Source organism: Dendrobium catenatum, unplaced genomic scaffold, assembly GCF_001605985.2.
Source record: "Dendrobium catenatum unplaced genomic scaffold, ASM160598v2 fragScaff_scaffold_133, whole genome shotgun sequence".
NCBI classification, from domain to species: Eukaryota; Viridiplantae; Streptophyta; class Magnoliopsida; order Asparagales; family Orchidaceae; genus Dendrobium; species Dendrobium catenatum.
The window spans coordinates 10605141-10677229 of NW_021318595.1; the positions used below are offsets into that span (position 1 = coordinate 10605141).

Consider the following 72089-nt stretch of genomic DNA (forward strand, 5'->3'; position numbering starts at 1 on the left):
TTATTCCACCTAACAACATCCAGTCTTCTTTATCTCACATTCCGAATTTGAATTCCCCCACGGATGAATTGCCTAGCACTAGTTCGGCCATTTTACCCAAAAAAAAGCAAGAAAAGGTTTTATCGCCTAATAAATTTGCTATTTTGGGGGAAAGCAATGTGGACAATGTTCAGACTTCCTCTTCTTCTTCTAGTCAAGAACAAGCACGAAAGGTTCCTCCAGTTCAATCAAAAGCTTCTAGGAGTAAAGCTGGCAAAAAAACTCCAAACCACTCTAAATCCTAATGACCCCTCCATGTCTTGCGGCTTGGAATGTGAGAGGTTTTAACAGGCCCGAGAAGGTTAGGGCTTGTAAGGATTTAGTTCGTTGTCACAAACTTGATCTCATTTGTGTTTTGGAGAACATGATACATAATAAATCCTTGATGGATCCTTGGTTCCGTATGAATCATGAAATTTTTGTGAATGAAGAAAGTTGCCATAACTTTAACCTTTCCAAATCGGGTAGGATTTGGATTAAATGGAATCCCATGCACATTCATTTCATTCCCACCATTTGCACGTCACAGTTAATTTCAGGAAATCTGTATAGTGGCACTGAGCTGATCTGCGTTCTTTCTGTCATTTACGCTTCTAATGACCAAGCTGACAGGCTTCAGTTGTGGGATAAAATCAGGGAGCTGGGTGTGAGTATTTCCTCTCCTTGGCTGATTCTGGGGGATTTCAACTGCTGCTTAAATGCTAGTGAAAAGTCTGGTGGGACTCCTCTTCTTGCTTCACAACTTTGGGACTTTAATTCCCTTCTTTTTGATGTGTGCTTATTTGACTTAGCCTCTATTGGCTTGAAGTTCTCCTGGTTCAATCAAAGGGCCAATGATCCTATTCACCTGAAATTGGATAGGATGCTTATTAATGACAAATGGCTGGAATCCTTCCCTACTTCTAGATACAAAGTGTTAGCTCCTTCTTGCTCTGATCACTCACCCATTGTCCTTCAAAGTGGTCAGACAGCTAATGGGAATCATAGATTCCTTTTCAAAAATTTTTAGACAAAGCAAGATGAATTTTGGCATGTTCTTCTGGACATTTTTTCTCAACCCATTAGAGGTAACCCTATTTTAGGGCTATATAGCAAGCTTAAAAATCTGAAGTTGAGGCTTAAAGGTTATGATTGGACAAACTCTTCTCTTTTGTCCAATCAATTCATTTCTCTAAAGGAGCAACAGTCTTGCTGTTTGGGTTTACTTAATAATGACCCTCAGAACCTATCTTTGAACCAAAGATTGAAGGGAATTAATGCTCAAATTGCTGACTGCTCTTCTTCTTGGACTAATTGGATGCTACAAAGGGCAAAAATAAAATGGCTTTCACAAGGGGAAGATGATTTGAAATTTCTTTATGCTAGAGTAAGGAGAAGGAGGAATATCTGCTCTTCCAAATTGGTGGCTTCTGATGACCCTAATGTTAGGATTAATATGGTTAGCTCTATCATTGAACACTTTGAGAAGTTATTCAATGCTCCTAATCCTCCCGCTTGCTGTGATCCTCTGCCTATTCCGGAAGGTAACATCATTCCTCCTCATCTTGCCTCTTTACTCACTGCTCCTATTTCTGATGATGACATAAAGGCCGTTATTTTCCATGGGAGCTCCAACTCCTCTCCTGGGCCTGATGGGTTCAATTTTGAGTTTTATAAATCGTCTTGGCTTTTTACGGGCCCTTTGATTTGCAAAGCGGTTAAATCTTTTTTCTCCAAAGGTTACCTTCCCAAATTTATTAAAGCCTCGGCTATTGCTCTTATCCCAAAAACTGCACATGCTTCTAACATTACAGATTTCAGACCTATTGCCCTATGTAATGTTTTTTACAAGATCATCACAAAAATTATGGCGCTAAGGATGAAAGATTTCATGCCTTTAATCATTGGGGAAAATCAAGGTGGCTTTATAAAGAATCGTATTGGTACTGATAATGCTCTTCTCGCCTCTGAGATTCTTTTGGATTTCAAAAAAGCTGCCAATCGGAAATTTATGTGTGTCAAGCTTGATATCCGTAAAGCTTTCGACTCTGTCTCTCGTGACTTCATTCTTTTCAGAATGAAACAAAAAGGTTTTCCTTCTACTTTCATTAATTGGACCAAAGCCTGTATTTATGACGTTCCTTTTTCTATTTGTATTGATGGTGCTCTTGAAGGCTATTTCCATTCCACCTCGGGTATTAGGCAAGGGTGCCCGCTTAGCCCCTATTTATTCTGTATTGCTATGGACGCTTTCACTTGTATGATTGATAATCATTCTGCGGTGGACAGATTTATGGGGATCCATAAGAAGGATTTGGTTATCTCTCATTTGCTTTATGCAGATGATCTTCTTATTTTTGGGGAGGCAACGGTACAGAATTGTAAAGTGCTTGTGGACATACTGGATGGTTTTGCTCAGTTGTCTGGGCTAAAGGTCAATCATGAGAAAAGCAATCTTATCATCTCCAAATCTATTTCTAATCCTCTGCTTATTGCTGAAGCTCTCAACATCTCTTCTTTTGGGGATAAAATGACTTATCTTGGGATCCCAATATCTGTTAAAAAATTGAGTAAAGCTGACTACCAGCTTTTGCTGAACACCATCTCTAAGCACCTTGCGGGTTGGAAAGCCCGTCTGCTGTCTTTTGCTGGGAGGCTGCAGTTCGTTAAATACACGATTTGCAATACGATTATCTACTGGGTTAGGGGAACTATGCTGTCTAAATCTTGCATTAGGAATCTTAATAGGATGTGCTCTAGATTTCTATATTTTGGAGATGTGGAGGCTCGGAAGGTTTTTTTGATTGCTTGGAATAACACCTGTAAGCCAAAGCATTTGGGCGGGTTGGGTATTCCGAACCTGCTTGGTCTTCAATTTGCTAATACTTGCTCACTGGTTCTGAGATTCTACAATTCTAACTCCATGCTTTTTAAATTTTTAAATGTCAAATATGGTACACCTTGGACCCCGATTTTAGGCAAGGCCTCATCCCTTTGGTGCGATATGAATAGGATTGCCATACAGATTAATCCCATTATTAGCTTTGAGCTTTATTCCAACATCATTGTCTCTCTACTCTGGGATCCTTGGTTTCACGGGAAATCCATAATGGTGGAATGTGCAAATCAAAACTTAAATACTGTTATCCCTTGTCATGCCACGGTTTCTGATTTTACGGGGCATGTTGGCTGGTTGTTACCTTCTCTTATTTCTGAGTTTTTAGCTGATTCTATTCAGCAATCTGATAGCAGCCAAGGGGTTTGGAGAGAAAGGAATGAAAGAAGGTTTAATTTCAAAACTAGATGCTCAACTACTCTTTCAATGCTTATCAAAAATGCTGTTGATGCTAAGATTATCAAATGGAAAGCTACGGTTAATCTTCAAAACTCGTCATCTGTTCTCGGTAATCTGGAACCGGGGCCTGCTGCTTGAGCCATGATGTTGGCTGTTCTCATGTGGGAAAGTTTACTGTTATTGGTTTTTGATGCTGGAAGGACATAGCTATTCTGATTCTGGTTCTATTTCGCTGGGCATTGTTCTTAATCTCTTGGTTTGTTGTCTATCTGCTTCTCTTTTTGGAGATTTGGTTGGCTCGTTTCTTTCCCGTACAGGACGATGATGTAGCTGCTAATCATCTCCTTGGAGGGCCTTTCTTTTTGGGCAACCAGGAGATTATTTCTTTGTGGGTGCCGTTTTGATCAAGTTGATTTCGGATTAGCAGTCTGAGTCCTTTAGGTGCTCTTGCACCTAAGTTTTGTGAACTGTGTTCTGGGCTGTGTTGTTTTTCTTTTTGTCTAATGTGGGGGGTATAAGTTTTTGGTTTTTCTTCAATTTTTGAAGTTTAAACCTTTTTTGTTATACCTTACTTGTAACCTTCTTTTACATAGTAATATATGGGCTTTGCCCTCATTTTCCCCAAAAAAAAAAAAAAAAAAAAAAAAAAAATCTCGCCCCAAGCCTTTGTCCCAACGTCCAATACACTCCATCTTCTCCTCTGACGCGATTGACCCTGACGTCTGACTCTGACGTTGCTTTTCAATTTCTTCACTTTGCAGAAGGGCAGAGATCGCACGAGTAGCTCTTCAGTTCCTTCGTTACTGTCAGATGTTGCTTTACAGGAGGGCAGAGATCGCACGAGTCACCTTTATTGCTGTTCGACTTCATTGCTTAATAGAGGTATAAAGATTACACGAGTCGACTTCTTCAACTCCCTTTTGACTAATCAATTTAGCTCTTTGGACAACTACCCTAGCCAAAACTTCACCGTGCCTGAGCTGACTCCAATCAAACCCTTTCTCCCTTTCTTTTTTAAATGTATATTATAATATATAATATTATATATAAAAAATATATTATGATATATCTATATCATAATATATTATTTTTATTATTTATATAATATCATATATCTAAAGAGAGAGAGAAAGTGTGATATAATAAAAAAAAGAGACTTTCAAGCCTGTGTCGAAGACCCACACCATCGATCTTAGATCTGGGTGGATGGTTTTAAAATTTGAAGACCTACACCATAGATCTTAGATTTGGGTAGATTGTTTTAAAGATTAAAGACTCCATACCATCGTATCTTAGATTAGGCTGGGATGGTTCCAAATCGAAGATACTACGCCGTTAACCTTAGGTCTGTGTAGGAAGAAATTACGGCAAATGCCGTTTGATTTCTCCCTCGATGGGGACGGGACGATAGGAGGCTGTCGAAATTTCTTCAAAATTTTATAGGGCAGTTCAATTCAAATATTCAATAACTAATTTGATTAATTAATGTTTATTAAAAATTAATAAAAGTAATTAATTAATTTCGGGAATACCTATCATTATAATGAAAGTTTTGAATATATTCAAGATAAGGGAATAACTCGATATTATCATCATCTTCACTATGACTTATGTCTATCCCTTTCCACTTGTATTCATGACAAACAAGAATGAAAATGTGAATCAAGTGGAGAGTACCTTAAAATCATTATGTTTTTTTTTTAATCTTTGATCAACCTTATATATCGTACTGGAAAAACTCAATGAATTATGTACATCTCATAGTATGGGCAAATCCTACTCCTCATCATTCTCCCAAAAGTTATCCAATATAAGTAAAATTTTTTGACATCATTTCACTCCTAAAAGACTATCTTGAAGAGTCTAAAAAATCTTTAAATGAGACCTCTATTTAAGAGATTCCAATATAAGTAGCATTGAGTAGAAGATCATGAAGTTATTGTGAAATTTTAAATACTCAAAATTATTGATTAATTGAAATTAATTGGTTAATTTTAAAATACAAAAGTATTTTTTAAGTCGGAAAGTTTTAAAAATCTAAGAGTAGGTTAAAAGTCAAGAGCATTAATATTTAGTGACTAATTCGAGCAATTATGAAATGACATATAATAAAAAAAGAGGGGGGGGGGGAATGATTTCCTATTAATCAACATATACAATTAGTACTCTCCAAATTCTTACAAACTCTCCAAGTAATAAACTCAAAAGAACTCACAACAAACCCTTGAACCCTTCAGAACAACTCAACATTATATAAAACCCATATATAGACAGTTCTTAAACTCCCCAAACCTATACAAACACAAACTGAAACTCTCCAACAAAACAACACACTCTACATGGTTCCAAATCTCCAGTATGAACTCCTACAACAAATAAATAAACTCATTAAGAATTGAAATTAATTTAATATAAAAAATAAATGCTAAAATAGAAAAATATTGCACTAAATTACTAGTACACTAGTGCATGAAAAGTAAACTACTAGTGCTAAAAAGAAACTATCAAATGGTTAGAAAAGAGCTACGGTAGAAATGCACTAACATCACACAACGATAAATTGAAACCCATAGACTAGGGTCAAACCTCTTAAGCAATAGGTGTCCACTCAAACAATCAAACAAATCTAAATAAAATAAATGGGTAGCCTTTTTTACAATAACAAGGTTGTAAGATCCATCCCATGACCCCTTCTAATGGAAGCCATAAGTCTGACCTCTATGGGAAATGTTTAGGTGATAGCATAACATTAGAATCCTCTCTCGGGCATCCTAGCCTATAGGGCTTAGTTGTAAGGACCACAACTCATGCCACTTAGCTTACCAAGCTAGGTCGTAAGATCCATCATTAGGTAACTTCTAAGGAAGAAATAAGACCTACCTAGATGAAATCTTTGGGATACCTTTAGTAGAGGTCGTAAGTCCCACTAACTGAACTACTTTCTAATGAAAGCCATAAGTCCCTACCCAAATCTAATCAAACGGATATCTCTTGTTAAAAAATTAAGGAAAAAATCCTCAATAGAGAATTTAATTTTTAAATAATTCTTTGACATACAATAATTATGACATTAGGCCCATTTTGAAAGCATGTGAAATTTTTATCATAAATTTCTCAACAAAACAAATAAAAGCACTAACAGTTATTGTGTGCACTGGGTATCCTAATCCATAGGACTAGCTTATGAGACCCACCAATAGACAAGTTCCAAGTGAAATTGAAAGACCCACATTTTAGAAAAATTGCTAAATAAATAACAATGATCCTAAACCCCAACCAATCCAATTCAAACTAATGAATATGTTAATTTAAAGGATTAAGTTACAAGACCCACTTTCATGCTACTTTCTAAGTGAAGTCATAAGACCTACCCTAAATAATTAATTTCCTAGGTACCATTGCTGTAGAGTTAGGTTGCAAGACCTATCTTTGACTTCACTTAGAAAGTAGCATGAAAGTGGGTCTATCTCCATTTCCCCATAATTGAGACTAAAAACTTAAAAAAAATATTCATCTTTAATCGAGAGTTCTATATTACAAGCTAAGATGGGAAATTAACTATGAATATATTTATTCATGAGAAGTAAGGACCCTAGATCTAATTAAACCCTAACATTACCCTGAGGAGAAATCTAGTTAACTATAAATTGACTTAAGAAAAATGGAATCTTATGTCAGTCAAGTGTGATTCATGGATTTGTGCTATTTTTTTGAGACAACAGATTTTTGGTGACTTCATTAGGGATAGCTTTTCTCTCATTCTTTAGATAAAAAAAATTTATATATGGTCTCAAATAACTAAACATAAAAAAAATAAATATAAATGTTCATTCAATGCAAGCCTGTGTTTTCTTTTCCAACAGAATTTAGGTTGACTCTAATCCCTGCATATTCTATTGAGAGGTTGATAATATGACGCCTCTAAAGTCCTTCATGACTGTGAAACTAGGCAAGGGAGCTAGAATGTAGTTCCCTCAAGCCTTCTTAAACACAGGCTATGCTTGAGCGACCATTCATTTCAAAATTATTTATGAAGTAATGCAATTCTAATATTTCATTCATAAGAATATTGTTAGTGTACGTGCTATTAGAGTTGTCGCTAATAAGCCTACTACTGAAGCTATTTATGAGAAGGGTCCCAAGAGGGAATCTATATTTTCAGCATCTATACCTCTACCATTAAATTTTTTTTTTTTTTTATCGCAAGCTGCAATTTATTAGCATGAGTACAACCAATCAGGACATAATCTAGGATGATGTAACTAAAGAGTATAATATTGAAATTTCTTATGCAAGTACTTAGCTTTCCAGGAAAGCTAGAAGAAAGGCCAATGCTTACTTATGAGCTAATGACTGGGTACCTAATACACTTTAAGAATCATCACAACAGCTAGAGGTAAATGTACTAACCAATAATGGTTTTGAATTATTAAATGGGTAAAAAGAAATGTTGAAAAGAAAAAAATAAAGAAGTCTTTCTGGGAGACTCCTCGTTGATAATTATAGCTGCTAAATAAGGAACAATATGCATCTTTCAAGAAATATAAGATATTGAAGGATGTCAAAGACAAAAATTTGCAATGAAGGCTAAGAAAATATGTTAATAGAGTTATTTCTTTTAATGTGACTCTACCTCAGAACAATAAAGTTTCAAAAAGAACTTATAGAGAGGAGTTTAAACTTCCTCCCTACTTTTGAGAGCCAAGGAATTTCTGTCCTAATATGAGCCAATACCAATATTATAAAAGAAAATAGTTGGAAGAGCCTTTTGATAATCTATATGAAAGATGCTATGGAAAAAGATATAATAAACAAAAGTCACAATAATGGTATCATGAATATGTCCATTCGAATATTTATTCTGATGTTGGTGGTCATCGATATGTGACTATAAAAAGATAGCAAGTTTGGGTTCCAAAATGACCCAAATATCCTGAAGCTAAAAAAGAAGAATATAATAGAGAAATCTATAAAGGGATACTTAAATCTCATGTCCAAAAGTTATCCCCCAATAAGGAAACTTATGTTGAAATGACTACGCCAAAAGTGGAAGAGAATTATATCTATAATGAATCCCCCGACTCTCCAGTTATACATTAGAAGCGACATTCTGAATTTGGAGATGATCATGAGTTGGATGAAAAGGATAATTGCTACAATGATGATGAAGAAGTGGAAGGGTGTATTAGTCCCATGGACATTAAATTTATTCAGATGGTATACTTGTAGAAGTGCAACATTGTTTAAAAAAAATGAAGAACAACTATGAGATGACAAATAACAAGCAGCGATTATGAGTTTAACTCTATAACCAGAAGAAGTTGAGGAGGAAAACGTTGAAGAAGTTGTAAAGAAGTTACAATTGGATATGCAATCCATGTGACAACAGAAAGATCAAGAAATCCATCATTTGAATGCTCATCTTGATGAGATGAGTAATATGTTGAAATAATTATTTTGACAACTTGGCATGATGGCTATAACTAGCCAACCACCCATAGAAAATACTCAAGGAAATGTTGAAACTAATCACTTTGTACTGCTCACTTATGATAGAATATTTGAGGTGTTACAGGAGCCAATATTGATAATTCCTAAAGAAGGTGAAATGGTTAGCAAATATAAAATAGAGAATCTCATTAGCCAAATGGATAAAGCAACTACTGCTTCTGATGCTGTTGAAGCCTTAGTTGGAAAATGGCATCCATATCTAGTGAAATATGACCAAGAGAAGTATCCAAAGATATACATAGTGCCAAAATTCAATATATTTAATGATACTAGAAATCCTCATCATCATTTAGCTCAATCCAAAGTTACATGTGGAAATATTGGCGGTAATGATGCTTTATTACTACCACAATTTGTTAGCATCTTAATAGGTATATCTTTTAAATGGTATGTTGCATTACCAATTGAATTAGTAAAAACATTCGCTGAATTAGAAATGATGTTCATTAAAAGATTCACCAGTGCAACAAAGAAGGTGATTATTGCTGACCTCGCTCTTGAGAAAAGGGAAAGAGAGAAATCAATCACAAAGTATATAACCAAGTGGAGAAATCTCAACATTAAATGCAAGTAACAACTCACTAAAAAGCATGATGTTGAGCTATTAATGGGAAACATAGATGACCATATGGCTACATACATGGAAACAACTATAATCAATGCTTTCTAGGAGTTATTGGATCGTTTAGCCAAAATTAAAAAGTTAATTAGGCTTAGAAGTGTCGGCTTTAACTATAATAATAATCCGTAAGGGAAGAAAAAATAGGCCAAGACCTTTGATCCGAAAAGAAGTGAGGTGAATACTCAATCCAATCTTCCTTGGATAAGAAAGAAAAATAAGAATATAAGATTCAATGAATCCACTGAGGATGCTGAAATGAATAAGGGAGAGGAAAAGGCCTCCTAACTTATAGGAGAAAATTAACAAGCCGTATTCTTTCAAAAAGGATTAAACAAAAAAGATTTTTAGGCATGCACTAATGATCGGCCTTCAATTGCCAGAATTCCGTAGACCAGAACAGGCTGCCATACCTGATGATCCAAATTACTATTTGTATCATAGGATCATTAGTCACCCAATTAAAGATTATTTTACATTCAAAGATTGGGTTGAAAGAAATTATCAGAATGGTAAAATTATATTTTTTAATATTGTTCTTATCAATCCCAAGAGCGTTAAAACTAATGTTATCTTTTCTATACCCTGTGAAAGCACAGGGGACAAAAAAGGAAAAGCACCCCAAGAAGATGAAGGTGGTTAAGATACCTTTATTTAAAAGAAAACTAAATAAATGATGAATGTCTTACATGGCATTAAAGACATTTGTCCTAAAAGTATATTAGAATTGGAAGTCAATCCAAGACTCCTTTCTTCAAAGAATAGTTTAAGAAAGAAGAAAACCTTTGAAATATTTCAAAAACCAAAAAGGAAAACATAAGCCTGGATCAAAATCTTAGAAAGAAAAGAAGAAGAAATTAACAAAGTTGAAATCATTGACTAAAAATACATTGATTCTATCATTGAATATAAACAACCTCCAAGGTGTCCATCTAAGCTAGAGGAATACATTGCTAATTTATTTCTTGACTCAAAATAAAAAAAGGAAGAGAGTATTTCAATTCAGACTTGTTGAGTCATAAATAAATGAGGTGGAAGGGCTGCAAGAGGATGCAATACACCTCTTGTTATCTATGAAGTTGATGTGGAAATTACTTATAAGGAAGGACATCATATACCAACACCTTTTACTAATTCAGATGAAGAATTATATTTTCTTAATGAGGAAAATGATCATAAGGTCAAGAAGTTTCCTAAAGAAAAATATCCAAAACTGAAAAGTAGCTTAGATTTCAAGGAAGTTGAAGACATGGAAATTTCAAAGAACTCTCAAGTTGAAGCTAGTTCATCTTCAGAGGTGACACAAATCAAGCTGAGAAGCGGAAAACAAGTTTATCTACCTCAAAAGAAAATAAAGGATAATGAGAATGTCAGTGCAAATATGGATTACAATCAATTATCCCATCTCCATAAATTACCTACACTGTTGAGCGACTATGATGCCATTCGTATATCTAAGAACATATGGGAAATACTCATTAAAGCTTTGTAAAATCCTGAACAGTATGAGGTGTTCTTTGCTGAGCAAAAGTTGAAAGAAGCTTTTCATATACATAATACTGCTACAATCACTTTCTATGATAGTGATCTACTCTTGGGAACTACATATTATAATTGGCCACTATATGTTACTGTAGAGAGTAACAACATTGAAATAAATAGAATTTTGATCAACCAAGGTTTCTTTGTTGATCTAATGAGACTCAAAATGCTCAACGGATTGGCCCTAGACGTTCAATACTTGAATAGAAGGATAATGTTTTATAAGGATTCAACGAGCAAGGGAAAACAACCCTGGGATCTTTGGTCTTACCTCTAAACTTTAGGGAACTTAAAATAGAGGCAACATTTCATATCAAATATTCTCACACATCATACAATGCACTTCTCGGAAGACCATTGCTCCACGAGTATTGTATAGTGCCTTCAACACTTCATCAATGTATAAAATACATTCAAGATAATGAAGAATATCACATTGATGATGATGAACAACTAATCTTGGTTAATGAAGTCAAAATCTTTGATGATGCCAAGTACTTTATAAATCAAAAGCCAAACGATAGCGAGCTTATGAGAATTTAGGCTATTATGCTAGATAAGAAAAAGCTGAAAGTTAAAAGCAAGAATAAATCAAAGAAAATTTGCTCAGTGCCATATCGTGGTAATGATATCAAAGTGGACGATGATATCTCCACAAATTTTAAGCCCCTAATCATTGGGAAAAGAAAGAATGAACTATAAACTATCCCTTTTAATTATGAAGTTATTCAAATAAATTTGATATAATATTCAAGCAAACCATACATCAAAAGGGAAGAAGAATTCCTTTATCATCCCAAGGGTACAATGAAATCTCAGGAGAAATGGGACCCAACACCCAATTTCATATATAAGAAATTATAAAAAGTATCTAATTCAATAATAATGTAGTTTGAAGATTACATATCATCAAAATAATATCGATACCTATGGCACATTCCAAAATATTGACTATCTCAATAAATACAAATATAAAAATGTTAAAAACTTTCTATGCTCCTCCAAAAGAGGTCTCAATGAACATGGATCCATTTTCTATAAATCAAGGGTAATACCACACCATATTACTCATGAAATATAATATGAAGATGATTGGAAATATGGATAAATGTTAGTCATCATTCCTCAATATCCTCCACCCATTATGAGAAAGCTAATAGAAGAAGAATATTCTTTGTGAAAATAAGCAAGCAAGTCCATTACTTCAAAGAGCTCTAGCATAATGAGCAAGCATAAAAGCCTATTGGTACTGGTTTGTCTACAACATGGGGTCTTGGATATGCTCGACATTCATATCTCACATGAGTAGCATCTTAACACTATCTTGAATGCCCAAGACATTCACATCTTACATATGCAACCTCCTATAATATTATAGATAAGGAAGAGAGACCATCAAAATATGAAAATTAAGTAGAAGATCTAATTGTAGATCTAAAAGAAGCCCCAAAAGAGTTAAAAGAAGATGGCCAAGCTACTGTGGATGAAATCAAGGAGATTATTTTTGGTACTGAAAAAGATCCCAAACATACATTCCTCAATGCAAATCTCTCGCAGGATAAAGCAGAGGAGCTAAGAATGTTACTTTTTGAATATAAAGACTACTTCACATGGAACTACACTGAAATGCTTGGATTATCACCAAAACTAGTAGTGCACAAAATCTCTATCGACACCATAATACTTCCTGTCAAGCGAGAACTTAAACGAATACGACTTGAAATTTAAGAATAAGTCATTACTAAAACTAAGAAGCTTATTGAAGCTATTTTTTTTTTTTTGACAAGAGAAGTATGCTGACTAGATCGCTAATATTGTTTTGGTTAAGAAAAAGAATGGTCAAATTCATGTCTATATAGACCACCTATATTTAAATAAAGTATGCCCAAAGGATGATTTTCCACAGCCCAATACAAAAGTTATGGTTGATAACACATCAAAGCATGACATTCTCTCATTCATGGATGGATCATCATGCTATAATCAAATTAAAATGGATATAGAGGATGAAAAATATACCTAATTTTAAACTCTTATTGGCATATATTACTACATGGTGATGCCATTTGACTTGAAAAATGGTGGAGCAACCTACCAAAAAACAATGGCTTGAATCTTTGATGATCTAATTTATAAACATGCTGAATGTTATGTTGATGATTTGGTTGTGAAAAGTTAAGTTCAATATGAGAATGTAAATGATCTTAAGATTGTATTCAAAAGAATTCAAAAATTCAATTTGAAAATAAATCCATTAAAGTGTACTATCAAGTTATATCCTAAAATTCCTTAGATTTATTGTACGTCATAGAGGAATTGAAATTGATCTCTCTAAAATTAAAGCAATCATGGAAATGTCACCTCCTAAAAAATTAAAACAACTTTGTTCAATCCAGGGTAGATTAGCATACATTCGAAGGTTTATATCTAATCTTTCAGGTAGATGTCAATCAATAGTATGTCTAATAAAAAAAATACACCATTTATATGGGATGATGCTTGCCAGGAAGCATTTGATTGCATAAAATAATATTTGATACATCTTTCAATTCTTGCAGCCCCAACCCCAAGTAAACCATAAATTTTATATTAATCAGCTCTTGAAGAATCACTCAGAGCATTGTTAGCACAAATAAATAAAGATGGAAAAGAAATGTCCTTTATTATATCCATCGACAATTAATATGGGTAGAATCAAAATATTCATCAATTGAAAAGTAATGCTTAGAATTAATTTTTGATGCTAAAAAACTTCAGCATTATATATTATCCAATAAAATCTCTTTAATATCAAAAGTGGATATATTAAAATTCTTAACGATTAGACCCACTCTCAGTGGTCGTGTATCTAAATGAACCATCTTACTAATGCAATTTGACATCACATATACGCCATAAAAGGGGTGAAAGGATAAGCTCTAGCTAGTTTTCTAGCCACCCATCCTATGGATTCTATACTCAATGATGAGTTGCTAGATGAGTGAACACTCAAAGTGGAAGAATTTTTTTTTTTTTTAAGAATATTCGATGGAGCTTCATCAATAAAACCAGCTAGACAACTTAAAATTCTAACGATTCAAGTGGGTATTGGCCTTACATTTATTACACCATAAAAAGGAATACTGAATATTCCTATAAATTATTAGAGCTTCGTGCTAATAATGAGGGTTAATATGAAGCTTTAATAGTAGGTCTTGAGTTGGCAATTAATATGAAAATTAAGAAACTCTCTATATATGGAGATTATCAACTCATTATCAAACAAATAATATGTTCTTTCAAAATCAATAAGCTTGAATTAATCTTATATCATGAGTATACTCTAAAACTCTTATAAGAAATTCCTGAGGTAACTCTCACTTGAATTACGTGTAGTGAAAATAGTAAAGCTGATGCGTTGGTAAAACTACCCAAAGAACTAGTAAATTACTAGGAGGATCCAATTATCATAATTATTGTAAATCGACATGACTCCAGCTATCATACAAGAAGATGAAGGAAAATAAATGCAAGAAAGCCTAGTTATATCTGATGAAATGATTGGAGAGATCCATTCATAAGATACTTCATGGAAGGGAGATTGCCCAAAAATAAATCTATGGCTTCACAAATATCACAAAGAGCATTAAGATATGATTACATGAATGATACACTGTATCATAGATCATTTGACCAATGTGTCTATGATGTTTGAGTCCTAATGAATCCCAAGAAGTCAAAAGTGAAGTTAACCAAGGATTGTGTGGTGCTCACCAATCTGGCCCAAAAATAAAAATTAAAATAAAATGTATGTGATACTATTAGTCAAGTATAGTTCAAGATTGCATCGACCATGCTTAGAAATACCATTAATATTACGTCTTGAGGTCGAGTCACCATCTCTTTGTATTATTATTCAATACGAAATAACCAAAGAATAAAATGATCTTTTACAACTTGAAAAACTTGAAACTCTTGATTAAGTTTGACTTCAAGCTCAACAAAGTCTAGAATCCTTCCATGATAGAATGGTTCATCCAAGAAGCTTTAAATAAGGTGAACTTATTCTAGTTCACCGAAGAACTATAATCCCTTACCATCGCCTTGGCAGTAAATTTGACCCAATTTGGGAAGGACCCTTCATCATTGACATAATGTGTGAAGGAGGAGGCTACCAACACATAGACCTAAAAGGTCGAAGACCCATGCCACCAATAAATGATTAATATCTAAAGAAATATCATGCATAAAGATTTATTGTATGCAAATTTATCTACAATACAGGAGATAAATACCAAATTCCCTCTTGAAAGACAGGAGATAATTTTAATATTCTCCAATAATACATGAGATAAATTAAATCCCCTCCTGAATGATAAGAGGCAACTTTTATATTCTTCTGCAAGGCAGGAGACAAATCCTAAATCCCCTCCTAAATGATAGGATGTAATTTTTATATTCTCCTACAATACAAGAGATAAATTCAATCCTCTCCTGAAAGATAAGAGGTAACTTTTATATTCTCCTATAAACTAGGAGACAAATTCTAAATCCTCTCCTGAAAGACACGAGAAAATTTTTCTATTTTCTCACAAAGCTAAAGATAAATCCAAAATCCCTCCTAAAAGATAGGAGGTAGTTTCTATAAAAAACCCCTTCGGCAAAAAAAAAGTAAGGGAATTATAAAATTATATATTGATAAAATAATCCATAGTCAACTACTAAAATTGAATCGCTCACAAACCTAATGGTCGAGCTAATTTCAAATAGGTTCAACAAGCCTATGTGCTTAACTTTTCTAAATCTTTTAGGCTAAAAATCCTAAGGATTGAGCTAAAATTTATAGGTTTAATAGATCTAAAGACTAAACCTTTAAAAACTATGCTCACCTAAGAGTTGAGCTTAATTGTATAGGTTCAACAAGACTAAGGGCCGAATCTTTCTAAATCTTTTATGCTAAAAAACCTAAGAGTCTAGCTAAAATCTATAGGTTCAACAAGTCTAAAGACAGAACCTTTAAAAACTTTGCTCACCGAAGAGTTGACCTAAAATCTATAGGTTAAATAAGCCTAAGGGATGGAATTTTCTAAATCTTTTATGCTAAAAAACTTAGGGGTCAAGCTAAAATATTTAGGTTCAATAAGCCTAAAAACTGAACCTTTAAATACTATACTTAAAAACCTAAGGGTCGAGCTAAAATCTATAGGTTTGATAAGTATAAAGACCAACAACAACAACAACAACATAAAGCCTTTATCCCACTACCTGGGGTAGGCTACATGAATCCTTTTTCTCCATTGTGTCCTATTAAAAGTCAAATTCTCGTTTAAATCTAAAAAAGAAAGGTCATTCCTAATATTTTCTAACCAAGTCTTTTTAGGTCTACCCCTACCTTTCTTAACATAAGTCAAATCTAATACCTCTACTCTCCACTCCATATATTCTGTTTTAGATCTACTCAAGCGAAAACCTTTAGACTCTAAGGTTGACCTCCATAATTTAAGGTTGATAAGTATAAAGACCAAATCTTTTAAAAAATATGCTCACCTAAGGGTTTAGCTAAAATCTATTGGTTTAACAAAACTATGGGCCGAACTTTAAAATCTTCTATGCTTATAAACCTTAAGGGCCAAGTTAAAAATAATTAGTTTAATAAGACTAAGGGTCAAACTTTTGAAAATTTTATGCTCATAAACTTAAGAGTTGAGCTAAAATATATTGGTTCAAAAATAAAAAAAAGCTCCTCTCATGCTCTTAACAAGTAACGACTCTCTGCTCCTGCGGCGATTCTAAGGTGATCTACGACTTTGGTTCCCGATCTCTCTTACCTTCATTTCTAGCATGGTTTTCATGATTTTTTTTGCTCATTTTGCATATGTGGTTTCCTTTTTGTCAAGTTTTTGTTTGGTTTCATTATTGAGTCTTTTTATTTTGTGGTTTTTGGGAGATAATGATGCCATCATCATCTATCCCTCTGCTTGTTGTGCTTCTGAATGGAAAGTCCCAACTATTTAAGGAAGTTTATGATGTAACTTCTTCTTCCTTTGCTAAACTTCATTTTGTTCATACTTCCTTTAAAGGCTGTTCAGCATTGATGTTTGATGACTCTATGGTTTCAATGCTAGCTTTCCTTTTACTCTTACTCTTATTGGCAAGTTCATGTTTAGGCGGTCGAACTTGGATGTCATTCATAAGTTTTTTGTGAATCTAAAATTGTCTTGTTTATTCCAAGTTGTCTTGTTAAATTCTAGGCATATCACGATTCAACTGAGCAATGATTTGGACTATAGTCATATTATATCTAGGAGATCCTATTACATTCAGGGTTGTCAAATGAGATTCCTTAAATGACACCTGATTTTAATGTGCATGAGGAATCTCCCATTGCCACTGTATGGATCTCTTTCCCGAATATTTGATTGCATTTTTTCATTTCATAAATCTTATTCAATTTAGCCTCCATATTTGGCAGGCCGCTGCAAACTGATCAAGCAACAACGTCCATTTCACGGCCATATATAGCTCGTGTTTTAATTGAATTGGATATATAAGAAAAACTCCCTAATGAGGTCTTTATTGGTTCAGAATTGAACGATTATTTTAAAAAATTTGAATTCAAAAATTTACCTATTTTCTTCTCCCATTTTTAATACATAGACATTATTTAAATGTGAATTATAAATCACACCCACATCTCCGGAAGGATAAGGATTCTTCTAAACCATCACTTAAAAGTGAATTACCTTCGGTTGAACTTGAAATAGTAACTCCTAATACTGATGGAAATGTGGGCATTATTCCTCAAGTGAAAGCTCACATTAATGAATCCTTACATAGGGTTTCTATTCAGGTTGAGTCGAACACTACTAATGTTGATGATTTTAATCAAGTGTAGGAAGTTAATCTAAACTTTGTCTCTTCTTTACCTATTGTTTGTCAAAATATGAATGATCAAAGTATTGCTATTAAACTAAATAATGGTTCTCTTTCTATTAGTCCTCATATGGAGGTTGGATCGTTAAATAATATTTTTATGGATGAGAAAACTTGATCAAACTGCCATGATTATTCAAGAAATTATCCAACTAGTAAGGTGAAGGAAAAAGGTGGTAATGAATTGAGCAATGAAACCATTGTGGAAGATGTGTTTTCTATGAGGAAGGAGAAATGCCTCTCTTAAGGGTGTAGTCAAGTATGATTAATGATAGTAAGTTTCTTTTGAATGTTCACTATCATAGTGATGATTTTACTGATACGGAGGATATGGATATGTTGGCTAAATGTTTAGCTAGAGATAATAATGATACTAGTTATACCAAGGGTCATAGTAGGAGAGGTAGGAAGCAAAGGAATTTCATTTTACATCCTCCTAAAAACACCCGTTTGCATACTTCTCATTAACCTAATGTTTTTAATGTTTAATGCCATTATTTGAATTGTTATGGGCATTGGCTTCCCTTCTTCTAAGTTTAGAGTTAAAAATTTATGCCATATTTATAATGTGTCTATTCTTGTCTTGCTTGAGCCTCTTACATCCTCTAATAAGTTACTTGGTTCTATAAAATTTCTGGGATTTAAATATTCTATGTAGAATATGGCCAATAAAATTTGGGGTTTTTAGAAAGATTATGTTTGGATATACATTATTGGCGACTTTACTCAAGCTATGCATTGTAATATTGAAAGTTCTAATTTTTAATGTTGTGCCTCTTTTATTTATGATGCTTCTTCTCGTTATACCAGAAAGATGCTATGGGAAGAAATCATTCACTTCCATAGTATTTGTAACCTACTTGCTAGAGGGGGTTTTAATAATATATTTAACCCATCTGAGCGCATAGGGGGCTCTCTCCCTATCTATCAATATATAAAGGATTTTAATAGTATGATTATGGATTGTAACTTAATTGAGATTGGTTTATCTGGTAATAATTTCACTTGGAATCATGGGCATTTATGGAAAAGGTTAGATCGGGTGTTAGTTAATGAATCCTGACTTAATTCTTTTGAGTCTACTATTGTTGAGCATCTTAGTAGGACCCTCGATGATCATTCTCCCCTTATTATTAAAATTAAGACTAAATATATGGAATTTCCTTCTCAATTTAGATTTTAAAATATGTGGTTGCTTTATGATTCTTTTATAGACTTAGTTAAGGATAATTGGCATACCCCTTTGCATCCGAATAATTCTATTTATGGTATGAGAAGAGTTTAGTTTAAGCTGAAAAGGCTTAAGCAAGTTTTAAAATGGTGGAATCATAATTTTCTTATTAATCTTTTCTCCAACATTTTAATTATGGAAGATGAGGTGAATTCTTATGAAACTCAGTGTCAATTGGTGCTTTCTAAAGCTAATTTTTATTTATTAAGAGAGGCTAAAGATTTCCTTTACAAATTACATGCCCAGGAGAAAATTTATTGGAAGAAAAAAGTGGTCACTAAACATCTAGTTGAAGGTGATAATAATACTAAATATTTTCATACTTTGGTTAAGAGGAAATGTGCTATTAATTGCACTTATAAAATTAATCTTGTTGATGGCTCTATTACCGAGGATGTGTTGAAATTGCTAATTTAGTTGTTTAGCATTTTCATAATCATCTTAATAAAGCCTTTAGTCCTTCTATTACTGACAATCCTTCTATCATACATAATGTTATTTCTCATGATGAAAATGTCTTCCTTTATAAATCTCCTTCTTTTGAGGAGGTTAAGGAAACTATTTTTGGTATAAATGGTGAGTCTGTTATAGAGCCGGACGGTTTCACGATGAAATTTTTTTAGAAAACTCTGCCTATTATTGGTAATGATATCTTCTCTATTGTTACTGATTTATTTGCTGGTTATTCTATTCCTAAGTTTTTTTACTTCCACTTCTATTGTGCTTATTCCTAATAATAATTTTATTAGGACTTAGAATGACTTTAGACCTATTAGTTTGTGCACCTTTTCTTATAAACTGATTTCTAAAATTCTGATGAATAATTTAACAATGTTTTTTCCTAAACTTATCTCAAATGGGCTTTGTTAAAGGGTGTGCTATTGTATATAATATCCTTTTAGCTCAAGAATTTTGTCAAGATTTGGATGTTTAGAGGTGGTAATGTGATCCTGAAACTTGATATTACCAAGGCTTATAATAACATTGATTGAAATTTCCTTTATAATATTTTGAAGTTGTTTGTCTTTAGTTTAACTTTTATCAATATTATTAAACATTGCATTGAAAGCCCTTATTTTTCTATCATTATTAATGGTAAGAATAATTATTTTTTTAAATCTTCTCATGGGCTGAGATAGGGTGATCCTATTTCTCCTATCATATTCATTATTACAACTGAGTACCGTTCTAGAGGTCTTGCCAATCTTTTTGAGAAGTATCATAGCCTTTACTTTAGAATGTTAGGTGGTTTTCCTATATCTCACTTAGCTTTGCTGATAATTTTATCATTTTTACGAATGCTTCAATGAATAATATTAATAGAGTTTTGATGTTTTTTCACCAATTTGAAATGATGAGTGGTCTTACTTTGAATAAATATAAGTGCTTCTTTATTTATGCTAAGAAAATCCCTTATGATCGTATTGTGGCTATTAAGAATTTAACTGATTTTAGTCATGGCCTTTTGCCTTTGAAGTACCTTGGGGTGCCTCTTTTTAAGGGTAAAAAGAAAACATTTCTTTTTGATGATTTGATTATGGCTATGCAGAACATACTTATATCCCGGTATTCTAATTTCTTGAGCTTTGGAGGTCGGTTAATTCTTACAAAAGTGTTCTTTGTTCTTTACTGTTTATAGTTTTCAAACTTTACTTCCTACTCAGGCAATTTGTAACAAGATTGATAGGATTTTTAATAAGCTTTTTTAGAAAGGGGCTATTAGCAATTCTAAAATTCACTGGTCCTCTTGGGACAAATGCTGTGGTGCTATGGATGAAGGGGCTTTGTGGTGTAAGTCTATTAATGATTTGGCCTATGCTTTTTATTTCAAGTTATGGAAAAACTTTCATGCTAATTTGAGCCTTTGGGCTAATTTTATGATTGCCAAATATTGTGTGGGTAAAGATCCCACCATGTGTTGTTTTAACAAAGGTAACTTTAAAGTGTGATGGTGTCTTTGCAAAGTTAAATGAGTTGTTGAGCCTTTTATCTTTTGTGGCCTTGGTAGTGGTAATACTTTCTTTTGGTAGGATCGTTGGTTGGGGGCCAATCAATTGATTATATTACTAATACATCCTCCAATACTACTGTGAAGGTGAATTATTTTTTTCTAATAATTGTTGGGATTATGAGAAACTTTTTAGTGTTATTCCAGATTTTTTTATTAAACAAATTTTGGAGCTCCATCTGAATACTAATTCTAATGATGTTTAGTTATGTGCTTTGACTAAAGATGGTAGCTCTAGATTAAAGAATGCTTGGCATTCCTTTAGATCAAAACATGAGGTGTCTAAGATTTTCTATATAATTTAGCATAATAGTATTCCTTCTACAGTTTCTATTTTTAACTGAAGAATTTTACACAAGTTTATTCCTACGGATGATAATTTGATTAAAAGAAGCTTTATCCTTCTGTCTAACTTCTAATGTTGTTATCATATGGACAATATAAACCATGTTTTTTTTATCTAGTCCTTTAGCAGTCAAAACATGGACTTATTTTAATGATATTTTCCATTTAAATTATTTTAATGCTAAGGATTCTATCAAAGCTTTACTTAACTATTGGTTCGTTAAGTCCAAATGTCATATCAAAATTGTCATTCCTTCTTTTATCCTTTAGTATTTATAGTTGGATATGAATAACTCTCGTTTCAATGGTGTGGTTATGAACCACCATAGAATTATACAAAATGTTAAAGATAAGGTGGTGGTTCTTTATTCTGCTAAGTTTCTTTCTGTTAAGAACTTCAAAATTTATTTCTCTATCTAGACAATTTTAGGTATTAAGTTGGAGGTAGATATTCTTAATAAAGACCCTAAGTTTATTTATTGGATTAAGATACTTTTCAACTCTTATAAGCTGAATGTCGATGGCGGAGTCATTAAAGATTATAATGATAATTTTATTTTGGGTTTTGTTGGTCCTTTACTTAATTATGATATTAACTTTGCTACTACCTATGCGATTCTCCATGGTCTACATCTTTATTTCTCTCTTGATCTCATTAATATTGTTGTTGAGGTTGGTTCTAATTACTGCTTTTAGTATTTTAACACTATGGATGATACAATTTATTCTTCTTCCTTGTTTTATATGAGGGACATTAAGAATTTATTGAGCTTGTTGAACTACTCTTTTTATGTTATTCTTAAGGAGGGAAATTCTTGTGCTTATTGGATTTCTAGGTGGTGGTGTGGTTTGAATTCCATGGCTGATTTCTCAATTTCTAATCTTCCTGTTCCTTTAAAAGGTCTTTTAAGATTGAATAAAATTGGTTTACCTTATATTAATTTTTAATGGTTCTATGGGTATTGGTTTAATGCTGGTTGTCTGGCTGTATTTTTTCCATCCTATTTATTTTAGTTGCTTGGACTATTAGATCTTATTTCTCGGGTGGTTGGGGTTGCTGCTTAGTTTATGGGATGAATTTGCTATTTCTTTGACATGTTTAGAGTTTTTTGAGCACGTTTATGATTGTTTAAGGCATTTTAAGGCCTGTTGGGTGTCAGTTTCCTAGACTAATGGGTTGTTTGGTGTGGGGTTGCTGGCTTGTTCCTGGGTGTTCTTTGGTGCGGCCCGTCAACATGTTTTGGCCTAGTTGGTTGCTATTATCACTAAAACATTTTAGTTTTCTTGGGGTCTTGTTAGCTGGGTTATTAGCCCTGTCAGGTTTTTTGAGACCTTGGTTTTCCTTGTACATTGTTCTTAATACTAGCCTGGGCAATCAGGTGTCCTCTGGTTGGATGGGTGATATGGTTTTGGCTACCTATCTCTCATTTATGTGGAAGTGGCTTAGTGATATGTTTCTATAGGTTAAAAAAGCTTAAGGTTCAAACCTCTAAATCATTTATACTCACAAAATTTAAGGGTTGAGCTAATTATATTGGTTCATCAACTATGAGGACCAAACCTCAAAAAAATCTTTTATGCTCATAAACCTAAGGGTTGAGCTATTTTCATCAACCTAATAGTTGAAACAAAATGCAGGTTAAATAAGCCTAGACAGAACCTCTAAATCTTATATGCTCATAAACCTAAGGGTCAAGCCATATTTGCATCAACCTACTTAAAAGGATGAGAATTAAAAATAGTTTCAACAAGCCTAAGGGCTGAACCTTTCTAAATCTTTTATGTTCATAAAACTATGGGTCGAGCTAGTTTCATCAACCTAAATGGTTGAAATGAAATATAGGTTTAATAAGTCTAATGACCAAGCCTTTAAAAATATATTATTCTCACAAACCTAAGGGTCAAGCTATTTCATTAACCTACCTAACTGGTTGAAGAATAAACATAAGTTAAATAAGTCCAAAGACTGAAGTGCTAAAAATATTTCATACTCATAAGCCTAAAGGTTGAGCTAAAATATAGATTCAACATGTCTAATGGTTGAATCTATACAAATTTTATCTGCCCATAAACCCAAAGAGATGATTGGAAGAATAAGACATTTTGAAATACTAAAATGAATCTATTGTGTGAAATCTTACACAACAGATTTATTGGGATGCAATTTCTTGACTATATAAAAAAGAGAGAGAATAGAGAAATTACGAAGCAATATACTTGCCTACAAGCTGGCCCCACCTCATACGGTTCTCTCCCGAACAAAGTGACTGTCCATTCAAAGCAAAATAAATGCATATCCATTCTCTTAAAATGACAAGAAGGAATAGTCAGAAGAGGGCATTCACACTCCTTCTCTCATCTCTTTATAACGTGTGCATATTGAAGTCGAAGCTATAATTTTACCTATATATGACATTAAACCCTCCAACTACATCAAAAAGCCCAAAGCCAACCGCCTCTATACCACTGAATCTTGCCCCAAGCCTTTTTTCCAATGTCCAATACCCCAATCCATCTTTATCTCTGACTCATTCGACCCTGATGTCCGACTCCTACATTATTGTTCAGTTTTATTACTTCACAAGAGGGAAGAGATCATATGAGTCACCTCTTTAACCCCCTTTATTATTATTTGGCATCATTGCTTAACAGAGGTATAGAGATTACATGAGTCATCTTCTTCAACTCACTTTTGACTATTCGATTTGGCTCTTTGGACAACCGCCCTAGCAAAAACTTGATCGTGCCCCAGCCGACTCCACTCAAACCCTTTCTCCCTTTCTTTTTTAAATGTATATATATATATATATAGTATTATATATATATATATATATATATATATATATATATATATCATATATATTTTATTTTTATTATTTATATAAAATTATATATCTAAAAGAGAGAGAGAGAGAGAGAGAGAGAGAGAGAGAGAGTGATAATAAAAAATAGACTTTTATGTACATGTCAAGGACCTTGCCATTGATCTTACATCTAGGTGGATGGTTTTAAAATTTAAAGACATACACCATCTATCTTAGAACTGGGTGGATGGATTTAAAATTTGAAGTGCTCGGGTTGTCGTATCTTAGATTCAGCTAGGATGGTTCCAAACCAAAGACCATACGTCGTTGACCTTAGGTTATGATTGGAAGAAATTATGATAAATGCCATCCCGATTTATCCCTTTTATGGGGAGGGACACTGGGAGGCTGCAAAATTTACTCAAAATTTAGAGGACAATTCAATTCGAATATTAAATAATTAATTTGGTTTATTAATGTTTAGTAAAACTATTCAATTAAAATTAATCAAAATATTTAATTATTTTTTGGGATAACCTAGCATTATAATGAAAGCTCTGAATTGATTCAAGACATGGGAATAACTTGATATATATCATATCTTCACTATGCTTTCTTATGTCTATCCTTTTCTACTTGTATTTGTGACATAACAATAATGAAAATGTTAATCAAATGGAGAGTACTTTAAAATGAATGTATTTTTTATAATCTTTTATCAGCCTTATGTATTGCACTGGAAAAACTGGATGAATTTTGTATATATCTAGTAATAGGAAATCCTACTCAATCATTCTTCCAAACGTTATCTAATAAAGTAAATTTTAAATTGGAAATCATTTCACTCCAAAAAGACTATCTTGAAGAGCCTTAAAAATCTCCAAATAAGACCTCTCTTTAAGAGATTCCAACATAAATAGCATTTAAGTGAAGTTATTGGAATTATTGTTGAAATTTTAAATACTCAAAATATTTATTAATTAAAATTAATTGGTTAATTTTAAAAACATACCTGAGTAATTTTTAAGTCTGAAAGTTTGAAAAATCCAAGAGTTGGTTAAAATTCAAGAGCATTAAGATTTAATGACTAATTCAAGCAATTATGAAATGAAATGCAATAAAAGAGGGGGGAGAGAAATGTTTTCCAATTAATCAACATATAAAAACAATACTCTCCAAATCCTTACAAACTCTCCATGTATAAACTCAAACAACTCGCAACAAACCTATGAATCCTCCACAAAAACTCAACATTGTCTAAAACCACTATACAAATGGCTCTTAAATCCCCAAACCTATACAAACACAAACTGAAACTCTCCAATAGAATAACACAATCTGCAAGGCTCTAACTCTCCTATACTAGCTCCTACAACATTATAAATAAAACTCATTAAGAATTGAATTATTTAATATAAAAAATAAATGCTAAAATAAAAAATATTATAGCAAATTACTAATACACTAGTGCATGAAAAGTAAGCTACTAGTGCTGAAAAGAAACTACCAACTAGTAAGAAAAGAATGACTGTAAAAATGCACTAACGTCACACAACGATAAATTAAAAACTAGAGAGTAGGGTCAAACCTCTTAAACAACTGATGTCCACTCAAAAAATTAAACTAATCCAAAGAAAATAGATATACAATCTTATTATAAAGAACTAGGTTATAGGACCCATCCACTGGACACTTCAAATGAAACTATAAGTCCAACTTATGAGAGAAAATATTTAGGTGAAACATAGCCCAGACTCCTTACATAGGAATCCTAGTCTATAAGGGCTTAGTTGTAACACCCACAACTCGGGCCACTTAGCTTCCTGGGCTAGGTTGTAAGACTCATCATTAGACAACTTCTAAGGAAGAAATAAGACCTACCCAACTAAAATCTTTGAGCTACCTTTAGTCGAGGTCGTAAGTCCCACTAACTGGGCTACTTCTAATGAAAGCTATAACTCCCAACCCAAATCGAATCACACAAATAACTCTTGTTAAAAAAGTAAGGAAAAAAGCTTTATAAGATAATTTCATCTTTAACTAATGATTTGAAATAGAATAATTATGATATTAAGCCCATTTTGAAAGCATGTGAAATTTCCATCATAAATTTCTCTACAAAAACACATCAAAGCACTGATAATTATTTAGTGCATTGGCATCTAGTCTATATAACTAGGTTGTAAGACCTACTAATGGGTAACTTCTAAATTAAAGTTACAAGACTCACATTTAGGAAAATTGCTTATAAAATAACAATGATCCTAACCCCAAAAAATCAAATTCAAACTAATTGACATCTTAATTTACATGATTAAGTTGTAAGACCTGCTTTAAGGCTACTTCCTAAGGGAAGTCATAAGACCTACCCTAAATAGTTAAATCCTCAGGCAACCTTACTATAGTGTTAAGCTGTAAAACTCATCTTTGGGCAACTTATAAATAAAACTATAAGTCCCACTCCAAATTAAACATTCAAGCAACTTCTAAGGGAGTCGTAGACCTCTAAATAAAATTAATTCTAGGTATTCTGATAGATATAAACCCCAAAACCCAAATAAAATTAAAACCAAAATTCACATCTAACAACTTTAGTCTTCTTAAGTTTCTTGAGAGGAGGTAACCCATGGCTGCTAATCAGATTCCTTGGACGCTACGATTAATGATTATTGTGTTGGTAGATGTGAAACTACAGTATTACACAGGATGACAAAACCATGGGATCTTCATCAGGTCTATCTCCAATTTCCCTGCAATTAAGACTAAAATACTTAAAAAATTATTCATCCTTAATTGAGAGTTCTCTCTCACGTATTAATAGGGGTAATTAACTATAAGTGCTTGCGCTCATGGGAAGTAAGAACCCAAGATGTAATTAAATCCTAAACTTCCCTCATGGGAATATAGTTAACTATAATCTAACTTAAGAAAAATAGAATCTTATGATGTAAAGTGAGATTCATGCATTCGTGTCATTTTTTTGAGCTAATAATGACTTTTATTAGATGGATCTTAGTTGGCGTGCGACTCTGATCTTAAGGATCAAAGTCATGTGATGGTGATTAGAGGGACCATTAATTAGCAGGTGATAGAGGTTAGATTGACCAAAGTGGGTGAGTGACAGAGCCCGTCAGTGGTGGTTGGATTAAGGTCTAGGGCTGTGGTGGCTATATTGTGTTTGGGTTGAAAAGGAGTTTGGAAAGTTAATTTTTTTGGAAAATTTAATTTTTAAATTTTAATTTTATAAATCAACACATAATTACAAATGATATATCAAACCAAGAGGCAAACATTTTATTCTCTAATGGTTTTAGATAGCAAAACTAAATGTTTCATCCTTATTATAATAATAGAATTCAGGGAAGAACTACAAATGATCCTGATGGGTCAAAATGACATTTTATTAATATTCCATCACTATAATATTGATGAGAGATAATTAATTTCATACTCAAATTCATGATAATGAAGGATATATCTTCCAAGGGAAGATATATCGTTTATAATCAATTGTCTGAATGTGACAATGATGATAATTATTGATTTTGTTTTTCCAAAATGAAATTAAGTGAGTTATGAAAATCAATTTTAAAAAGTAAATATGGTTATAAATCTCCTACGAGGTCAAGCCCTCATAAATAATTATATTATAGGGAGGCTGAATTTCTTACGAATACTCTCAATTAGAAAAATTTCAAGAATTTTATCTAGATTATTCAAATAGTGATATCAAAGGAGGTGATTTAGAGTCTCAACTAGGATTGGATTGAGTTTGAGAACTTATTTTGGGGATCCAAGGAGAAGAGTTATGAAGAACACTTATATTTATAAAATAATTTAGAAGTACCTCAACCTACTTTATGTATTAGGCTTTAAAGTTTAGATTGGAGAGATATTTTGATTTGAGTTGTTAATTTATTAGAAATTTGGGATCATACTCCTGATGTTTGGGGTCTTATGACTTTTAAATCTACCCCAGATCTAAGTCTAAATTTGGGCACTAAATGACAATATCCCGAACTTAGCTAATAAGTGCAAACCTTGGACTTACCCCGACCTAAATTATGTAGCAAGCTAACCACCTGGAAATCTAAACCACGAGTCTCATTTTTATGAAATTGTGGCAGGGATATTGTTAGTTAAGTTTTAAGGAGTTGGGGTGATGCCTGAGCAGATCACTAATTTGGGCCTCTTGACGAGTATGCAGAGCAAATTATAATTAAATTTATAGCTCTTTTAATTTAATCTAAATGAAATGTATACTGACCAACACTATATGCAAAAATGTATGAAGTAAGTTTTTAAATTAGCTTAATAATTTTATCTTAGAGATTGCACAACATTCCCTTGATAAAATGTGACCAAAAATAGTCAGGTGGTCTGCTAGAACCTTTGGCGGGGAGGTAACCTAACAGTATAGAAAGTTTTAATATGTTTATGCAGGACTCTCGCATTCTCTACTTACTTTTAAGTTGTTAGAATTTTATGTAGCCTAAAAATTTTAATTTGATTTAAGTATAAAATGTTTTTTATCATACCCTCTGAGCCTCCGATCATATAAGACTAATAAAATACAACTTGCAAGAAAAATACAACCTAAAAATGGAAGAATTTCAAAAGTTTAAATAATATTTAAATAAATAATAAAAAAATAAAACATCCATATAACAATATCCATTAATTTACAACCCTTCTATGGAAATTAAAAGTATCAGAGTAACCTGACAACAACCTATGAAAGTTCAATTAGAGATATTAAGCCCTTATGAACTAGCCTAAGCCAACCAAAGAGGAGGAGGGGGGGGGTGGCGGGTTGGAATTTGGTAAAATATCTTTCAATAAAAAACACAAACTCAAACCAAACCAAAATTCAACACAAAGAAATTTAAAGTGCAGAAATTAAATACGAAAAAAGCATTAGTAAAGAACACATAAATTTATAGTGGTTCGGTCAACTCGATCTACATCCACTCCCCAGAGGCACCCTCCGAGTATTGCAATAAACTCAGTGACTCTCTTTTTGCTCCCACAGCAAGGTGGAGAAGCCTTTAAAAAACCTCCTTTCCACCGACATCGGTGAGGCAGAGAACCCAACTCCTTTCGCTTCCTCCTAAAGCAGGCAGAGAACCTTGATCATTTGTTGAAGTGAACCTTTGTGAAACCCCTCACAAACTCCCGCTCATAGTATCCACTCTCTATCTCTCTCTCTCTCTCTCTCTCCCTTTCTCTCCCTCTCCTCTAGGCTCTCTTAGGTCAAGATAGTAGCAAAAGATACTCTTGGGTAGAACAAGAGGTCTTATATAGAAGAGTTTTAGAGTAGTACTTAATTGTAACAAACCAACTTTATCATCTAGGATGATATAAATATTATCCTGGACGATCAGAGCAAATTTTGCTCAATCAGCCCGGACGGTTTGGGATGATCAGAAGATTTTTATTCATATTATCCAATACACTAATATATCATCCTGTATGATTAGTACAATTCAAAGAATATCATCCAGAACATCACCCTGAATAGGTGTTTAGACGATGTAAAAATAACTTGATTGTCTAGGCTGATCTTACGATCATCTCGGATGATTAGCTCATTTCAGCACATATCGTCTAGAATATCGCCCTGAATGGAACCCAACTAATATTTTATCATCCAGAAATAATTAAGGTTTTTGAAATAATTATCCCAGCCGATCCTGAGATCATCTAGGATGATATGATCGAGCAATCAAATCTTAATTACTTTCCTTAATTACCAAATTAATTTAGGCATATTGGAAGGATATCATCTAGGATGATGTCTTAGACGATCATTAAAAATTAAAGATACCTAAATAGATCATGCAACTGATTCTTTCTGATTTGAGCCTATCATCCTAGCCGATACGAATATCATCCAGGACAATGTGCTTAATGATGACTACCTTAACCAGGATGCCCTAATTAGGGTTTCTATTTTTAACTGATCATCCAAGGCGATTTATGAATCTTCCTGAATGATGGGACCAAAAATAGTAAACTCTAAAAAGAGTAAAAAAAATTTCCCTGAAGTGTGTATGTTTAAGGTTACTTAGTATCAGGAACCACAATATTTATAATTTACTCAAGAAAAGGTAAAAGATTACAAACTGACTCAGACCTAGTCTACCCAATCTTGAGCTAGCTTGAGTTGCACTCGATCTTGTGGACCTAAAATATTAGTAGGCAAGACAGTCGTAGAGAAGTAGAAGTATCAAAAATATTTGCTATCATCAAAATTAAAATTGCTAAAATCAGATTCACAAGAACCTATATTCTACTCCTACGACTAATGTAAGTAACTTTGATTTGGATATTATTTATCTTTATTTTTTTTGTCCTTCTGTGAGCTTATTGGATCCATTTGGTCTGAATATCCAAATAAAAAGAACTCTTTCCTGAATGGGTATTTTCTTTTCTCTTCGGACATTGAAATCATCCTAACTTGGATCTCTAAATGGAATAGAACTCTCCTCTAATGGATGTTCTCTCCTCTTTGGATTTTAGGTTGGATCTAGTATTCAAACTTAAAGACTCACTTTAACTTTTTCAACTCAATCAAGTTAATTGAATTACACATACATAATTAAAATAAAATTCTAATGCAACCTATATGGTTATCCTAAGCAATTATAATAAAAATATCCTAAGCAAATATATAATTTTCCATTAAATTGAATTCTCAACCACACTTGGCCATGCTCTTTTAATTTAAAGGGGGAATTCAATAAATTTTAGCATCTATAAAAAAAATGTCAAATTAAATCATTATTTTACCTGTTTTAATTTAGCACTATATGAGCATGACCACCTGTAGAAAATTTTGTGAGCTTCTAGATCGTACCCATCTAAGGGGTAATCTAATGCCCATTACATTAATTCACATATAAGGATTTTAATTTTTCATGGGTATAGGGTTAAATGTTAATCAATTTGATAAATTATTCATAATTTTTATAGTTTACATGAATTAATTATGATTTAATTAAGGCTCTAGGCTAATTCTAGGGGCAAATTTTGGGGTTCTTATATACTAGATCAATTGGGCTCCAATTTCTATAAAATTTGTACGATTAGCTCACATGATCAAAAAGCCCAATCCCAATAAATTTGGGCCCAAGTTGGATCCTTTAAGGTGGTTAATCAAAGCACCTAAGGTAACCATAGGGTTACCTTAGAAAATTCAAATTTAACTACCTAAGGTAAGGGTGGATGAAACCAATGGTCATCTATTTCCTATCCTAAGCATAATCAACAAACAAATAATCAGATTCTAATTCTCATTTGAAAGGAAATTAGATTAATTTGAAATTACGGGTCAAATAATGACCCTTAATTCCAAATTAGCTAAATGATGCCCTTAATTAAATCAAATAAAAGGGGAAAATTTGGACATGTCTAAGACATGCCCAAGATCAATTTCCCAAAGTTTCAATCCTTGAAGAGTTAGCCTAATGCATAAATGAAAAAAATATCCCTAGGGTTCTAACTATTATAACTTATGTTTCATGCATGCTCAGGTATAAAGAACATAGGGCTTTGATAGGTCTCCTCAAAAGCTTTCCAATGAGCCTAAGATCACATAAAATTTTCAAGTGGGTGAGGAGATATTAATTTTTGAAGTTTTCTAGAATTTTCTTTATTTTTAAATCTGAATTTACATAGTCAGCCAATCATTGTGCTTTACATGCAGGCGCCACCTGATTGGTCAGCCAATTATTACGGTTGAATGTGTAAATATAGAATTGAATGTAGCTTTTGGAATGTTCATAAAATGGTTTCATACAAACTGGCTATAGGACCTTAGGATATAATCTAAATTATTGATTAAAATCAATGCTAGGATTATATCTTCAACCTCCCACTCATCTCCAAAGCTGTAGACCTTCTTTTGTGTGATCCGAGAGATGTCACCAGTAAACTTCTTTGAAATTTCATAGGGAGGATTGAAATGATGTAAACCATTAATTTAAGGATCTAATTTTAGTTTTTTTATTGGTTTTCTTCACTCTTGACCAACACTACCAAACTAGGGGCTCGAGATTAAAATTTTACCTTATAAAAGGTCTCAATGGATGAGCATCTCTATTAGGAATCTTGAGGGGAGGATTGTGATCATTTCTCCTTTCGATGTAGAGTTAGGATGGTTGGAGGTATAACTTTAAGCATAAGGTAGAGGTATTTCACTAGAGCTCAGTTAAAATGATGATCGAAGAGGGCTGGAAGGTTGGGAGAAGGAAGAGGAAAGCTCAGAGAGTTCTAGTGTAATAACCCATATTTTGACTGAGGTAAATAATTTTTTAGAGTCAATATAACTCCAAATTATAAAATATCTTCACCATAGCATTTTTGTTGCAGTATTTTACTTGCACCAATTTGTTTTGTAATTTTTGGATGCTGGTAAAATTCCTTAAGAACTTGGTACATATTGGTATAAGTGAGGATTTTAGGACCATTAGGTGTTCATTTTATGAATCAATTTGACTAATATTTTTTAAAAATAAAATGAAATATTTTATGTATATTTTTCTATAATTGTTAAAGTCCTAAAATGATTTATTTGAATTTTATACTAAAAAAATTAAATAAAATAATAATGTAATATTAAAATATTATTTTAATAAAAATATCTTATGCCACTAAAATGATTTTACAAACCTTTCTTAAGCATTTTTGGTAACAGAGGGTGATTTGAGGAAATTAGATTGAAACGTTAGGAGAGATTAAAAGAATTTTAGGATTTAGAAGCTGCTGAGTGATTTTTGTTAGTTAGACCAATTAGGATTTTTGATCGTCTCACTGTATGGAATCTTTTCCCTATTTCTGGTTTCAATGAATTTATATTTTTGGTATTTTTTGATCAAATATATGTTTCCATTATCGAAATACATGAATAACTTTATTTTGACAAAACTTTCATTATGTAACTTTTTGATTGTTATAGAGATAAAGATTATGAACATTTTTAGTATTTATTTAAGATTTTTCATTGGGTGATTTTGAAAATACAGTAATTTTATTTTACTTAGAAATTTATTTTGATGTCTAATAAAGCTTAAATAAATAGTGATTTAGTTCAAATAAAGCTTCAAAATGTTATTTTATGCAATATTTGGTAATTTAGGCAAATTCTAAAAATGTGAATTTTTACACAGTATATATTTTTTTTATTGTTAGTAAAATTTGGTATTTTCTGATTTATTCTTAATTATGCTCTATTTGTTGTAATATATTATAAATGAATGTTGATATGTGCTTAAGTAATAACTAATCACTATTATTATTATAATATTATGATAATAATACACGTGCCATATAAAGACAAGTAAAGATTGGTTAACCCGTTAGTTGGAGTCTGGCTGGCCTCTACAATATGGCGGGATGATGGGCTTTCTTTTAAATAAAGTGGTTTTATGTTATCCTCAACTAATTCATGTGATACACTTGTTGGGAGTTATAAGGAGATTTTTGCTATTCTAATGGGCAAAGAGAAGGCTCTATTTATTGAGCCAATAGTTTACTAATACTAATATTAACACTAAAAATACCGTGATAGCCAAGACTTCTTACTTGTTTAGTTTGACTAATTAAATGCATATTTTGAGGAATTATTCTTATTATTGTATGGATTTATTAGTACTATATAAATTTACTATAATTGCATTATTATATTACTTCTAACATTAGATTATTTTTATTACTGATCTGGATACCAATACTATTTAATAATATTGATTCAATGTACTTATACTAAGTACGTAACATATTGAGCATATGATATAGGAGGCCTAGATAACATATATACATTCGTATATGATTTTATTATTTTGATATGATTTTGACAATTTTATTGATGTTTTGATTTGATGTTTTATTCAGTTATGGATATATGATTGATTAATAGATTTGACAATTTTATTGGATTACTACTTTACTAGCTATTATAGCGTAGTTTTTTGATACTTTCAGATTCTACTGCTATTATATTTGAGTTTACCTATTCTTGCACGTATTCAATAATCATATGACTACTACTACTATGATTTAATTTTAACTTACATGATACTCTTTTATCATGCAATGAATTCTATTATAGGTTTTGGTAACTTACTGGGCTTTTTAGCTTATTATAAGTTGTTAAATGATTTCAGGTTAGGGTAGGAGAGCAGGAGTTTAAAGTTGGTCAGGATTCTTCAAGTTATATTTCTTTTTGTTCTAGTTATTCTTTTGTACTCAGGACAGAGTAGTTATGATATGATTGTGTATATCGTGAGTAATGTATATGATTTTTAAGAATAAATATAGATGCGTATATTAATATTTTGAATTATAAAATATATTTTATTAATTATTAATGATATATGATATTAAATAGCTATAGTTATTAATTATTAAAAGATTAAAAGATTAATTATTCTAATTTAGTTCTTAGGGCATTATATTTAGAGATTATTTTCAAAATGCTGGGAATGAATAAATTTAACTGAGGTGCAACGCCCTATTCAAGTGAACCCTATGGCCTTGGATGGTTGGGATCAATTGGACAAGCCATCAGAGTGCCGTTATATAGAAGGGGATATCTTAGGGAGTCATTTTGATCTTAGAAGAGACAAATTCAAGCCTTAGGGAGGCTTTGGTTAGAGCTCATAAAGGGGGGACCACTAAAGCTCATTTTGATTTGCTCCAACCACCGTCAACCACTAGATGGGTCAGGATTAGGTGGAAAGCTTGCTGGGGGTCAAGTGAACTCAATAGAGAGCTCAATCAGGCACGATGCATCCTAATTCATTGAAGTGGCATGGGTTGACCCTGACCTATATTATTTGGGTTAGTTTGGGTGTAACCAAGGTCAAGCTAGGTGCTAGGATTGATAGGGAAGCTGCATTGGGTCAGGGAATATTCAATGTAAGTGTCAATTGGGTTTGGTTTGGTCTGTGGTGAGCAATGGCTCAGGTCAAAGTGATTTTCACCACTTTGAGCTAGCTTGGGTGTTGAACCAAGTCCACCCATGGGTTGGGCTAACTAGGGTTGGTGTGTTAGACCTAGGGCCGCCTAATGGAGGTGTTGGTTTGGGAAATGGCTCATCACATAATGGTTTTGACTAATTTGGACCAGGCCAATGTGCAACCTGAGTTGACCTAAGGACTGGGCCAACTAGGGTAGGTGCATTAGGCCATGGGGGACCTAATGCCACCATTGGTTTGAATTAATTTTGCGTAGGGAGAGACTTAGCTCTTTGAGACCTCTCTTTTGATACTTGGGTGAAGCCATATCGCTAACCCAAGTGGACCCAAAGCTTAGCCTTTAAAGGTAACCTCTTAGGGACCTAGAGGGTCATCCCATAGGTTTGGATAGGTTTGGGTGGGTTTGGCAAGGCCTTGGTCAAAAGATTTGAAAGAGATAAAGGTGTATGTGTGCTTGGTCAAACTTAGTTGACTTGGAAAACCAAGTTGACCAAGGTCCAAAAGGTTGGGTCCATTAAGTTTGGATTGATCATATCAACTCAATGAGAATGGTCTCAAAATAAGGGGAGTTCACTTGGTTTGAAATTGACATTTAAACCCTTAAGGGGCTTTTAGGTCAACCATAGTGATTTCATTAACCAGGTCAAACCAATTAATGGTTTTGAGTTTAATATATTACAAATGATGTTTATGATGTATTAGAAGAGGTTTTAAGGTTTGAAATGATCGAGGTTTGTTATGTTTTGGGAAAAAGTCCAAATGCTCTTAAAGGGTATTTTGGTCATTTTAACCCCTAGTCAACTCTGGGTCAAATTGGGTTTAACATAGTGCAGTTTAATCATCAACATGTCATATTAGAGGTCATGAATATGGTCAAGGGACTTGGGGAGAGTCCTAAAGTTATATTCCGCGAAGTGGCAAGTCTAGGGACATAGGCTATAAATATTTAAAGGTTTTACAGCCTTTTAAAATCAATTTAGTTTTTGGAGTTATGAATGTTATATTATGCACAAATTAAGAGGGTTGTGCATAAGGACCTTCCTGATTAATATGAAATTGATAGATCATAAATTAGAGATCATTTGGATGGATTTAAAGAGGACTGAAAATAGTTAGAAAGTTTTTTAGGACCTCGGTTTTTAACCTTAAGATATTGACCTGAAATTCAAGATTTGGACTGAATGTTGGGTTTGAAGGAATGAGTTTGGATATTCCATCTCAGTTTAAATAATATGAATAATTTATATTGATTAAAAGGGATTTGAAGTTTGACTGGAAGCTGGTTTGATGTTTGGAATTAAAAGTTGGGGTTGAAGTTTGAAGCATTGGTTTTAAATTTGATTGAGACCTATATGATTTATAAGTGAACATTTATCAATTATCAGTTCAACAAGAAGGGATGGAGGTAGGTCCTGATGACCTCATACAAAAATGAGGTTAACAGATGAATGTTTGATGATAGTTAGCAAGTGAAAGTGCGGTGGTGGATGTTCGGAGGGGAGGGTTAGCCATAGGTGATGCTCTGGGATTTTTGCCTTAGAGCTCTCTTAAATTTTAAGCCAAAGGTCCTGCCCTCTTCCAAATTCTCTCTCATATAAGGAGTGAAGATCTATTTATATATTTTGAGTGTACCATGCTTTGTATATATGGAGAATATCTAGAGTAAATTTGGAGTTCTCCAATGGATGGCTCATTGATCCATTGGATTATAGAGCATTTGTCAAACATTCAAGTACCTTAAAGTTGTCAAAATATAGCATTCTTTGGATTGTTGGCCTCATCTCAACAACCCCCTTGATTGAAATATAAGCAAGCTATATTTGTATATCATTTGATCATCCATTTAATATAATAAAACTTCCCATTATATTTTAATCCTTTCATTTAAGCACATTTCTACTAAGACTGGACCAATTTTTATGTCACTAGATTCATCTTGAAAAGACGTTCAATTTGATTATAAGTTTTCTTAGATTAGAATTTTTAAAGTTCCAAATTGAAGCTTAGAAGTTTTCAACATGAATATGCCTTAAGATTCATGCTCTATCAACATAATTTTTGATGACATATCAGTTGCTATTTTCATGCCTAAAAGCATGAATAGTTTGAAAATGTGTGCCTAAGCCTTTGAAAATAGTTATAAGGTAAAACTATAATTTAAAAAAAAATGCAAGGCATGACACTGACCTCTCCTCAAGGTTGTGAACTAAGTAAAATTTTCTAATTATAAATTGAGCTTTAATAAAGTTGGGGCATTAATTAAAGCAAGATATTTTTAAAACTTTTCTCCAAAACTTTTGAACTTGCTCAAAATTGATTATAGAGGCTCTGTTGGACTCTAAAATTGCCAAAATTGAGTTTAAAATATTAAAAAGTGGTTCCTAAAAATCGGGCATAGATCAAATAGTCAGAGCTAAAAATTTGCATGGATTCAATTTAGTAGCCAAAATGATCGTATTGCCAGCCACTAGAGGGCTGGATGGCAGTTGCATGCAGATATGGGAATAATAAATCAAAGACCATCTCTCTTATGCTGGTCTAAATTTTCACTTGTAAATTAAGGGAAAAACAAATTAGTAGAGTTAAAAATTGTTGGCAGAAATCAAAGCCTGGCTCTTTTGTGCAAATCTAAATTTTCTCCTATAAATTATTTAAAGAGAGATTAATAGAATTGGAGATCTTCAGCAGTTCTTAAAGCATGCCTCTCTTGTGTTATTATAAATTTTTATCATTAATTGGGTGAATAGTTGTTTGGCGGAGAGATTTCAATCCTTCCTTGAAAGAGGATGTGAGAGAGAAGCTTAAAATATGTATTAATGTAGAAGATGTTGTGAGAAATCTAGTAAAGATGTTTAATTAACCTCTCAGAAGTTATTTATCAAAGTGTTGTACGATAATGTTAACTTATGTTGAAGAGGTTCATATAAGCCATCAATGATATTTGAAATATCTAAGATTATTTGATGGAGCATTGAATGATAATATTAACATATGTGAAAGAGGTTTAGAGAATCCACCAAGGATATCTAGCCTGAAAGTTTGTGAGGGTTATTAAATCCTAAAGAACTAGTCCGAGGCTAACCAAGAGGGGGGTGAATTTGTAGTTTTAAAAAAACTTAAAAAAAAAATAAAATCTTTTTTATCTTTTTAAATATTTTAAAATAAAATAATAACTTTTGATGTAGAAGAAAAATAATTTTCATAATAACATTACAATTATAATTTTTAATCACAAAATAAATCACAGAAATATGCAGAAATAAAATGATGTAAAAAGTAATAAGAAAGAATACACTGAATTCTATAATGATTTGGTCAAATCTTACCTATGTCCACTCCTTGGAGAGTCCCTCTCTAAGTATTGCACTAAACTGAAGTGACTCTCCTTTTGTTCCCATAGCAAGGCAGAGAAGCCCTTACAAAATCTTTTCATTAACACAGTGAGGCAGAGAACCTTGAATCCTCTTTTACCAATCTGGGGAAGCTAGAGAATCCTGGAATCATTTTACTCCCTCCGGGAGTAGGCAGAGAATTGAGATCTAATGCTGAAGATCTCCCTAGAGCCACCAAGAAATAAGTGGAGCAACTCAAAAAAGACGATGAACACGTTGCTTGGAGAAACTTTTGTGATACCCTCACAAACTCCCCCTCACAAGGATCTCTTTCTCTAAAGCTCTCCCTCTTCCTTCTCTAAGATCCCTCTTAGATCAACTTCACATCAAAAGATTGTCTCAAAAGATAATTAAAGAGTTTAAATAGAGAGCCTCCAAAACAAGCCCTAATTTTTAATTATGTGCAACTAATAGTCCAAGATGATCAAAGGATCATCCTGTATAGTTAGTACAAAATAACCCTTTCAGCCATGATGAATGGCATTGCTCTATATTATTAATTCAAGAGAAGTAGGCTGAACGTCCTAGATGATATAAATACCATCCTGGATGATTAGTATTAATGTATTGAATTTCATCTATTACAATGCCTGGTGGTGCCTTATCATCCCATACACTTCTCTATCATCCAGTAAAATAGGGGTAAAATGACCTCGATGATTAGTTGAAAAATTATGGTATTCATCTGGTACATTAGCTGGTAATCCCTTGTAGTAACAAACATGTTCTCTATCATCCAGGATGATCGTTAGTACGATCGTATCGAATTATATTTTATCATAATTATTCTCCCAATTACAATATTAATTTAGGAATGATATCACGAATCATACAGGATGATCAATATCATCCTTTATAATTAGTACAAAATTTGAAAATTAAAATTTTTCCTAAATTATGATTGGGGGTTGTTTTCACTATCTAAACTAATCATCCTAAATGATAGAGATCATGCAATACGATTAGTTTAATCATTATCACAACTTGGATGTCTTAATTAGTGTTTCTATTTTTATCTTATCATCCAGTATGATTTGAAATCATTCTATATGATTAGGTCGAAAAATAGAGAATTCTCTAACTCACCAAATTTCTCCATCTAAGTGTGTGTGAAAGTTACTTAGCTTGGGGTTCACCAGTACATGACTTGACTCAAGAAAAGTAAAAAGGTACATTGAATTTGAAGTTCCAAACAAACTCAACCCTAGTTTATCTAATCTTGAGCTGATTTGCTTGCAAGTGATCTTGTGGACTTAAAATGTTAGTAAGCATGACAAGAAAAAAGATATGGAATAAGATTAATGGTAAAGAAACACGAATGTTTTTCTATCATTAATATCACTGTACTTGGATCTAGATTTGAAATAATCTCCCCATTTTTATGATGACAAATATTGTTGTTAAAAGTTTTAGATCAAGAAAAGATTTTTTTTTTAATTATAGAAAATGAAAAGAGAAAATGAGACAAAAAGATAGCAATAGAACAAAATATATTCCACTAAAAACATGATCAAATAACGTACTACCCCCCTTTTAACATCACAAAAAGGAGAAAATAGAATAAACATGAAACATAACAAAATCTAGAAATGAGCACTAGTATAAATACAGAAACAAACACTAACAAACTAGTAGAAAGAGGAACTCTGATCAGGTAGAGGTGGTGGTTGTTGAAAGTAATAGTGAAGAGAACTAAACTACTCACCAAACTAGGCCATGTCCTTGTCATGCTACTGCTGCTATTGGATGATATAGATTTCAAAATGAGCAACATCGGTTGCATGTTACTGCTCCTGTGTAATTATGTAAGTGTCAAACTTAGGCTCCCACTGATCAAAACTCTCGACCAGCTGATCTAGCTATGATTGCTGGCAGAGAGGAGTAGGTGCAGGAGCGGGTGCTAGAGCTTCACCATGTTCATCTGCTTCTCATAGTGAGCCTGGTGGTGAGAAGCACTTTGGATAATATGGAAGTGTCAGAGTAAAAGATTGGGAACTGATCCGGTGGTGTAGGAAATTAGAAGTTGTACTTGGATTCGATAACAAATATTATATGATGTGTCCTAATATAAGATTTGGAATTCTTTTATGTTTGGGGTCTCTAATATAGGTCAAATTAGAATGATATCGAATTAGAAGATCAGGTGCATTAAAGTCTATCTAGGCCTTTATGAAATAGATTACAAGAGAAAGGATATGAGAGATGTTGAGTCGATCACCACCTTTAGGAATGAAAGAATTTTTACGAATATGTTGGATGATGCATGTATCCTAAAGTGCTGACATGGGCAATGTGGAAGTGACTGTTGGATCCTCTAAGAGTGGTGTTAACAGGGGTCCAATCAAATTCAAGATTTTAAGTTAAAATATAAACTTTTTTCTAGTAGTGGATAAATTTAAAAAAGTATGAAAGTCTTTATATGTGATTTCTACTGGATGCCTATTGACATACAAATAAAGGATGGTACACTTATTGTTGATTCTTAGACTAGCAAAGAACTCAAGGATTAGTTTAGAAAAAAATGATAGCAAGAGTGAAAATAAAATTTAGATTTGTATGAGCAAAGAGGGGTAGTACTTGAAATAAAGTTCCTCATGATTTAAGATATTGGAGGGTGTAATTCTAGCCTTCTTATATATGCTATAGGCATCTTTGTCAGCTACCTCAACAAATTATGGATCAACTTGTCATCAAGAGAAAATTCCTATAATTTGATGCAATTGATTGCCTCCAACCATTGCAAAGGATTAGAATTTAGAGGAGAAGGGAAGAGTGTTAAAGAATTGGAGTGAAGAAAATAAGGGATTTGGGCTATTTAAATAGCATCGACTAGGTCATCCAGGATGATAATTTAATCATCCAGGACAATCAGGTGTAATAAATTCATCTCAATGATTAGTTAGAAAAGGTTGGTCGTGTCATCCAGGATGGTACAATTTAATTGAGGATGATTAGACATAGGTGATTGTCCCAACGAGTCATCCTTTATGATTGTTGACTAAATGGATCATACAAGACAAAAATGTGGATCACCCTGAAAAATGGGTAATAAAGGATCCGCCTAACAACATTCAAATTATACAATTATTTTTGCCACATGGATCGTCCAGGATGAAATGATGATAGTCAAGTACGATCACCAATATTGACTCAACCCAACATTTAGATCATCCTGGATGATGTGAACAAAAAAAAAAGGATATGGAAATTGATGCTCAATACTTTTTCAAGGCAAAACTAAAAATACAAATGAGTATAAAATAATACAAAAAAAAATCAAACATGAATAAAAAATAAAAAAACATATTTTTCTAATCGATCAACTCTAGTAAAAGATAAATTTCCCTTTTGATTGGATTTAAAATCATTAATAAATGAATTAAATATGCTGAAATCCGAAAGAGGTTGAAAACTAATTTTGTTAACCCTAGCTAAGACTCCTTACATGTTAAAAATCTTTTAAAGATATAAATCTAATTCAGAAAAGAAATCAAATAAAAGAAGTGATATGTTCAAACTTTATTTCAGAAAAAATATATGATAGAATAATATGGCAAAGTAATCAATCAAAATCATGAGTTAAAAAAAGTGTTTGAATATCAAGTGACACATGAGTTCTTCTAAGATTTAAAGCATTGAAAGAGAAGAAAGCTAATTTTTGTGGGCTTGTTTTGTACCTCTTTTTTAATTATCTAGCAAACTTTATGAATATTTTGAGTCGTGATACATTTTGATGTAACTTGTAATTTCTTGACAGTCATTGTGCATCTTTTCATTTTTCTTTTGGGCTCAATTTATGTGTCTTGTCAATTTTTGCAAGCTGGCTTCCTTTCAACACCTTTAAAGACTTTCAATTATAAGATTATCTTCCAAATATAAGAGAAAAAAATTCACTCTCTAATATAAGGAAGAATAAGCAACAAATCAGAATCATATCCATATGATAAATGTAATAAGCTAATTGAGAAACCTTAAAAGGGATTTAATGACTTTGAGTATTATTCATATGAGATAGATTAGTATAAGAAGATACAAAGCTCTCAATTTCAAAGTTTAAGTTTTAATTTGAAATAGATTTTACTTCAAAAAGAAAAATACACCACCAAAGGAGTTAGATGAGGAGAGATAATCATCATTGTATCTTCACATAACTGATTTAGGGAAATCAAACACTTCCTACTAATTTTTAAAACCAAAAGAAAGGAAAAGATTTCATTTAAGAAATCAATATTAGTAGTGACCATTAATATGATTTCAAATAAAAAAACTAAAGGGTAAAGACAACAGAAAAATGAAAAAAAAAGAAGTAAAAAACAAAATAAATAGAAAAACATTAGAAAATAGAAAGGAGCAATTTCAAGTATTAATATCTATGCTACCTAATCTAGTTCTAAATATATTAAAAGTTTCAAAGGCCAATGGTTTTGTAAAGATATCAACAAGTTGGTTTTCAATGGTTACATGGTGTAGCTCTATTCCTCATTTAGTAATATGGTCCCTAATGAAGTGATGTCTTATATCAATGTGTTTGGTCATGGAAGGTTGGATAAGGTTCTTTGAAATGCAGATGGCATTAGTATTTTTACCGAGGATTGAAAATGTGCTTATAGGTAATCCTAAATCCAGAATTTTTTGTTTTAACCACAGGACTCGACATCCCATAAAGTTTGAATCAAAATATCCTATAATTTCAGAAGAGGTGTTATGCCTAGGATATCAGATTCCTAAGTTAGGGGTTCCTAAAAAACACTTAATAATTCTCTTAATAGCAGTCAAGTTGGACTCTTTTGGATCAGCCTGAAATCTAGCATAGAGACAAACATAAAACATAATATCATGTTTGCTAGTAATTAAGTAAAGATGTGATCTAATTATTCCTCTATATTTCTTTTAATCAATAGATTTTCCATTTGAATAATTGACTAATTGAACAAGGGAACTCATAGGAGTGTTGATTGGCTTGGCTCTATCTATTTTATATTTCTTAAGGATGTCTTTAATATATTTTGATTTACTAAGGAAAGTTTCATCATCCTTTTGCCTTATGGTGAAGCCCAAAAAGTAAGTCAATTCTCCCATCATACTCATTTCAAATTCCTTATTATTTTTGAGAATTCATCACATAGTTTTTTATCAGAAGATCCAAATAGAATATCATCAACATAAGTTTAAACAATTAGCAATTCATCTCCCAAATTGTTTAGGATGATCAACATCATCCTGCATGATTAGTATAAAATTTGAAAATTAAAATATTTTCTAAATTATAATTGGCAGCTATTTTCACTATCTGAATTAATCATCCTAGATGATACAGATCGTCTAGTATAAATAGTTTAATCACTCTCAAAACTAGGATGCCCTAATTAGTTTTTTTAATTGATCTTCCAGTATGATTTTAAATTGTCCTGTACGATTTGGTAAAAAAATAGATAATTTCTAACTCACCAAATATCTCCACTAAGTGTGTGTGTACAAGTTTTCTTAGCTTGGGGTTCGCCTATACATGTCTTGACTCAAGAAAAGTAAAAAGGTATATGAATTTGAAGTTACAGACTGACCCAACCCTAGTCTACCCGATCTTGAGCTAATTTGCTTGCAAGTGATCTTGTGGACCTGAAAAGTTAGTAAGCAGGGAAAGAAAAAAGATATGTAATAAGAGTAATGGTAAAGAAATGCGAATGTTTTGCTTTCATCAAAATCCTAATACTTGTTCTAGATTTTCAATATAGCGTAAATGAGATTATTCCTGAGAGTGCCGCTCGATGATGTTTACCTCCATGGAAGAGTTCGATAGGAATCTAGCAAGCTTATTTGACCTATCTGAGGTTGTTTTTCAAAGCACTACTTGATGATGTTAACTTTTGTAAATGAGGTTGAGATAAATTTGCCGAGGAAGTTTGACCTATTAAAAATTGTTTGTAAAATTACTACTAGTTGTTATTAACATATAAGAAAAAGGATGAGAAAATCCACCAATAATATTTGACCAATATCAGATTATATGCTAAAGTATTGTCTTATGGCATTAATTATATAGAAGAAGCCAAAATAAATTTGCCAAGAATATTTGACCTATTCAATGTTGTTTACCAAGGTGTTGTTTGATGGGGTTAACTTATACAGAAGAAGTCAAGGGAATAAACTAAGGATATTTCACCTATTTAAGATTATTTATTAGAGCATTGCACAATGATGTTAACCTGTATGAAAGAGACTGATTTGCATCCTTCTAGGATAAATTATACCACTATTGGGAAGGGGTGAATGCCACGTGTATCCTAAATTGAAGGTGATGATTGGTATGCCTTTAGTCTATTATTATCTTTTAACGTTGAGACTATGACCTTGCCAAAGGAGTAGAAGTCCAACTCAGGACTATATAGAATTGAAGATTCACTTGAAGCCTCCTAATATTTGTTGGAAGCATTATGAAAGATTATTTCCAACAATTTATCATAGATTTTAAAAAATATTGGAGGAACTTATTTTACCACATATATATTTACAACCAAGGTTGGCCCCTAGTCCAAATCTTACCTCTCACAAATTTGATGCATTAATGGCTGATAGTTGAGGGAGATAAAATGATACATATTTAAGATTTCCTTTAATATTAAAGGACTTTTAATAATAGATCAGGGTAAAGGGGCTACCTATATTCAATCGTGCTGAGGATATTGATGTCAACAACCTTTCAAGGTTATAATAAAGGTTTCTCCTCGTCCAAGAATCATTTCCCATAGATGGTGCCAAATTATTGTATGCCAAAATATTTATAGCAATTCAGAGATGGAGTATTTAATGTCCAAGATTTGCATGAAGATCTAACAAACAAAAATATAAAATAGAGAGGTGTAACAACCATAGCAAAATTTTTATTTTTTTTGATGAAAAACCCAAAAAAATGAAAAATTAGGAGGCCTAACCTAGTTCAAATATTTCATTAGTATTTTTCATTGATTATAAATGATGTCCATCCTCTGAGGAAGATGTTGACATAATGTATCAAATATATATCATATAGAGTACATTACAAGGTTGGAGTTAGAAAAATCTAGTGGTATATGATATATTCTCAAGAGAATATTGGCCTATGCATTTGGTAAGTAGGGGTTGTAGTTAGTTAACAAAGGAACTTGGAAGGACCAAAGTGGAGCAATGATGGTCAGAATGATTGCAATTTAATAATAGTGGTCAAAGGGACTATAATAAAGTGCTAGTGGTTTGAGTTAAAAAAGGATGGTTAGTGGGTAACAATGGTCAAAAGAATTGTTGTCAGGCAATAATGATCCAAGGATCATAATCGGTGGGGTAATAGTGGTTCAAGAATTATATTTAGTGGGCGATTGTTGCCAAAGGGATCATTATTGAGTAGTGGTGGTCAGTGGGGCCATAGTTGGTTAGCGATAAAGGTTGGAAAGACTATAGTAGAAGGGAAATGAAGGTCAAAAGGCTCATTATTAGTAGGTGTTTGAGTTAAAAAAGATGAGGAGTTTTGAAAAGATTCAATTATCTTTGGGAGAATTTAATTTTTTGAATTTTTGTTTTAAAATAAAAAATGTCATTATGAATGATATATCACCTTACAAGGAGAAGATATCATTCCATAATGGGTTCAAATTTATGAAACTAAAAGTTCATCCTAATTATCATTGCCAAACTAAGGGAAGATCGACATATAACCTCAGAGGGTCAAAATGATATTTGATCAATTGTTTCACTATAATAATCATGATAAAGAATTATTAATTTCATAATCAAAGTCATGATAATATAATGATATATCTTCTTAGAGAATGAAGATATCATTTACTATCAATCATTTAAAAATGATGATAATGATCATTGAATTGATTTTTCAAAAGATAATTAATTAAATTTTGAAAATTGATTTAATAAAAATTGATATGGGTTCTAAATCTCCTATGAGCATAATTCCTCATAGTTAATTACATTTTAGAAAACTTGAAGTCTTCTACGAATACTCTCAATTGAAATAATAGTATAAATTTTATTTGAAATTTTCAAGGATAGTTATCAAAGGAGTGAGGTTGGAAATTCAAGTGGGATTGGATCAAATTGAAACACTTATTTTTGGAGATCAAGGGATGAAAGGTAGGAGATGTTTTAGGATTCTAAAACATTTTAGATGCACCCCAACCTATCCTATATGGTAGGCTTCAATTTTGGATTGAAAGACATTTAATTTGAGTTGTAAATTTTATTATAAAGTTGAGATTATATTCACTGAAGGTTGAGGTCATATATATTGCAATCAAGGAACTCTAGTCTATGATTTTGATGATGACAAATAATGTTAATTGAATTATTTCATTCATCATTAAAGATTCGAATGTTTCTCTTGTTTGTAAGTACTAACATTTTAGGGAGATTACATACTGCTCATGACAATGGAAGACTTGAGATTGGGTAGAATAGGATGTGAAGGAGTTTGTAATTTTTTCTTTTATTTTTTTTTTTTATTTCTTGAGTTTGGCCCCAAAACAGTGTAAGCAAATTGAGTGACCATGCACACACACATAGGGGGAAACTTTTTTTTTTAAAAATATTTTTTATGTAGATCATACTGTATGATTTTAAATCGTACTGCATAATATATTGTGGCTTAATGGCTAACTTTTATGAACTAATCATATTGTACAATCATGATCATACTGTATGACTTATTTTAAACCCTCAAAACTAGCCACCATATTATAGAATACATAATACTGTATGATGAAAATCATATAATATGAAGATTTGAAATCTTGCTAAAAGTAACCCCTATGATTAGTCAATTAAATTAAGGCTTAATTAAAGATTGATGATCATACTATATGAATTAGATCGTACCGTACGATGTATCGAGGCTATTTTTTGGTCGTACCAAAGATCAGACCAAATGAACCCCTAATTTTATTCTAATTATAATTTACAACCTTAATCATACTGTATGATAAATTGAGGTTGTTTTTGGTTGTACAAAAGGTCGTACCAGATGAAATCTTAATTTTTGAACTAATCGTATTATACGATTTATATTTCATAAAAGATGACCTGAATAATTTTAACTGATCGTATTATACAAATTTGATTGTACTAGATAATGAATATAAAAAAATTTTGGTCGTCCCAATATTCATCCTACACAAACAGAAGAAATATAGTATATCGTAATGGATAATATTCATATTATACTGTACTATGTTTTGAAAGATTGTTATATGTTCATACTCCTTCGTACTAGGATGAAAGCTAATTTGAACTGATTGTACTATACTAATAAAAATGGCTATTCTAAATTTTTTAGGATTTCTTGAAGCGTATTATAAAAATAATGCTGCTATTGATTTAAAAAAAAAAGAGAGGAACATGACAACTGAAGAAACTCTTGAAAGGGAGCTTTTTGAAAAGATTTGGGCTTGTGAGAGGAAGGAGAAGGTGAGTTTGTGTGTGAGGGAGAAGTAGTATGAGGGGATCACATGGTTTCTCTTAGCCTGTTGCATGCTTGCCCCTCTTGTGGCCTGAGTGAGTCTTGTGAGATCTCTAGGGCTGAATTTTGCAATTGCATTCATCAAAGAACTATTACAAACAAGTAAGTAAAAAAAGGGGCAAACATGCCCTTAAGTAACACCTAAAAAAGGCCTCATATCCCCCTCAAGAACATCAAAAAAGGCATGAGGAATTACCCCCCCCCCCCCCCCCCCTTATTATTCTATTCCTATATTCCCAACAAACATTTTTTGAACTGCCCTTGTGGAACACAAAAATGCGGCGGGTTTGTTAAACTGGCGGTGAGTGTGGACAAAAAGGATTTGTTGGAAGATTCATCTTAGTTATAGAGTTGTCTCAATCGAGTATAATGTTGCCTCCACAAATATTAACTCAAATTATGCAAAACAAAACCCACCAAAAATCTAAGCGTTGTGCTCCTCAACAATCAGGCCCTTGGTATTAAACATCCCACTCCATAACAAGCTTCCCAATGTACTGGACAGCAACATCTCCACCTGGAGTGCTGTCCAGTGATGTAAGCTCTAGCCGGCCTTTATAACTAACTTCCCAAGACAATCTCTAAGACAATTCCAACCCACCCGCATTGGACTGCAGAAGTGCTCCAATCAACATTAACCTTTAACCAACCCGTAGGGCGGGTGGGGGGGGGGGGGGGGTTGGGATACCAAGAAAAGGGATAAGAAAATCCATAAGATTGAGAGGTGTCACGTTGCTCCAAGTGGAAAGAGGAAGAACCTTGACAAACAACATCCAGAATCTGCACTGCCAAAATATCAGAGTGCGGGCGACCTTCCCATGCTTGACAACATTCCTATTCATCTAACTGTAGTACACCGCATAGAAATAGATCAAACCCCATAAATCCCTGGCCTTGACATTATCTTCCAGGGCCCTTTGTAGTTCCTGTAAGCATAAGAAATATGGAGTGTGGAAGCCCCAACCGTCCAACAAATCCAAAATCTCCTTTAACTACTTGCAGCAGGTGGTACAATTATCCAAATCTTCCCACAAGTTACAACCCAGGGGAAAAATAAGACTGACCTCAAAGCCACGCCGCTGCAGCCACACATTGGTTTTGAATGAGGTCCTTGTTGTTGCAGATTTGGTTTCTTAAATTATGGTTTTGATGATAGCAAATAATACAACTGTCTTTTTCTACTGACATTTCAGGACTCAAAGATCGGACGATAAATGGAGCCAGCTCAAAATTGGGTAGATTAGGTTTGAGTCAGTCTGTATTTTTCTTTTTCCCTTTCTTGAGTCAATTGTAATCTTGGGAGTGTCTGATGCTAAGTAACCCTACACACACACACACACTTGAGTGATTCTTTCTTACTGATTTAGAATTTCTATTTTTACTCATATCATCCCGGACGATATTTATGTTGTCCTGGATGATCGGGTTTAAAATAGAAATCCTAATCCTCCTAGTCAAGGCAGTCGTCATTCGGATATCGGCTTGAGCAATACATGTATCGACAAGAAAGATATGCTCAAAACAGAAAGAATTGTCCAACATGATCTATTTAGGCATTATTTATTTATGGATATCAGCTAGGACGATCATGTATCGTCCTGGATGATTTGATATAATTATGCCTAAATTGATCAGACAATTAAGGAAAGCAATTAAGAATGATTGATACAATCACATCGTCCGGGATGATCTCAATATTGTCCGGAACTATTAGTTCAAAAACCTTAATTGCTTCTGAACGATCAACATCGGCCAGATCATATTCAGGGCAATATTCTGGACAATTTACCTCTGATTTTAACTAATCATCCGGGACGATCGTGAGATTGTCCTAGATGATCAAGCTAATTTTGAATCATCCCCATTCAGGGCGATGTTCAGTACGATAGTCCATGATTTGTACTGATCGGCCAGGACGATATACATATCATCCTAGACGATAATGTTGGTTCTTGAAATGCTATTTAAAGGATCCAATATTTCTCATGTAAGAGACCTTGAGTGCGGCTGTCTTGACCTAAGAGAGCCTTAGGAGAAGGAGAGAGAGCGAGAGAGAGAGAGAGAGAGGAACTTGTGAGGGGGAGTTTGTGAGAGGGTTCACAAGGGTAACTCTAAGCAAGGTTCCAAGTCATCTTCTCTGATCTTCATCCTTCATTCTTGGGAAGTTCTTAGGAGGTCTGCTTTAGCAAAAGGTCCAGGTTCTCTGCCTGCTTCAGGAGGAAGCAAATGGAGTCGGTTCTCTGCCCACTTTAAGAGGAAGCAAAATGAGTCGGTTCTTTGCCGCACCGGGGTTGGTGAAAAGGAGTTGGGTGTAAAGGCTTCTCTGCCTAGCTGTGGGAGCTAAAGGAGAGACACTTACTTAGTGCAATACCTGGAGGACGCCGCTAGGGAGTGGACGTAGGTCATGTTAATAGAACCACTATAAACCCTTGTGTTCTTTTTACTGCTTCCGCATTTTAATTTTCCGCACTTATTTTTTTGTGGTGATTTTGGTTTGTACTTATTGTGATTTGATCTAAGAAAGATTTTTTAAAATACCAATTCACCCCCCTCTTGGTTAGCCTCGGGCTAGTTCTCAAGGGCTTAACATCCCTAACAAACTTTCAAGTGGTATCAGAGCGGGATTCACAAAAACTGAGTTTGAAAACTTTTTGAATTTTGATCCATGGATAACTTTGGAAATCGTAATACAACTGAAGGATATTCTATTACATGACCTCCTTTGTTTGATAATCTACCTTTTGATTTTTGGTAAACTCGCATGTCTACTTTTTTACAATCAACTTATTATCGTATGTGGATGCTTATTAAAGAAGGATATTCTCCACCTTCTCGTGAACTTAATGGAATTAAAACTGAAGTGCCTTTTACTGAATGAACTTTTGATGAAAGAGATTTAGCTCAACGCAATGCAAAGTGTTTGAATTATTTTTCTGTGCTTTAAAATCTGAAGACTACATGCGTGTGTCCACTTGCTCTAATGGAAAAGAGATTTGGGATAGGTTGTGCATTACTTTTGAAGGAACCAATGAAGTTAAGCAATCTTATTTAAATATTCTCTCGCATGATTACAAATTTTTTTGTATGAAACCTTCTGAATGAATCAATTTCTAATATATATACAAGGTTTACTCAAATTATAACTTCTTTGCATGCCTTAGGAAGAGAACTTTCAAACTATGAGAAAGTGAACAAAATTTTATGATGCTTGCCTTCCTCTTTTGATGCTAAAATCACTGCAATCACTGAATTTAAGGATTTGAACACTTATTCGATTGATAACTTACTTGGCTCACTCATTGCTTACGAGCAAGGGGTGAATCAAAGAAATCTTGATGCAGGTGAGAAAAGAAAGGAGAAAACAGTGGCACTGAAGGCCAACACCATGAACTCTGATTCTTTCAGGTCTCAAAGCGATGACATTGCCTTAATAACAAGGCAATTCAAAAGCTTTCTAAGGAAGAGTCACAAGCATCATCAAAATTGGAAAAAAGTTAAGGATAATAAATATTCTAAAAGATCTTTTGATGTTTGTTGTTTTGAATGCAGGAAGCCTGGACGTCAGAGCGGATTGTCCTACACTTCAAGGTAACTCAAGCAAAGAAAAGGGTGAGGAAAAATCGAAGCTCGAGAAGGATAAGAAGAAAGTTTAAAAGGCGTTCTCGACAGAATCTGCATCTGATTCCTCTGAGACTGAGCCTGAGGAAGAGACAACAAACCTGTGCTTAATGGCGAAAGATCATCTTGATCAAAGTGATGAAGAAGAGGTATGTAAACCAACTTATGATCAATTGTTCAAAATTTATGAGAAAATTCATGCGTCATACAAAAAACTAAAGAAAACTCATGCTAGTTTGAAGTTGGAGCTTTTGAATATACAAAAAGAGCATGAAATTATTCTCAAAGATCATTCTACGATTGATTCAAATCACATAGCTCTGCTTGATGAATTTTATGATTTAATCAAAAAGCATTCAAAATAAATTGATGAGCATGATGCATTAAAAGTTTCACACACCTCACTCAAATTTGATTTGAAGAAATCTAAAGAGATAGATCGCAACTTGAGGATTAATAATAATATTTTAGAAAATACTAACTTGAGGCTTAAAAATGAATTGGAATCACTTAAGGAAAATTGAATGACACCCACTTTTGAACTAAAGCCAAAAATTAGGAAGAGAAATAATAACCCAAACCATTTAAGAAATCCTTTTTCTGGAGTTAGATTTTTTCATGTGGCATGCTAGGACACATCTCACATACTTGCACTATTCACCGTAGTACACATTGGGCGTGGAGACTAAAATTGCATAATTCACAGCATAGCACATAAGCATTGCTTTCTACTATTCATAAGAAGGGACCCAAACCTATTTGGGTTCCTAAATCTAATAGTTGTTGATTCTTGTAGGATTGCTCTCACCAAATACCTCATGAGAAGCATAGGATACTTGAACAAATGGAGGCTTGCAGCTCATAATTGCTTAATCTTGCTGCTTCATAAATTCTTGAAAAACATTTGTTGATTAGTGTTATTTTCTGTTTTTTTTTCTTTTCGTGCTATTTTTTTTTGTTCTTGTTGTTTGATTTTATTTTAACTCTGGTTTTCTATATGATATTTTTTTCAAGCTTTTAGATTTTGGAGATTTAAAGCCAATGACTAGTATCTCTAAATCGGTTAAAGGGAGAAACACCATTGATGGTTTCTCTTCTTCAAACCTCTTTTAGTGGTATAATTTTTCCTTTCTAAACAAAAGCCTATCTCAAATTAACAATTAATTTTTGAAATTAAGATCTTTTTTATCTTTCTTGAGTAATCTACCTTATATCTATAATATCCAAAGCTTTTACATATCCTTCAAGTTAAATGAAATCTTGCCATTGCACTTATCATATAATTGCTAAAGTCTGCTTTGTGGTCTATTCTTCCGTATATTAGAGAGTGAGTTTTTTCTTCTCTAGAATCTGGAAGATCTACTAACAACTAATTATATTTTAAGAGTTATCGAAAAAGGGATATAGCTTGCAAGAACAAAAAAAAATAATAAAAAGGCCAATGATGCCAAAGACAGAAAGATGCGCAATGATGCCAAATTGAAAAATTTATCAAAAATCAAAAGATGTGCAAAGAGCGCCATTCAAATTGACAAGAGGCATAACATGAGCCCACCTAAGAAAAGCTTACCCCTCTTTCAAACTTTTAAAATTTTAGAAGAATTCATGTGTTATTTGATATTTTCAAAGGCTTGATTTCAAATTCCATGATTGAGACAAATTGCTTTGGTATATTATTTTATTAGATATTTTTTCTAGCCAAGTTTTGAATGGATCTTCTTTTTACCCAATTAGTTTGATATGAGTTAGGCCTTTTATTTTCATAAGACAATTTTTATTTGAAAGAAGTATGAGCTAGGGATTAACAGGACCGAATATTCTACCATTTTTAGATTGTGACATTGTTAACTCTTTAATCTTTTGAATCTCTAAAATTTAATTACTTGGGAAACTTGTCAAATGGATGCTTTGATAAAACAAAAGAAAAATAGAAAAATTAAAAACAAAAATTTTGTTTTTCTTTCCTTTACTGGTTTTTAGTTTTTCGTTGTTGTTTTTATCTTTTTATTTTGTTTTATTTATTTTTGGGGCTTTCTCTGATCATCTCCATCTTTCCTTGGTTTTCAAATTCTTGTCACATCATCCTGGCCGATATCTCTTTTGTCATGGACGATATGATAATTTCTCTTCAAAATTCTATCTACTGAACTTTTCTGAGCTTGATGTAAATCATTATCCCGGACGATACCTTATCGTTCTGGATGATCTGATCGAACTCTGTTACAATCATCTTGATCATCTTAACCAAATAATTTTCATCCTGACCGATGCATTTATGGTCATCGTCCTGGCCGATACACCGGATCGTCCTAGACGATCCATGTGTCTGTATGTTTAAAATCCTTAAAATCGCCCCTGACGATCCATTATTGGACAATCGTCCTGGCCGATCCACTGTTCGTCCTAGACGATACACGTGGCACAGATTTAAAATGTTTTAAATTTGGCCAGTACGATCAATTATTGAGCATCATCCTAGACGATACACCTAATCGGCCCAGACGATATACTTTTTCAACGATCGTCCGGCTTGACTCCTCGGGACGATCGCCCGTGTCTAATCGTCCTGGCCGATATCTGATCGGACCTGACTATCAGACTACCTTTTTAACCAATCATCATGTACGTAATAATTGAACCAGATCATCCTGGACGATTCTACAATCGTCCTGGATGATGTGGCTGTTTCTTTAAATTCAGGCCGTCCATCCATTTTTTTTCACCTCAAGCTTCTTCTCCTGTCTTATTTGTTTACTGTTTTCTTAATATGGCTACAGGAAAGCGTGTTCGTCAGGCGTCGGGAAGTTCCTCGAGGGCCACTCTGGACCCTCATTTTTGGGAAGCGGAAGATCAAGCTGCTTACCACTGTTACAAGGAATGTGACATTACTCTTTCAAGAATGATCAATTCTGCCTACCTTTCTTATCCGGTACTAGATCTTTTTTCCCATACCTCGCTCTGGTTTATTCTTACCCTCACTGTCCCTTTTTCTTCTGAACTTCTTCTTGAATTTTTTGCAAATCTTCACATAAATTCTGCTTATACAGCCCTGACTTCCTATGTGAATCGATGCTCGGTCGAAATCACATATCAGGACTGTGCTGAACTGTTGTAGCTATCCACCACTAGGGATAAGCTGCATACTATTATCTGAAATCCTGATTTTGACTGATCCACGGTAAATCATTTTCTTCGCCAGACCAACGTACCTTTCATGTTGGAGAAACTAGCTCTTTAGTAAAATATGCTAGGACAATCCAGCATGTCCTTCGCACTTCTATTATTCCAAAAGTCGGGGACTGAATCCACATCACTCCTCTACTTTCTCATAGAGAGTTTAATGCTACTGACCTGATTTTTTGATACATTGATCATTTGACAACAATCCGCGATCTAGGCCATAAAAGGAAACCCAATCTCGCTCTAGGACACCTCATTACTTATGTTCTACAAACTAAGTACAATCTTCAATATCCTACTCCTCCCAACCATCCGCCACCTCTTTACTCAAAAAATTCATTCAAAGTACTTCATAGTATTCCTCTCCACCCAGGGGATGAGGAAGCTTAGGGGGCCGAGGAGGAGGAGGCTCCCGCTCCTATTCCTGAACCTGCTCCTCTCCGCCAGCACTCACAGCTAGATCAATTGGTGGAGAGATTTGATCAGTTGGAGGCCAGGTTTGACACTTTTGTTGCTCACCACCAGCAGCAGCACGATGAGGACATGGCCCATTTTGATGACTATACAGCACACTAGCAGCAGCAGCATGACCAGAACATGATCTGGTTTGGCTCACAGTTCGCTGCCATGTCCAGTTACTTGCAGCAGCCACCGGCACCACCTCCGTCTGATGATCAGGGTCCCTAGTTTTTCTAGTTGTATCGTTTATTTTCTGCAGTTTGTTTTTTTTCTGCATTTTGTTTTTTTTTTCTAGTTGCTTTAGTTTGTTTTTAGTTTCCTCCTCCTTTTTGAGATGTCAAAAGGGGGAGTAGTAGGTTTGTATGTTTGAACTTTTATTCTGAATCTTAAAAGCCTTTCTATTTTTACACTGCTGTTTTTGAAATAATTATCAGAGTGTTTGCCATCATAAAAAAGGGGGAGATTGTTACAGATTTGGTTTCTTATATTATGGTTTCAGTGATAGCAAACAATACGGCTGCCTTTTTCTACTGACATTTCAGGACCCAAAGATCGGATGACAAATGGAGCCAGCTCAAGATTGGGTAGATTAGGTTTGAGTCAGTCTGTATTTTTCTTTTTCCCTTTCTTGAGTCAATTATAATCTTGGGAGTGTCTGATGCTAAGTAACCCTACACACACACACACTTGAGTGATTCTTTTCTTACTGATTTAGAATATTTATTTTTACTCATATCATCCCGAACGATATTTATATCATCCTGGACGATCGAGTTTAAAACAGAAACCCTAATCAGGACTCCTAGTCAAGACAGCCGTTATTAGGATTTTGGCTGGACGATACATGTATTGGCCAGGATGATATGCTCAAAACAGAAAGAATTTGCCGACATGATCTATTTAGGCATTCTTTATTTTTGGATATCGGTCAGGATGATCGTGTATCGTCCTGAACGATTTGATACAATTATACCTAAATTGATCAGACAATTTAGGAAAGTAATTAAGGATGATTGATATGATCACATCATCCAGGATGATCTCAATATCATCCGGGATGATCAGTTCAAAAACCTTAGTTTCTTCTGGACGATCAACATCGGCCAGATCATATTCAGGGCGATATTCTGGATGATTTACCTCTGATTTGAATTAATCGTCTGGAACAATCGTGAGATCATCCTGGACAATCAAGCTAATTTTGAATCGTCTAGACCCCATTCAGGGCGATGTTCAGTACCATAATCCATGATTTGTACTGATCGGCCAGGATGATATACATCCTGGATGATAATGTCGGTTCTTAAAATTCTATTTAAAGGATCTAATTTTTCTCATGTAAGAGACCTTGAGTGATGTTGTCTTGACCTAAGAGAGCCTTGGGAGAAGGGGAGAGAGAGAGAGAGATGAGAGAGGGGGAGAGAGAGAGAGAGAGAGAGAGAGAGAGAGAGAGAGGAACTTATGAGGGGGAGTTTGTGAGAGGGCTCACAAACTTTACTCCAAGCAAGGTTCCAAGTCATCTTCTCCAGTCTTCATCCTTTGTTCTTCGGAGGTTCTTCTGAGGTCTACTTCAGCAAAAGGTCCGGGTTCTCTGCCTACTTCAGGAGGAAGCAAAAGGAGTCTATTCTCTGCCTGCTTCAGGAGGAAGCAAAAGGAGTCGGTTCTCTACCACACCGGGGTTGGTGAAAAGGAGTTGGGTGTAAAGGCTTCTCAACCTAGCTGTGGGAGCTAAAGGAGAGACACTTACTTAGTGCAATACTTGGAGGGAACCTCCGGGGAGTGGACGTAGGTCATGTTGACTGAACCACTATAAACCCTTATGTTCTTTTTACTACTTCCGCATTTTAATTTTCTGCGCTTATTTTTCTGTGGTGAATTTGGTTTATGCTTATTGTGATTTGATCTAAGAAAGATTTTTTAAATACCAATTCACCCCCCCCTCTTGGTTAGCCTTAGTCTAGTTCTCAAGGGCTTAACATCCCTAATGAACATTCACTTATATATTCTCCACCAAAGCATTCTTATCTGAGGGCGTAGTGCTAGTCTGAACACGGTAATGTACGGGTCCTCAGTGTCAATGAAAGCTCTATTGTAAACCGCAGAAGACACCGTGGAGCCAAGGGGAATGTTTAGCAGCTCGAGCGAGTCAGACTGTAGCTCATTCCAAATCTTAATGTCATAGATAATATCATCCAATGGGCCACCAAAGTAGTCCAGGATCTTCTGCTTATCCCATGTCCTGTCTAGCAGTATGAGGCTAGACACCGAAAGGTCCTCAATGGCTACAACATCACAGAAGGTTGGCTACCCTGAGAGTGCCCTATCCCAAATCCAAATGTGTGAGATGACATCAATGTTCCTTCCATCACAGACCCTCCACCGGACAAAATAGCCCAAGCTGTTCGCCCCATCACTGAGCACCTTCCAAGCAGCCGAGTCCCCCCTGTTAAACCCCTAGGCCTAAGGCCAACCTCCATATTTATTATCCATAGATCTTTTGAAGAGGTTCAAAGGAGAACTAATGAAATCCCAAGTGACCCATGAGCACAAGGGCCCAGTCCATTTCGTACATGCATGGAAACCTAGTCCACCCTGCTGTCTAGGGTTGAAGATACTCTCCCAGGAAGCATAATGTAGGCCTTTGTGCTAAGAGTCAGTATCCCATAAGAAACTTTTGCATATCTTCTCCACCGCATTTAAAACATACTTAGAAATAATAGTGTGGGTCACCAAGTAAACATAAGACGGGATCAGGACCGAGTTAATCAAAGTGACTCTCCCAGCTAGTGAGAGATACCTCAAGCCCCATGCCAAAGTATGACCACGCACCTTCTAGATTATAAGAGATAAATTAGTTATCGTGAGCCTTCTCAGTGCCAGTCTTATCCCCAGGTAATCCATCTCCTCTACCTTGCGACAGCCAGCCAGCCTGACTAATCTGGACTTTGTAGAGGACGGGGTCTTCTTACTAAAGGGAATAGCACATTTGCTTATGTTTACCCTTTGCCCTGTCTAAGAGCATAGTCCTCCAATAATGTGATCATGTTCTTCACGTTGGGTATAGTGGCACCTGCAAAAAGCAAAATAACGTCAGTATAAAGAAGGTGGGAGACAAGAGGTCCTCCACCAAATATAGGAACGCCCAAGCACTGAAAGTTTTGATGCATGTGTAACGCGAGCAGCTCCGAGCAAAGAATGAAGAGATAAGGTGATAGAGGGCACCCCTGTCGAAACCCTCAATCTACCACAATCCCGTCTGAAATTCACCCATTAATCCGTATCAAGAATTTGGGAGCTCAGACACAGTTCAAAACCTACATACTAAACCTTTGAGGGAACCCCATCCGCCATAACACGAGCTCAAGGATCTTCCAGCTCATCTTGTCATAAGCTTGTTCCATGTCCACCTTCAGTGCAAAGAAGCCTGGGGAAGCTTTAGTGACCCTGAATTTGTTAATCATCTCTTGCCCCAAGAAGCAGTGGCTAGAAATAGAACGCCCGGGGACAAAGGCTGCCTGCTCCTCAAAGATGAGCTTAGGGAGACCCTGTTGACTAAGACCTTCGCAACTACTTTATAAATTGTCTAACACAGGCTAATGGGTCTGAATTTTGACAGATGATCAGGGTTGATCACTTTGGGCACAAGGAAAACCACCGTCTCCTTCCAAGTCGGATCCATATGCCCGGAGGCAAAAACTCTAGATAGGCTTTGGTAACTTGCTCACCCCAGAAGCACTTGAAAAATGAGGCCATAATGCTGTCCCTACCAGGGGCACGATTTTGGCCCAAAGAGCGTACTGTCGCCCATATCTCCTCTGGAGTAACCTCAATGTCGAGGGATCCAGGCAAGCCAGCAAAAAAACTCATGATCGTACTCAAGTGAGGGCCACCCATCCTCCACAACGGCAGACCCACACTACTTATGATAAAAGAAGCTGAGGATCTCCCTGGAAATCACAGGGGGGTCAGTTATAGAGGATCCATTGGCAAGCTTCAACGAGCCAATGCAATTGTTTCGCCTCTTATCAAAGGCCATGGAATGAAAAAATTGAGTGTTCTCATCCCCCTCATTCAGCCACTTCACCTTAGCCCGCTGCTTCCACCATGTCATGATGTAAGCGAGAGTGCAATTCAGCAACTGTACCTTATTCCTCAGCGACTCAATTTGAATGTCGTTTAACCCGCCAGGCAAGCATTCCAATTCCTGTAACACTTTGATCTCCTTATCCAGCTCATCATGCAATTGGTTTAAGATTTTGATCTTATTCCTGCTCAAAAAGAAAAGAGCTTTCAGTGTTCTTTGGCATTTATTCCAAAGCTTGAGCGCCTTGTTGCCAAAATCATCCAGCCACCATTTCTCCCATACTAACTGCCAAGCTACAGGATAAGTTGACCAGACATCTTCAAAATTGATCCAAGGGGAGAAAGACCTTCTCACACTGCCTAGGCACGAGCACAGGATGAGGAAGTGGTCAGAAGCAATACGAGTAAGGTGCTTAACCTGAAGACCTTGAAACGAATCAAAAATCAAGGAGCTGATGAGAAAATGGTCTAACCTCGAGAAAATTCTACTCCTCACATCCTTGTTGTTGGTCCAAGTGAAAGCAGGACCTAAAAAGCCCGGATCAACCAAGCTGTTAATGGATATGAAGTCACCCATCTCCCCAGCTGGTCTGGAGAACTAAAAAGCCCGGCCGCCCTTCTTTTCCTCCTGCGACATGTTATAGTTAAAGTCACCTCCACCATCAGAGGAGAATCCAGATCATGGAACTTGGAAATGTTATCCCAGACTTGCTTCCTTAAATATCTGTCCTTATTAGCATAGACAATAGCAACCTCCAAGTCCAAATCGTTGGCCTTGAGATGCCCTAAAATGTATTGATTGGTTTGGAGAGCCGTATGAAAAGAAAGGGAATCATTTTTCCACAGAAGAAGAATACCCCCAGCAGTTCCAAAAGTGGGCTGAAGGACAAAATCCCAGTCCTTACCAGTAAGTTGATCAACCTCACGCCTACTAAAAAACTCAACCTTGGTCTCTAACAATTCGATGAAGATCACATCAAACCCCCCGATCAGGTGCCGTAAGTAATTGCCCGTCGCCTTCTTATGCACACCTCTGCAGTTCCATCATAGGATTTTAAGCATGATCCACCAAAGGGGAAGCATCCCCGCCGCAATAAAATTAAAAAAAAAACCTCTTTCCACAGTGCAGCAAAGTCCCCCTATGTAATCTTGCCGTCCACAGAATTATCAATAACATTGATAGATTGCACGGTGGAAGAAGAAGCCAACATGTCAAAAGACTTTCTATTTCTCCTGACACAAGGCAGCTTTTGTAACGGGCCTATATGACGATGCGTCTTCCCTTGGATTCCCTGGTTTACACATTCTTAGCCTTCAGCGCAATGGATTTTTGCCCAGAGAACTTCAAAACTTTTGGTACCAAAGTCTGAGTAGGAGACGCCACTCTGTCCTGACGATTCCTTTTCTTAGCAATAGGAAGAGACGTGGGCTCTAGAGCCAAGCAATTCTCCGACCCCCTCACATCACCCAGGGGCACACTGCTATAAGAGAGCGGACTGGGTTGAGGAAACTATCCAATTTCAATGGACATAACATCCTGAGGTTGAGGCAGAGCTAGACTACAAGTCCCAAGCTGGGCAAGCCCCTCCGTGCCCATAACTAATCCATTCAACATGTTAGAATTTGGAGTTTTGTCCATAACACCCTTCCCTTCCAAGTGATTGGGAGAGACCAGTAGACCACATGAGTCCCTGCTTACTGACCTCCCTACCCCAATGGAGCACATATTCGGCTCAGGTCTATAAAAGTTTGTTAGGGATGTTAAGCCCTATGAACTAGTCCCGAGGCTAACCAAGAGGGGGGGGGGGGGAATTGGTATTTTAAAAGATTCTTTGAAACCAAAAGAACGATTATCATAAACCAAAATCCCTACGGAAAAATAAGTGCGAAAAAATTAAAGTGCAGAAGCAGTAAAAAGAACATAAGGGTTTATAGTGGTTCGGTAAACTTGACCTACGTCCACTCCCCGGAGGCGCTTTCCGAGTATTGCACTACCACCGTGACTCTCCTTTAGCCCCCACAACTAGGCGGAGAAGCCCTCACAAAAACACCTCCTTTTTGCCACACCCGGCAAGGCAGAGAACCTAACTCCTTTTGCTTCCTCCTGAAGCAGGTAGAGAGCCACGATCACTTGCTAAAATTTACCTCTCCCAACCCTTCCAAGGACAAGAGACTCTAGGGAAGAATAAGTGGAACAATGCTTGGAGCAACCCTTGTGAACCCCCTCACAAGCTTCCCCTCATAAGATCCTCTCTCTCTCTCTCTCTCCCTCTATCTTTCTATCCTTTAGGTTTTATCTGGTCAAGACAGCAGCCAAGGATGTTCAAAAACATTGAATAAGAGCTCTTAAATAGAAGAGCTTCAAAGGAGCTCATTAATTGCAAGTTGCCGACTTTATCGTCCAGGACGATATGGACATCGGCCAGGCCGATCAGTACAAATCTCATAATATCGGCCAGAGCATCGCCCTGAATGCAAACTGGATGATTGAAAATTTACTTGATCGTCCCAGATGATCTCACGATCATCCTGGCCGATCTCACGATCGTCCTGGCCGATCAGTTCAAATCAGAGGAAAATCATCCAGATCATCGCCCTGAATTTGATCTGGCCGAAATTTATCATCAAGAAGAAACTAAGGGTTTTTGAATAGATCGTCCTAGACAATTCTGTGATCGTCCAGGATGATGTAATCATATCAATACTCCTTAATTACTTCCTTGATTCCTGGATCAATTTAGGCATAATTGTGTGATATCATCCAGGCCGATTTCCAAAAATATAGAATAACTAAATTGATCATCGAGGAAATTTCTTTCTGTATTCAGTATATCGTCCTGGCCGATACAGGTATCATCTAGGCCGATTAGTTAATTACGGCTGCCTTAGCTAAGAAATCCTGATTAGATCTTCTGTTTTGAACTCGATAGTCCAGGATGATATAAATATCATCCGGGGCGATGTGAGTAAAAACACAAGTTCTAAATCTCTCAAGTGTGTGTAGGGTTACTTAACATCAGTCACTTCAAGAAATTACAATTGACTCAAGAAAGAAAAAAGAAAATTACAGACTGACTCAATCCTAATCTACCTAGTCTTGAGCTGATTCTGATTTCCGTCCGATCTTTGAGTCCTGAAAAGTCAGTAGAAAAAGGCAGTCGTAGTGAAACAAAATCATAATCCAAAAAACATGTTTGTAATAATCTCCCCCTTTTTGATGATGGCAAGCATATCGATAATCAATTCTAAAACAATAATGCAAAATTAAACAAGCTTTCAAATTTTCGAATAGAACAAGTACAAACATACTACAAGAACAAGTACAAACATACTACTCCCCCTTTTGACATCTCAAAAAGGAGGAGGAAATTAAAAATACAAACTAAATCAGCACAATACAGAAAAAGAAAGGAATCTATAGAAAATAGAAAACACAAACTACATAAACGAGGGATCCTGATCATCAGATGGAGGTGGAGGTGGTGGAACCTGCTGAAAGTAGCTAGATAGCGTAGTAAACTGAGTATTGAACCAGGCTATGTCCTCGTCATACTACTGCTGACGAGTAATGTAACTCTCAAAATGGGCTAAGTCCTCTGTGCGGTGCTGCTCAAAGTGGGTCATGTCCTCAGAATGTTGCTGCTCCTATGCAGCAACATAAGCGTCGAAATGGGTCTCCCAACGATCTAATCTCTCCACTAACTAGTCAAACTGTGAGTGCTGGTGAAGAGGAGCAGGATTAGGAATGGGAGCGGGAGCCTCCTCCTCCTCGGCCCCCTGAGGTTCCCCATCCCCTAGGTGGAGACGAGTACTGTGAAGGATATTAAAATAGTTGTTTGAGTAGCAAGGAGACTGAAGGTTGTGACGAGCAGGATATTGAAGATTGTATTTGGTTTCAAGAATATAGGCTATGAGAAGTCCTAAAGCAAGGTTGGGTTTCCTCCTATGGCCTGGATCGCAAATAGTTGTTAAATGATCAATGTATCGAAAAATCAAGTCAGTAGCATTAAACTCTCTCTGGGCCATGATGAAAAAGGTAGTCAGAGAAAGCAAAGGAGTGATGTGGACTCAGTCCCCAGCTTTTGGAATAATGGAGGTGCAAAGGATATGTTGAATTGTCCTAGCATCTTTGACTAAAGACCTAGTCTCTCCAACATAAATGGGTGTGTTGGTCTGGTGAAGAAATTGATTTACCGTGGACCAGTCAAAATCAGGATCTGAGATAATTATATGCATCTTATCCCCGGTGGTGGATAGCTGTAATAGTTCAGCACAGTCCTGATATGTGATCTCGACCGGGCGTCGATTCACATAGGAGGTCAGGGCTGTGAAAGTAGAATTTATATGAAGATTTGCATAAAATTCTAACTGAAGTTCTAAGAAAGAAGGGACAGAGAGGGTAAGAATGAAACAGAGAGAAGTGTGAGTAAAGAGATCCATTACCGGATATGAAAGGTGGACATGATTGACAGTTCTGGAAAGGGTGATGCAACATTCTTTGTAACAATGGTAAGCTGCTTGTTCTTCTACTTCCTTGAATCGAGGGTCCAAAGTGGCTCTCAAGGAACTTCCAAGAGCCTGTCGGACTCGCTTTCCACCATCCATATCAAGAAATCAGCAAGTAAAAATGAGATAAGAAGAAGCTTTGTGGTGAAAATAATGGTTGGAATAGCCTATATTTAAAGAAACGGCCATATCGTCCAAGACGATCGTAGAATCGTCCAGGACGATTTGGTTCAAATATTGTGTACAGGCCGATTGGTCAAAAAGGCGATCCGATCATCCGGGCCGATCAGATATCGGCCAGGCCGATTAGACACAGGCGATCGTCCGGGCCGAGTAGGTGTATCGTCAAGGATGATGCACAATAATTGATTATACCGGCCGAAGTTAAAATGTTTTAAATCTGTGCCACGTGTATCGTCGAGGACGAACAGTGGATCGGCCAGGACGATTGTCCAATAATGGATCGTCCGGGGCCAATTTTAAGGATTTAAACGTACTGACACGTGGATCATCCAGGACGATCTAGTGTATCGGCCAGGACGATGACCTTAAATGCATCGGCCAGGACAAAAATTATATCGGCCAAGACAATCAAGATGATTGTAACAGAGTTCGATCGGATCGTCCAGGACGAGACGATGAGTTACAGAAGGCTCAGAAAAGTTCAGCAGATGGAATTTTGAAGAGAAATTGTCATATCGTCCAGAACGATAGAGGTATCGACCAGGACGATGTAACAAGAACTTGAAAACCAAGGAAAGATGGAGATGATCAGAGAAAACCTCAAATAAAAATAAATACAAACTAAAAACAACAAAAACAGATAAAAACAAGAATTTTTTTTTTTTGTTTTTAATTTTTTTGTTTTAGCAAAGCAAGCATATGACAAATTTCTCAAATAATTAAATTTTAAAGATTTAAAAGATCAATGAGTTAACAATGTCACAATTTAAAAACGGTAGAAAATTCTATCCTGTTTACCCTAGCTCGGACTTCTTTCAGAATAAAAATTATCTTTTGAAAACAAGAGGTCTAACTCAGAATAAATTGGATAAAAAGAAGATCCGTTCAAAAAACTTGGTTACAAATAAAATATCTTATAAAATAGTATACCAAAATAATTTTTCTCTATCATGGAAATTAAAATCAAGCCTTTGAAAATATCAAATAACCCATGAGTCCTTCTAAGTTTTAAAAGTTTTGAAAAGAGAGGATAGCTTGCATTTAGTGGGCTCATTTTATGCCTCTTGTCACTTTGATTGGCTCTTTGAGCATCTTTGATTTTTGATATACTTTTGTGTATATACTTTTCTTTTCAATTTGGTGTCATTGGCCATTTTTTTTATTTTTGCAAGATAAAAACTCTTTAACAAACCCTTAAAAAAGGTTCTTAGTTGTGATTATATCTTCTAGATATTAGAGAAGAGGAGTTCTCTTTCTAACATAGAGAAGAACAAACCACAAAATGAAAATCAAAATCATATGATAAGTGCAACGACAAGATTACAATTAACTTGAAAGATATATAAGAACTTTGGATCATATATATAAGATAGATTATTGTAGCAAGATAAAAAAAGATCTTAATTTCAAAAACCATTTTTTTAAAATGGGATAAACTTTTTGTTTAGAAAAGAAAACTATATCATCAAAAGAGGTTAGAGGGAGGGAAACCATCAACGGTGTTTTCTCCCTTTGATAGATTTAGGAATGCTAATCATTGGCCATAAATCTCCAAAGTTTAAGAACAAGAAAAAGTCATCATAAAGAAAACAAAAGTGAAAATGACTAGAACAACAAAAAAACTATCACAAAAACAAAACATAACAATAATCAAAATGCAATTCAAGAATTTATTAAGAAGCAAGTTTAAGCAGTTATGAACTGCGAGCCTCCGTTTGTCCAAGTATCCTATGCTCTCACGAGATCTTTGGTGAGAGTAATCCTGCAAGAATCAATAACTATCAGACTTAGGAACCCAAATAGGATTGGGTCCCTTCTCATAAAAAGTATAATGTAATGCATGTGTGCTATGCTGTAAATTATACAATTTTGGTCTCCACACCCAATGTGTACTACAGTGAACAGTGCAAGTGTGTGAGATGTGTCTTAGCATGCCACACAAAAAACATCTAATTCCAAGAAAAGGATTTCTTAAATGATTAGTGTTATAACGCCTCTTCCTAGGTTTTGGCTTTAGATCAAAAGTGGGTATCATCCAATTTCTCTTAATTGAGCCCAATTCATCTTTAAGCCTCAAGTTAGTATCTTCTAAAGAATTATTATTAATCCTCAAGTTGTGCTCTATTTCTTTAGATTTCATCAAATTAGGTTTGAGTGAGGTGTGTGAAACTTTTAATGCATCATGCTCATTAATTAATTTCGAATGCTTTTTGTTTAAATCATCAAATTCATCAAGTAGAGCCATGTGATTTGAATCAATTGTATAATGATATTTGAGAATAATTTCATGCTCTTTTTATAAATTTAAAAGTTTCAACTTCAAATTAGCAGCATGAGTTTTCTTAAGTTTTTTGTATGATGCATGAATTTTCTCACAAATTTTGAACAATTGATCATAAGTTGATTTACATACCTCTTCTTCGTCACTTTGATCAATATGATCTTCCGCCATTAAGCACAAGTTTGTTGTTTCATCTTCAGGTTCAGTCTCCGATGAATCAGTTGCAGAATCTGCCCAAAATGCCTTTTGAAGTCTCTTTTTGTCCTTCATGAGCTTGGGTTTTTCCTTACCCTCTTCTTTGCTTGTGTGATCTTGAAGTGTAGGACAATCTGCTCTAACATGTCTAGGCTTCCTGCATTTAAAGAAAACAACATCAGAAGATCTTTTAGAATATTTATTATTCTTACCTTTTCTCCAACTTTGATGATGCTTGTGCTTCTTCCTTAGAAAGCTTTTGAATTGCCTTGTGATCAAGGCAATTCCATCACTCTCAGACCCAAAAAATCAGAGTCATATTTATGCGCCTTTAATGCCACTGTTTTCTCTTTCTTTTTCTCACCTGTATAAAGATTTCTTTGATTCACCCCTTGCTCGTAAGAAATGAGTGAGCCAAGTAAGTTATCAATTGAATAGGTGTTTAAATCCTTAGATTTAGTTATAGCTGTGATTTTAGCATCAAAAAAGGAAGGCAAGCATCATAAGATTTTATTTAGTTTTTCATAGTTTGAAAGTTCTATTCCTAGGGCATGCAAATAAGTTGCAATTTGAGTAAACCATGTATACATATCAGAAATTGATTCAGAAGGTTTCATACTAAAAAACTTCGTAGTAATGCAAGAGAATATTCAAATGAGATTATTTCACTTCATTTGTTCCTTCATAAGTAATGCACAACTTATCCCAAATCTCTTTTCCAGTAGAGCAAGTAGAAACACGCATGTAATCTTCAGACTTTAAATCACAGAAAAAATAGTTCAAACACTTCGCTTTCAATTGAGCTAAATCTCTTTCATCAGTAGTCCATTCAGTAAAAGTAACTTTAGTTTTAATTCTATTAACTTTATGAGTAGGTGGAGAATATCCTTCTTTAATAAGCATCCACATGCGATAGTCAATTGATTGCAAAAAAGTAGCCATGTGAGTTTTTCAAAAATTAAAAAGAAGGTTAACAAACAAGGGAGGTTGTGTAATAGAATATCCTTCAATTGTATTACGATTTCCAAAGTTAGCCATGGATCAAAATTCAAAAAGTTTTCAAACTTAGTTTTTATGAATCCCGCTCTGATACCACTTGAAAGTTCGTTAGGGATGTTAAGCCCTATGAACAAGTCCCGAAGCTAACCAAGAGGGGGGGGGGTAAATTGGTATTTAAAAAATTCTTTGAAACCAAAAGAACGATTATCACAAACCAAAATCCCCATGGAAAAATTAAAGTGCGGAAGCAGTAAAAAGAACACAAGAGTTTATAGTGGTTCGGTCAACTTGACCTGCGTCTACTCCCTAGAGGCGCCTCCGAGTATTGCACTACTAACCTGACTCTCCTTTAGCCCCCACAGCTAGCCGGAGAAGCCCTCACAAAAACACCTCCTTTTTGTCACACCCGGCAAGGTAGAGAACCTAACTCCTTTTGCTTCCTCTTGAAGCAGGCAGAGATCCACGATCACTTGCTGAAACTTACCTCTCCCAACCCTTCCAAGGACAAGAGACTCTAGGGAAGAAGAAGTGGAACAATGCTTGGAGAAACCCTTGTGAACCCCCTCATAAGCTCCCCCTCACAATATCCTCTCTCTTTCTCCTTTAGGTTTTCTCAGGTCAAGACAACAGCCAAGGATGTTAAAAAATGTTGAACAAAAGCTCTTAAATAGAAGAGCTTCAAAGGAGCTCATTAATTGCAAGTTGTCGACTTTATTGTCCAAGACGATATAGACATCGTCCTGGCCGATCAGTACAAATCTCATAAGATCAGCTAGAGCATCGCCCTGAATGCAAACTGGACGATTGAAAATTTGCTTGATCATCACAGACAATTTCACGATTGTCCTGGCCGATCAGTTCAAATCAGACAAAAATTATCCAGAGCTTCGCCCTGAATTTGATATGGCTGATATTTATCGTCCAGAAGCAACTTAGGGTTTTTGAATAGATCATCCTAGCCGATCCTGCGATCATCCGGGATGATGTGATAGTATCAATCATCCTTAATTACTTCCTTGATTCCTGGATCAATTTAGGCATAATTATGTGATATCGTCCAGGCCGATCTTATGATCGTCCTGGCTGATTTCCAAAAATACAGATTACCTAAACTGATCATAGAGGCAACTTCTTTCTGTATTGAGTATATCGTCCAGGCTGATCAGTTAATTACAACTGTCTTAACTAAGAAATCCTGATTAGATCTTCTATTTTGAACTCGATCATCCAGGATGATATAAATATCATCCGGGACGATGTGAGTAAAAACACAAGTTCTAAATCTCTCAAGTGTGTGTGTGTGTAGGGTTACTTAACATCATCACTTCAAGCAATTACAATTGACTCAAGAAAGAAAAAAGAAAATTACAGATTGACTCAATCCTAATCTACCCAATCTTGAGCTGATTTCGATTTCCGTCCGATCTTTGAGTCCTGAAAAGTCAGTAGAAAAAGGCAGTCGTAGTGAAACAAGATTTGTTTGCTATCATCAAAATCATAATCCAAAAAACATGCTTGTAACACTCTAACCTCATGGCTCGTGCCTTTATCCATGATGTTAATCCCAGCATTGCTCACTCCATCAAGAGTTTCATCCATAGCTTGGTGCTCAAATGAAGCAGGTCCTTTGGTAACAGCCCTCTAGACCACGCTGCTAGCAATCTTCATTGTAGAGCTTGCCTGCCCATTGGTAGAGACTTGAGGCTTAGTTCCCGCTTTAGACAAATTTGGTCTTCTCCTTCTAGTGATAATAGTCCACTCTCCAAATCAATATTAACATCCTTAGGATTGTCACCCACCAGATTAACCCCAGTAATCGGGATCCCATTTCCAGCCCGATCCACCAATATATCCACCTCATTCCCGAGGCAAGAAGGCCCTGTCTGGCCCCGCGAAGGATGAGATTGACTAACCCATTGCACTGGCTCTCTACAGCCATCATCCTTGTGACCCACTTTCCACATGCAAAGAATATCAACGGGATTCCCTCATACTCAATCGGTTGAAAGAAAGTTCCCCCACACCCTTGTGCCGACACCCCCTTAGGAAAGCTCTTGGATAGGTCCAGACGGACACTTATATGTGCAAAGGCACATCTATTCCACAGTTTGGTCTGCTTATCCATATAGAGTGGTTCGCCAACACCAGCAGCTAACCTCGCCAAATTTACCTCATCCCAACATTCAAAAGGAAAATTTGGGAGACGAATCCAAATAGGAGACGTGAACCTCCTTACTGAGCTGGATGACAACCCAGCAGACCATTGTTCAACCCTAATAATATGGCTAGCAATGTACCATGGGCCCCCAATCAGGACATTGTCCCTCGCAGCAACATCCTCAAACCAGCATAAGAAATAATCAGCACCCATGGGAACAATCTGGGTTAGGCTGAGGTGCTCCCACTTCTTTTGGAGCTCATTCTGAATAACCCAGAATGGTACCCGACGTTCAAGAGGCTACTAACAAGAGCATATCTAAGCTTTTGAAAGTTCCCTCTTGCCTTATCCAGGTCTAGTCTAACCAAGCCATCCTCCCGTAGGAACATTCTCACATCATCCTCCAGATTTAGTGCAATAAGCAAAGGTTTATTCTAAGCATTAGTGGTAGTCTTAGATCCATCTCTATCTTTTCCAGCAGGCCTGGGGCAATCCGGAGCAGCGAAGGAGACACTACAGAGGGCCTCTGCCTAGTCACCCTTAAAAATTTGCACACCAACAGTGTCCATATTACACCCAGTAACCCCACGAATGGCACCAAAATTAAGGTGCAGCAGGATCCTGTCAACATTCATACAAACATTATGGACATCCTGAGTTAAAGGAACCTTGTCCAGGTCTTGAATCCGACTTAAGCTCCTAAATGTAAATTGCAATTTCTCAAGTTCAAACACAGGGTTGTCCAACATCTTGCTTACCTCAACCTGCTCATAGGAAGAAGGCAGCCCATCATCGCCGGATTCCAACGTATCAATCTTCTCAGCGTCAATTATCATCTCGTCAGGAGCATTCGAGTTCCCCACAACCGTTTAGACAACCAAACCAGATCTAGCCTTGAACTTCTTCAGGAACTCCTCAGCCTCAGAACCTCCCATAATCTCCATACCATCCCTAAGTTCAGAGGGGTCTTGCAACTCCACGCCACTGTTCTCCCTGTCCACGTTCGGGGCAACCTCCATTATCCCACTATGTCCGACACTGGAATCAACTGACTGCATGGAAGATCTCGAGACACCTAGCCTAGATCTCCCATCACTGCCAGGAGATCTGCCCGGTCCACTTCCGATGACCCCAGACACCCCGCCACACATGGCCTCCGATCTAAAGGCCCTAGCAGTAGTTCCACTGCCTCCCACCTTAACATCCCCATTCTTAACAGGGGACCAGACATAAACAAGCTACTTCCTAGTAGCTCCCGAGTCTGCCACACTAATAAACTGTAATATAGGGGATCTCCTTTCTCTAATCACCCCTGCGCTAGTAGCAGCACCAGTTCCCAATGAATAACCCCCTACAGTAGATCGCCCTCCATCTCTTCTACCAGATCTACCCTCAGAACCCCTCCCGCCTCTAGAATCCTTCCCTCCACCGTCCCACGATGGATAACGAGGGGGTGACTGCCGGTCACCCCCTACCATACCCTCCGAGCAAGCCTGAATTGAACGCAATAATGGATCTCTCCACTGAGAGAGGAACCTCCCAGGCAAAATTGCCCATCCTCTAGAGAGAGAGAGAAAGAGAGAGAGAGAGAGAGAGAGAGAGAGAGAGAGAGAGAGAGAGAGAGAGATGTCTCTAGAGGGAGAGGCTTCTTGTTCAAAGTCCTTAAAGGTTCTCTACTTTATCTAGGAGAGAGAAAAATGAGGTCCACTATCATCACCGGGAGGGTGACATAGCGTCCGGCACTCCGCCACACTAGGAAGGTGAAAGTGAGTTTTTGTAAAGGCTTCTTCTCCTTATTGTGGGAACAGAAGGAGTGTTCCTTTTGATTATTATAAATCTAAAAGTGGAGAACTCTGGGGAGTGGATGTAAGTTAAGGTTGACTAAAGAACTATAAAAATTTATGGTGTATTTTTTCATTTTTCATATTTTACTTTTCTTACATTTAACTTTGCTATAACTTCTTGGTTAAAATTTAATTTTCATTTTTCATTGTGTTATTTAAAATTTCATCACCATTGTTGCAATCGTCATTAAATTAGTTTTCCACTTTTGATTAGTTAAGTCATCTTTTGAAATAAATAAATAAATAAAATAGAACTCCTCTTAAGGATTTATTTTTAAAAAGGTAATTCACCCCCCCACTTGATTCATCTCGTACTTTCAATTGGTATTAGAGCGAGGTCTCAAAAATAGAGTTTTAGAAAACTTTGAGAAAATCAATCATGGCACATTTTGGTAACAGTAACACTACGGAGGGTTATTCCATAACTC

The 72089-nt window shown here is 35.0% G+C and overlaps 1 protein-coding gene across 1 annotated transcript; it reads left to right on the top strand.

The window, feature by feature from the left end:
* The first annotated feature begins 283 nt into the window (after positions 1-283).
* LOC110111333 lies at positions 284-10935 on the top strand. Its single transcript, XM_020843149.2, has 6 exons — positions 284-952; positions 1049-3422; positions 3514-3569; positions 3631-3710; positions 4075-4195; positions 10546-10935. Exons 1-6 carry the CDS (start codon positions 284-286, stop codon positions 10933-10935), a joined length of 3690 nt encoding a protein of 1229 aa, XP_020698808.2.
* The last annotated feature ends 61154 nt before the right edge of the window (positions 10936-72089 follow it).

Bases quoted from the DNA above. Each gene is read 5' to 3' on its own strand.
- LOC110111333 (XM_020843149.2), top strand. From the start codon at position 284: ATGACCCCTCCATGTCTTGCGGCTTGGAATGTGAGAGGTTTTAACAGG. The intron at 3,423-3,513 runs GTAATCTGGAAC...TGATGCTGGAAG, and splicing joins AAACTCGTCATCTGTTCTCG to GACATAGCTATTCTGATTCT. The intron at 4,196-10,545 runs GTATAAAGATTA...ATTACTTATAAG, and splicing joins GACTTCATTGCTTAATAGAG to GAAGGACATCATATACCAAC.